The 72089-nt window shown below is 45.8% G+C and overlaps 1 protein-coding gene across 2 annotated transcripts; it reads right to left on the bottom strand.

The window, feature by feature from the left end:
- Positions 1-4514: 4514 nt before the first annotated feature.
- Positions 4515-45381, bottom strand: ITGB1 (integrin subunit beta 1). 2 transcript variants are annotated; one of them, XM_040434270.1, is made up of 17 exons: positions 45153-45381; positions 34162-34228; positions 32730-32815; positions 27504-27720; positions 27246-27416; positions 26849-27087; positions 24646-24801; positions 23408-23503; positions 23223-23312; positions 22998-23138; positions 22685-22887; positions 21668-21906; positions 21348-21570; positions 20246-20478; positions 19963-20129; positions 17066-17146; positions 4515-6169 (listed from the first exon to the last, which is right to left on the bottom strand). In XM_040434270.1, exons 2-16 carry the CDS (start codon positions 34226-34228, stop codon positions 17072-17074), a joined length of 2403 nt encoding a protein of 800 aa, XP_040290204.1. In that variant the 5' UTR covers positions 45153-45381; the 3' UTR covers positions 4515-6169; positions 17066-17071. The 2 variants fall into 2 exon arrangements, with proteins under 2 accessions (XP_040290204.1, XP_040290205.1); XM_040434271.1 differs by lacking the exon at positions 17066-17146 and having other exon boundaries at positions 45153-45380.
- Between the last annotated feature and the right edge of the window lie 26708 nt (positions 45382-72089).

Here is a 72089-nt window from a genome sequence, read left to right on the forward strand (position 1 = left end):
AATGTGTGGCCGTGCGCTTGGTATCACGCATGAGGACCCATTGACTTCAATGGGTCGGCAATACGCAAGATACAGAGTGGAGGCATGGACTGGATACCCAGGGAAGCACTAAGTAGCGCTTCTGTGGGATTTTGGTCTATCTCCCTGCACCGCAAACATTTTTTACACGTCCATTTTTTTGAGGTGCGGACCTTCTCTTGCGGATCGAGGACCCATTCAAGTGAATGGGTCCGCATCCGCAAACGGCATGCACACGAATGGTGTCTGTGCATTGCGGACCATAGCACAGGCCCATTCGTGTGCATGAGCCCTTAACAGTCACATCTAGTTAACATGTTAGGACTCTTAACGCTGCTACATCTGTAGATCTCCAGCTTTTATTTCTAGATCCCTGACATCGCATAAACTAATTTAAAGGCGCCTTCACACGCTGCAGATTTTTTTGCTGACTTTTCTGTGAATAAAAATCTGTTCCAGTCACCTGAATGGGGCTTGCAGAAATCCATGTGCTTGCCTCCCCATTCAAATGAATTAAACGGATTTTCAGTAGCGGAAAATTCTACAACAAAATCTCCAGCCTGTGAAGGCGCCATAAAGCTCAATAGGGGCTACAGAACAAGTTGTCTGACTGCAGAGTGAAAAGCTGAAGGCTGCAGAAGGCAAACAATTTTACTTTGTGTGCTATGATATGCACTACAAAGCATTTTGCAGCATGCTCTAGGTATGTGTATATATATATATATATATATATATATATATATATATATACACACACACACACTTTTTTTTAACCCCTTAAGTGTCTCTCTATAGAAGATAAATGCACCTGTTTAAGATGTGAAAAAAAAAAGGGGTGGAACAAAAACACACACAAAAAAAAAAAAAAAGGAAGGAAGTGCTGCCAGAGCAACTCAGTGTAGCATCCATACATCCTAAGGGCCATTTCATTCAGACAAGTGCAGGGCTGGGGAGTCCGAGTCAATTTTGGGTACCTGGAGTCGGCAAAAAATGAACCGACTCCGACTCCTACTAAATTTAAATTGGAATAAAAAAAATTAAAAAAAGCAAGTTTAAAATGTCCCAATTCACAAAAAGTCATTGATTACTGTATTTTACGCCCTATAAGACACACCTAGGTTTTTGAGGAGGAAAATAAGAAAAAAAATATTTTTAACCAAAAGGTGTGGGTTTTGAACTAATGGTAGTCTGTGGATGGCACCGTTATGGGGGGCATCTGTGGATGGCACATATATAGCATCTTATCTTATGTGTCATCCACAGATCCCCCATAACAGTGTCCCTGTGTAGTGAATGGGGGCCGGCATCGGTTTCTGTAATGGCAGCAGGGCCCGGTGCAGTCACTGTATTCTACTACACTGGGCCCCGCTCACTGTAGTATACGGCAATCATATCTAACTTGTGGGTATTGTTAAAGTATTCCAATCATCTTAAATCTGGCGCTGTACTACTTCCTACTAACTTCTTGGCAGTCAGGAGGCCAGGCGGGCGCTCGTAGCGTAGCACGTCAGGCGCCTGCGCCACCTCATTCAATTATTAAAGTAGGCAGAGCAGGCGCGCGACGAAGTGAGCTACTCTACAAGCGCCCGCAATAACAATACCCACAAGTTAGATATGATCACTGTAGTATACGATAAGCGGGGCCCGGTGTAGTAGAATACAGTGACTGCACTGGGCCCCGCTGCCATTACAGAAACAGATGCCGGCCCCTCCTCCCTTTCAGCCTATTCACCGGACGGTCGCAGCATTCGCCCCATAAGACGCACTGCTATTTTCCCCCCACTTTTGAAGGGGGGGGGGGGGGTGCGTCTTATAGGGCGAAAAATATGGTACTTCTCTCCTGTAAGAATAAAGGCCAATGCATGCAGTGCATCACGTTACCGCAAAATGAACACGTTAAGTGAAGCATGCTTTTCATATGCTTCACTATATGGCACGCAACGCACAGTTAAGGAGCGGCAATACTTATACTTTCCATTGTGTTGTGTTCTGCTTTTACAGGGAACGCAACGCCCATGGTTAACCTAGCCTCTCACTGATTAGGTAAATATGTTTTTTGCAGGACTAGAGACACTTGTATAAGTGAAGGGAATGGAGGGCCAATAGTTCAAGACTGAAGCTGTAAACCATGAAAAACTGCTGTCATTCAGCTAAGGCTATAAAAACTTGTAAACTCCGATTGTTAGCTTAAACTTTAAACATGACTATGGGATTCTCCTAGGAAAATCATGTTTTACAATAAATGCCCCTTCCTGGATCCCCCCACGGCCCTATCTTCAGCAGAAGATCAGCACACAAAGGAGAAGGCAGCAGCTTCCTAGCCAGTAGTTCTGTGGTAATGACATGTATGTTGCCTTTCTTTCCTTCAAGGAATGTATAAAATACATTCGCTTAATGAATACAGAGGAGTCGGAAGTACCAAAAACGGAGGAGTTTGAGTCGGAGCATTTATCTACCGCCTCCACAGCCCTGGACAAGCGTGTCCTGTGCGGAAATCATGCTGGTCTTACAGGAGCACACAGCATTATGATTTATAATGCTGTGTGTCTCTGCATGACCTTACTTTTGGAGAATCATACTGACATAACGCTGTCAGTATAAGGCCTCATGCACACGACAGTTTTTTTCTCAGCCTCCGTTCTGTTTTTTTGCGGATAGGATGGGGACCCATTCATTTCAATGGGTCAGCAAAAAATGCTGATAGTTCATCCGTTTGTGTTCCGCGTCAGTTGTCCGTGTTTCCCTTCAGCAAAAAAAATAGTGTATGTTTTTTCACATTTGCGGACAAGGATAGGCATTTATTACAAGGGATGTGTGAGAAGAAAAAAAAAAAAAAAAATCGGATCCTCCCAAAAAAACAGATGCTGCATCCCTTTTATTTAGCGGACGCAAATTACAACTGTCGTGTACATGAGGCCTAATTCAGTAGATATAGGTCATGCAGAGACACACAGCATTATAAATCATTATGATGCCATGTGCTCCTGTAAAACCAGCATGTCCATAACGGGAAGTCACGCTCCCACACAGAGCATGATTTCCGCACATGACACACTTGTCTGAAAAGGGCCCTAATAGGTGATAAATGCAGGGCGGCGTTATATTGACCACTGACTGATGCAAGTTACCACAAAGGGCACTGGCACACCTGCCAAGTAATGTCAAACATATATCAGCCATCTGTAGGAGCTTCATGGATCTTGTAATACTCACTAAAACACTAAGCATCCTTTTGCCACTCAAAATAGCTTTAAGGGTGCGTTCACACGTGACAGATACAGTATGCTGTGGGTTTTTCCATCTAGTGTACTATAGTTGCAGCAGATTTCCACTAACCTGCAGTGCGAATTTCAAGTCAGCAGCATGACAAATCTTTCTCCAGATTTCACCTTTTGCGATGCAGAATATTTGTCCATATAGATGTATCTTTGGGCTGAAGCTAGACTGCTTTGGACAATGAAGCCAACTCTCCCTCTTATTTTGTTCGGCAGATCTTTTTATCTGGCAGTTACCAGACATACTTACTGGTGGTTTAGGTTGGGTTCACATCTGTGTTGTGAATCCCAACACTGATCCAGTCAGTCACTGTATTGGGCATAAATGCGGGACAAAAAATAAAATAAAAAAATACTACACGCAACATTTTTTGTCTGGCTTAAAGCTGGCATATATGGCGGGAAGCAGCCGGATCCCATTATAGTGAATGGCAATCTGGCGGTGCGCGGTGGTATCCGGCTATCGTGAACTCTGGCCGTCTTTTCCTCCATGCAGATGTGAACGCGGCCTTAGTAGTCTGTTTCTAATAATTACTCTGCCAGCACCAACCTTACACTAGCTTTAAAAGCCTTGATGACATACGCCGTATATGTACGGCACATGTCATCTCTTTAAAGATGGTGCCCGCTCCGGAGCGGAGCCAGCACCATAGCCTCCGGGTGCCTGTTTCACACAGCGGACACTCAGGACTAATAACAGATTGCAGACATTTAACTTCTCAGATGCAGTGGTCAATTGTGACCACGGCATCAGAGGTAGCTTTTCCCGGGAGCGCTGCGATAGGGGAAGCCATTCGTTCATGTTATTAGCCTGGGTCTCTCTCAAGAGTTCTGGCTATAATAAAAAAAATATATAAAGATCATATCCATAGGACAGAATCACATTGGACTTGAGATAAATTACTACTAATCACCATTTTCATAAATCTGGTGCAAAGCAACTCCAGTCTGACAACTAATCTCAAATACACCTACAATGTTAAATTCCCCCAAAGTGTCTATTCCTGCACCACATCTATCATCCGGCCTGAGCCCCTGTGATAGAGCTGGGACAGGCCTAGACAACCTGAGCTTACAGCATTCGCCCATACAAATTTACTGAAACTGGAAAATGAGAAGTAGCAACACTGAATGAAGCCTGCAGGGGACGGAAGTGGTGGATTGCTCAGACCCACAGGTCTACAACCATTAACGTACATAGGAAAGAATCACTGGACAAGCCCCGTTTTAGGTCATTTTATTTAATAAATAAGTTCCGTTAACAGTACTGTAAAAAGTGAACGACTGCTAAAATAAAAAGGCACTTAAAAACAAGAAATGTGACAAACATGAAACGGAGGCAAAGCAAAATGGTCCGAGGGGTAATATACAATGAATCTGTATGGCACAACTAAACAAAAACAATGTAACAAAAGGCTGCATATCATGAAATGGTCACAATGTCCACAACCAAGCATTACAGATTCAGAACTCCTGATGATGGACATTAACAGGAAGATGAGGAAGCACCAGATTCAGAATAAAATTAGAAGGTTCTCTGGGACCAGCATAGGATGAGCCATGGATATCAAGCCGGTGGCATCTGACTTTCGGCACCCAAGTCATTCAGCTGTTTGAAGGGGCCGTGGCACTTATGTGAGATCATCAGCCTCCTCAGTGTTTATCTAGGTCAGTCTACCTGCAAATCTGTACACAGTAGTGGTGGTGCAGGGGACTCCGGTTTTGTCCCATTCAAATGAATAGGCCAAAGCTGCAATACCCTGCAACACCACTCCTATATGACGGACTGAGGTAAGCACTGAAGAGGCTGTGGTCCAACTTCAACCAGTTGATTGACAGGGGTGAACAGCCACCCATCGATCAGATATTAAGGATACGCCATCAATACACTTATCCCAGAAGACCCCTTTTAAAGGGTTTCCCACAGTTTTGAAAAAGTTCTGCCTTTAATTTTTCTTTTACAGAAACAGCACCAGATCTGTCCACAGACTCGGTTATTTCAGCTCAGACCTATTGATTGGCATAGGATGCGCTGTAAAACCGGACACAGACTATCGACAGGAGAGGCTCCATTTCGAGGAAATAAAAAGCATCTTTTTTTGTATGCCTGGAAACCCCTTTAAGGAGAAAAACAACCATACGCACGCTTTTGACAAGATTTAAGGCCTTTAAACAAATAATGCACTGCGATTTTTTTTTTTGGGCTAGATAAAGTTAGGCAGCAATTGGTGCAGAGCTGGAATTTACTGAGGATGCTCCAGGACCATGCCATCTGCTTTTCAAATATATACAGCATCTTGATTTTCTTCTCACTTTCACCGATATACACTCATAAGACACATTACAAACCCAGTCTACCTTTCTGCACCTGCCAAGCCCGCCGACATCTGAGGTATGCATCACATCCGTAAATTCCAGCCCCACCGTTCCCTGGGAAGCAGAGCTAGAATCATAACACTTTGATTGGAAAAGCCTTCAGTGATTTACCCTCCATCCCTATAGACATCCGCTTACACAAAAGGTCAAAGGCACAACGTGACCTTCAATGGCAAAGGTTGCGCATTCAAAGTGGCTTTTACAGTCCAATGGCACTGATTGCTTTTATCTTGCAAACCGGTTTTGCAAAAAAACTAAGAAAAAGAAAAATTATTTTTACATAAACTGTACAAGTGAAAATCTGAACATCAAACACTGTTATGCTTTAGGTAAATCATTGCAGTACTGCCCATCTGATCCCAGCGGGTGGGGGGTATGAAAATCAAAAACGCTGCTTTGCATACAGTGTAGTCAAATGTACACAAAATAACTGTTCATTTTCCCTCATATTTCGGATTCACCACCGTTGTCACCGCACTCTTGTAGATGGGATTTTCACCCTAAAAAAAGTCAAAGAGGAAGAGAAAAGCACCATTAGTACAAAAACCTAGTGGGGGAAAATGTAGAATAAATCACAGCAGAAAGGAAATTGTGCAGAGATATCAAAGCATTCCTGCTGAACACACACATGGACAGGAGCACACAGTGCACTCACGGACACACAGATGCCACAACTGTTAGCACAACAGAGTCCATGGGTAAAAGTGGAACCATGTATCACAGGTCTGATGGTTCAAGGCCTTGGTGAAGTAATAGGGAATGATTAGGATATAAATTGTCAACTATTGAAAATTAAAGGGGAACATTTCTGCTGCCTAAGACCTCACGCACATGGCTGTAAGTGTTTTGCGGTCCGCAAATGGCAGATCCCCAAACATGGAACCGGCCATGTGCATGCTCCCATTTTCTTTTTAACCAATAGAAATATCCTATCCTTGTCTGCAAAACAAACAAGAATAGGACATGTTCTATCTTTTTTTCGCGGGGCCACAGAACAGACATACGAATGAGGAATGAGGACAGCACATGGTGTGCTGTCCGCATCTTCGGTGGCCCTATTGAAATGAATGGGTCCACATCCTATCTGGAAAAAATAAAAAATAAAAAGCGGATCGAATATATCAGGGCTGGCCAACCTGCGGCTCTCCAGCTGTTGCAAAACTACAACTCCCAGCATGCCCAGATAGCCTACAGCTGTCAGTCTACAGCATGGCATGGTGGGAATTGTAGTTTTACAACAGCTGGAGAGCCACAGGTTGGCCAGCCCTGGAATATATGGTCGCGTGCATGAGGCCTTAGTGGTTTCCACATGCAACTCTCCAGCTGTTGGAAAACTACAATTCCCAGCATGTCCTGACAGCCTCCAGTTTTCCCATTTACACCAAACCCATGTCCAAACCAATTTGCACTAGTTAGTGCAAATGCGATTTCCATCTGCTTTGGATGAGTACAGTCGTGAACTGTTTAAAGACTGTACACCTTTGGGGAATTTTTTTTTTTATTGCATTGTACTTAATCTAAAAATCATTTTTTTGAGTTGGTCTTTATTAAAAATTTTGAAGCCCTGTCTTGTACAGTCTTAAGTTTCTCTAGTAGCAGGATTTGAATTTGCACATGCTGACGGCTCTTTATCTCTGCCCTTATAAACACTCATTATGGCTTAATTCTTATCTTACTGATAGGAATGTTGCTTAAATAATTGTTTACGATCTTTATAGGGACCTTTATACAGGCTGAGAATCCACCAGATAATCGCTAACAAGCATTCATATGATCGCTTGTCAGCGATTATATGGCGGTGTAAAGGTGCCGCCGAGTAACATGATGAATGATCAAAACAGCAGATCGTGCTGTATAAATATGCTCTGCTGCTGGCAAACAATGAGTCTTTATGGGGACAAGCAATGGCATAGTTGGTGGCGCAGTGGCCACAGCTCCTCCCCTCCTCCTCCGCACTGCCATCTCCCCAATGGTGGCAGCGACAGCCGCGTCACAGTGGGGAGGGAGGAACTCCCTCCTTTTCCACTGTGCTAGTGAAGAGAACTTGGCGCGCGCTGAGAGCGGTACGTGCCATGTTTTCTAACAGATACTAGGCTGGACAGCCTAGTATCGTTAAATTGTAAGACCCGGTATCGATCTGGGTCTGAAAGTATCGATTGGGTATCGATGCTTCGATACCCGTTGCAAACCTAGTCTACACAGCATGATCTGCAACAAATTAACAGGTTGTGGGTAGCTTATTTCATTTGGTTTAAAACTTAACATTTAATTATGTCAATAATAAAAAGATAGGCCCTTAAATATAGACACTAAAGAAGAGAATATATCTGTAACCACTGGTTACACTAGTCTCCTGAAAAAATAGACGGAGACGGGAAGGAACCATAAACAGGGATAGCGTAAGAAATAGATAGGGTGAAGGGTACGTGAGTACCAAGGCAGAGGGACACACTGCTGGGACTATACCCTAGATGTCCCTAGTCTGTCTAAGTCACACCACTATCTAATGCAAAATACCTGCATTCGCCCTCCCTAAAGATGGACTGCCCAGCTTGGCCCGATAGACAGAATAGATGGTCCTTTGATGAAATGAATTGCTCTATCGGGTATGGGCACAAAAGTTGGCAAAATGGACGTAGTGATTGGATTCCAGGTCGGATGGCAATGCCGTTGTAAGGGATCGCAGAACCTGGTCAATGTCAACCACAAATAGATGGTAATAATCAGAATAGATACAGTGTCCCGACGCGTTTCCTCAGTGATGTCTGATTCATCAGGGGACAAAATTATATACAAGAGGCTCCTTGATATAAGGGTACCTCTTCCAACCAAAGCACGTGACACAGGATGGTATCTAGTTCCAGATATTGAGTCCTGTGTAGACCCAGACTATATATCAACCACCATCCGGTTATATGTCACAAACCGGATAGTGAGTCAAGAGCAATCCTGTGTCACTTAATCACAGCGGTCTATCAAGATACATAGACTGCTGTGACTTAAATCCAAATATAGTGAATACACCACATATAAGATTACAAATAAATCACAATGAGTCAAGGTGTCAATTTCGTTTGCAGTGTAACAGATCCATGCTAGTTGTAACCCCCAGCATAAGTTAAAGATCCGTACAGTGCTAAATACGAGCCATACTGAATCACTATGATGAATAAGTATGTCAGCGTGGTACACTTATCTGTCCAGTTCTAAATGACAACCGTTCCCAGATATCGCTAGGTGGAAGGTGCTCCTTGGCGTCCCGCGTGTAGCAGTGGCAATGGAGCCGCGTTCGCGGGTTGTTTAAAAAGGCCAGGTAGCCCCGCCCCTACTCTACGCCCCCTCAGCGTCATGCCGTGCCGTCATCCTGTGATATCTCAGCTGTTCGGCTTGAGTTCACATGACCGTACCTCTTCCTATGATGCGGTGTATAGAGGCGTGTACTGTCGCCAGGCAACCATCCGGCTAACCAGCTTCATTAATGAAGCCGAGATCCAAACAAAGCAGGTAACCCAGCAACCGGCCGTCTGACTAGTAACTGATCCTACGGCGAACACTCTCTCTTGCGCATGTGTGAGGCGGGTGTGTTATGGTGCAAAGATCGGGTCAAAGGGCAAGTTTGGCCCAACTTTTGCTACCACCTAAGTACAATATAGTGTCCACCTGTGTGCCTAGTTTGCAGTTCACATAGTGGAGTCTTGAAGTTTCTAAGGTAGTTCCTCAAAATTAATAGCGTTGCCAGCAGTGGCTGTCGCACCCCTTCAAAGGAAAAGGGGCTCATCCTCCGTAAATAACCAAACCAAGTTAAAAATAAAGGAAGCTTATTTTATCCTACAGTTCATATTTGTTGTTAATGTTATGTGGGTACAGGAGGTGGAAGATATGGTCGGATAGTATGCCCAGTTGTCAGGGAGAGACACTATGGATCTATATAACAACTGAACGACAGTTGTTCGTTTAGACCCGTAGGCACAACTGTTTTAAGATGGAAGATCCACCATGTCTCTCTCTGTAAAATCCTCCGATCCCAATCTCCCCCCCTGGGTTGTCTTACAACGGTCTCAATTCCCATGAATTTCAAAAATGACACATCACCTCCATGCATCATGTTGACATGTTTTGCCAGGGACGTATCTCTGTCATTCCTCACATCACCAAGATGTTCACCCACTCTTCGTCGCAATTCACGGGTGGTCTTCCCTATATATTCAAGGCCGCATCTACAGTTCGCTCTGTAGATTACTCCTTGAGTGCGACAATTAATAAAATGTTTAATTAGGTAGGTTTTACCAGTGACGTTAGCACGGAATGACCGTCCCTGTGTAACGTATCGACATGCCACACAGCCACTACAGTGAAAGCAACCGATCGGGCGCTGAAGCCATGTCCCTTTAAGATCACGTGCCTCACTGTAGTGGCTGTGCACTAGGCGGTCCCTGAGGCTCAGGCCTCTACGATATGTGACCTGTACCCGCTCAGGAAGCACCTATTTGATGTCCGGGTCGATTAGGAGGACCTCCCAGTGATTCCTCAAAATCTGTTTGATTTCATTTGAGGCATCATCAAACGTGCCTATGAGGCGTATAAAGCCATCCCCAGTTTTTTTCGGTTTCGGATGAAGGAGATCCTCTCGCTTACTTTCACATGCTCTCTTGAAGGCAAGTTTAAGCACTTTATCAGGGTAACCCCTCTCCCGAAAACGACTTCTCAAGTCATTTGCCTGTTCTTTAAAGGCTTCCCAGGTGGAACAGTTCCTCCTAATGCGCAGGTACTGTCCCACCGGTATTCCCTTCTTCAGGGGAAAGGGATGATGGCTACTCCAGTGTAGGAGTGAGTTGGTGGAGGTGGGTTTCCTAAAAGTGCTTGTTTGTAGTGCGTCTTTCTTGTCTCTTGAGATCAATATATCAAGAAAGGGTAGGGTGTCCTTTTCAAAGACTGAAGTAAATCTCATGTTGATGTCATTCACGTTTAGATTTTTAACGAAATCACAGAAATCTCGCTCTCCCCCTTTCCAGACAACAAAGACATCATCAATAAACCTTGCCCAAGTAACGATGCATGGGGTGTGTATGATGGGAGTGTCACCAAAGACCAATGTCCTCTCCCACCAGCCCAGGAACAAATTTGCATACGACGGGGCACATGAACTCCCCATCGCAGTGCCCCTGAGCTGGTGGTAGAGGACCCCGTCAAACAGAAAATAATTCCTCGTCAGGACAAAGTTTAACAGTCGCAGGACAAAGCCATTGTGTGGATAGAACTGTTGTCCCCTAGTGAGGAGAAATGATTGCACTGCCCTCATACCTAGATCATGGGGTATTGAGGAATAGAGGGCCTCAACGTCAATTGAGGCTAGTGATGTATCCGCCTCTAGACTGATTCCCTCTAGTCGACCAAGGAGGTCACTCGTGTCCCTCAGGTATGAGGGCAGTGCTTTCACAAAAGGCGCCAGGATGTGATCCAAATAGATTCCTAAATTTTGGGTCAGGCTATTGACGCCTGACACAATTGGGCGCCCTTTAACCGGGGTACCCCCCTTATGAACTTTAGGCAAGCTGTAGAATGTGGCTACCATGGGGTGTTTCTTATAAAGAAAATCAAGTTCATCCCCAGATATCAAATTATCAGTCTTTGCCTGTCGCAATATATCAATTAGATCTTTCTGATAGACGGCTGTAGGATCACCCCCAAGTCTCTCATATGTCTCTTTGTCATCAAGAAGGGTCTTACACATCTTTCTGTAGTCATCCGTGTCCATCAAGACAATATTGCCCCCCTTATCTGAGGGTTTGATGGTGAGATTTTTCTTCTTCTCAAGATCTAGCAATGCTTTGTATTCACTGATGCTACAATTAAAGCCCCCCTGCAAAGAGGTAAGATTAGATAGATCTCGACAAACTTGGTTAACGAACACGTCTATGCATGTTGGATCCCCCAGGGGAGGCATCTTTATGCTCTTATTTTTGAGCCCAGTGAAGGGACCCTTACCCTCGTGGGGGGTACTATCGCTCAAACTGAACAAGAGGCGGACATCTTGAAGTATATCAGGTGAGATACCCATCTCTTTGCTCTCCCGCCTTGCGATGAGCGCAAAGTGTTTCCGCCATCTAAGTTTACGAGCAAAGAGATGGATATCTCTAACCCAATTGAAGAGGTTAAAATTAGGGGTAGGAACAAATGAAAGGCCTTTACAGAGTATGTTCATTTCTGAACCCTGAAGTAACTGATCAGAGAGGTTAATTATCTGGTTTTGTTGCCTAACGGCCTGTTGGTCTGGGGTGGTGATTTTTGAGTCCCTCGATTGCGCAGGGGGTATGGTGTATCTAAAAAATCAGACCCACCTTGATCTTGCCTACCTCTCTGATTATTCCTCTCCCCTCTACCTCTAAAATTTTGTACTTTCCTATAGCCCCTACCTCTCCCTCCAGATGTCTGATTCCCCTCCCTTTCGTTTTCAGAGGCCTCAGTGTCACTAGATGTGATGTCCACCTCAGGACGCTTCGTTTGTGATATATTGCGATCTAGCATGGAGTACACCCGGTTGTCCCTAAAATCTTGGAGGTCCCGGTTAAATTGGCGGTGTTTCCGCTCCTTGAGGTGAAACTGAAATTTGTCAACAGTATTCTTCAATTGAAGTTCCTTGTTAGCAAACTCAGTCTCTCCCCCAAATTTCTGTGTGAGTTCAATTTGATCTTTTAGTTTACCTTCCAATTTAACCAGGTTAACCTTTTCTTCTTCCAGCAATATATGCATAAATCTGAGAGAGCTTTTTGTAGCCTCGTCCTCCCACTTGCTCATCAGAGAGGTAGACCTACATCTGATTGCTGGAGTTAGGGTAATCCTCAGTCCTCTGGGTACGATCTTATTTTTCAAATAGTTCTCTAATGATTGAATCTCCCACCATGAGGATATTTGTTCCTTGTAAACCTTGGTAAGGTCCTTGAAAGCGGTAAGGTCCTTTGTTGTCTGGAAAGGGGGAGAGCGAGATTTCTGTGATTTCGTTAAAAATCTAAACGTGAATGACATCAACATGAGATTTACTTCAGTCTTTGAAAAGGACACCCTACCCTTTCTTGATATATTGATCTCAAGAGACAAGAAAGACGCACTACAAACAAGCACTTTTAGGAAACCCACCTCCACCAACTCACTCCTACACTGGAGTAGCCATCATCCCTTTCCCCTGAAGAAGGGAATACCGGTGGGACAGTACCTGCGCATTAGGAGGAACTGTTCCACCTGGGAAGCCTTTAAAGAACAGGCAAATGACTTGAGAAGTCGTTTTCGGGAGAGGGGTTACCCTGATAAAGTGCTTAAACTTGCCTTCAAGAGAGCATGTGAAAGTAAGCGAGAGGATCTCCTTCATCCGAAACCGAAAAAAACTGGGGATGGCTTTATACGCCTCATAGGCACGTTTGATGATGCCTCAAATGAAATCAAACAGATTTTGAGGAATCACTGGGAGGTCCTCCTAATCGACCCGGACATCAAAAAGGTGCTTCCTGAGCGGGTACAGGTCACATATCGTAGAGGCCTGAGCCTCAGGGACCGCCTAGTGCACAGCCACTACAGTGAGGCACGTGATCTTAAAGGGACATGGCTTCAGCGCCCGATCGGTTGCTTTCACTGTAGTGGCTGTGTGGCATGTCGATACGTTACACAGGGACGGTCATTCCGTGCTAACGTCACTGGTAAAACCTACCTAATTAAACATTTTATTAATTGTCGCACTCAAGGAGTAATCTACAGAGCGAACTGTAGATGCGGCCTTGAATATATAGGGAAGACCACCCGTGAATTGCGACGAAGAGTGGGTGAACATCTTGGTGATGTGAGGAATGACAGAGATACGTCCCTGGCAAAACATGTCAACATGATGCATGGAGGTGATGTGTCATTTTTGAAATTCATGGGAATTGAGACCGTTGTAAGACAACCCAGGGGGGGAGATTGGGATCGGAGGATTTTACAGAGAGAGACATGGTGGATCTTCCATCTTAAAACAGTTGTGCCTACGGGTCTAAACGAACAACTGTCGTTCAGTTGTTATATAGATCCATAGTGTCTCTCCCTGACAACTGGGCATACTATCCGACCATATCTTCCACCTCCTGTACCCACATAACATTAACAACAAATATGAACTGTAGGATAAAATAAGCTTCCTTTATTTTTAACTTGGTTTGGTTATTTACGGAGGATGAGCCCCTTTTCCTTTGAAGGGGTGCGACAGCCACTGCTGGCAACGCTATTAATTTTGAGGAACTACCTTAGAAACTTCAAGACTCCACTATGTGAACTGCAAACTAGGCACACAGGTGGACACTATATTGTACTTAGGTGGTAGCAAAAGTTGGGCCAAACTTGCCCTTTGACCCGATCTTTGCACCATAACACACCCGCCTCACACATGCGCAAGAGAGAGTGTTCGCCGTAGGATCAGTTACTAGTCAGACGGCCGGTTGCTGGGTTACCTGCTTTGTTTGGATCTCGGCTTCATTAATGAAGCTGGTTAGCCGGATGGTTGCCTGGCGACAGTACACGCCTCTATACACCGCATCATAGGAAGAGGTACGGTCATGTGAACTCAAGCCGAACAGCTGAGATATCACAGGATGACGGCACGGCATGACGCTGAGGGGGCGTAGAGTAGGGGCGGGGCTACCTGGCCTTTTTAAACAACCCGCGAACGCGGCTCCATTGCCACTGCTACACGCGGGACGCCAAGGAGCACCTTCCACCTAGCGATATCTGGGAACGGTTGTCATTTAGAACTGGACAGATAAGTGTACCACGCTGACATACTTATTCATCATAGTGATTCAGTATGGCTCGTATTTAGCACTGTACGGATCTTTAACTTATGCTGGGGGTTACAACTAGCATGGATCTGTTACACTGCAAACGAAATTGACACCTTGACTCATTGTGATTTATTTGTAATCTTATATGTGGTGTATTCACTATATTTGGATTTAAGTCACAGCAGTCTATGTATCTTGATAGACCGCTGTGATTAAGTGACACAGGATTGCTCTTGACTCACTATCCGGTTTGTGACATATAACCGGATGGTGGTTGATATATAGTCTGGGTCTACACAGGACTCAATATCTGGAACTAGATACCATCCTGTGTCACGTGCTTTGGTTGGAAGAGGTACCCTTATATCAAGGAGCCTCTTGTATATAATTTTGTCCCCTGATGAATCAGACATCACTGAGGAAACGCGTCGGGACACTGTATCTATTCTGATTATTACCATCTATTTGTGGTTGACATTGACCAGGTTCTGCGATCCCTTACAACGGCATTGCCATCCGACCTGGAATCCAATCACTACGTCCATTTTGCCAACTTTTGTGCCCATACCCGATAGAGCAATTCATTTCATCAAAGGACCATCTATTCTGTCTATCGGGCCAAGCTGGGCAGTCCATCTTTAGGGAGGGCGAATGCAGGTATTTTGCATTAGATAGTGGTGTGACTTAGACAGACTAGGGACATCTAGGGTATAGTCCCAGCAGTGTGTCCCTCTGCCTTGGTACTCACGTACCCTTCACCCTATCTATTTCTTACGCTATCCCTGTTTATGGTTCCTTCCCGTCTCCGTCTATTTTTTCAGGAGACTAGTGTAACCAGTGGTTACAGATATATTCTCTTCTTTAGTGTCTATATTTAAGGGCCTATCTTTTTATTATTGACATAATTAAATGTTAAGTTTTAAACCAAATGAAATAAGCTACCCACAACCTGTTAATTTGTTCTTGATTAAAAGGGTTTAGCTCGCTATTTAGTGATTATAGCCTGACCCGCTGAAATACGGTTCTGTAAACTACAGCATGATCTGCCCCCCAGATATGATGATCGGTGGTGTCTGCATGAAAGACAGGATGCCCACTGAACTAGTGTTTTGCTCACTCATCGGGTGATCGGTGGCACATTTACATGGGCAGATTGTCGGGAACGTCCATTCACAGGATAATCTGGACGATTATTGGCTCATGTAAATGCAGCTAAAGTAATTTAGAGATAAAAAATTTATTAGATGAAGACACAAAGTGAAAGTAAAAAGTACAATTCACGCAGCTAGAAAAACTGTTAACCTTTTTGTGACAGAACAGCTCAATATTTGTAATAAAGACCAATTGAAAAAAATATTTTTAGCCCAAAAGGATTAAAAAAAAAAAAAAATACATAGCCATTAAGAGTTCACCAAAACATCAGATGCATTTTTTTCCAGCCAAAGGCAGGAGTGGGTTCAATAGGAATAGGGGGATATAAAAGGACTTGCACTTCTTCCTGCTGGATCCACGTATTGCAGTGGTGTTCTTCACGTTTTGCGTGAAACTACTCTCAAGTTGATTTTTTTTTTTTTTATTGAGGGACACGTCCCACTAACACTTAAAGAAACCTGCTGGACTGTAAATGAATCCAGACAATTCTGAAAAAGGTCTTTTAAAAAACACATGACAACAGCATGAGCAACGCCATAGGTGCCCCTGCCGCACCCTTAGAGCAGTGTGTGCAATCTGACACAAAGGTACGGGAACACTACAGGGTTTAAAAAGGTTTACGGAGAGTCACTCAAAATGTCAACTATTTCAAGGCACTGCAGAAACTAACCAGGGGAGCAGTAAGTTATAATGATGATCTCATGGATAAACTAACCACTACCCTCAATGGGCAGGAGGGGAATTAAGCAACTGAGCCAAAAGTTCAAGCAGTGAAGTCATGTAACTTCAGTAAAGGAAATGCATGAGTAATATGAAGAAGCCTCCCATAGAGGACAGAGGTGGTTTCCAAAGAGACATCAATATAAAACAGATGGAACCAAGATTTGTATTGGAAACGCATCGTCTGAAGTGAGGAAAGGTTCTGCTCTTACATATAGCGGAGAGCCACTGTAAATAGCAGATATCCCTCCGATGAAAGCCCCTGCAACATTACTGTGCATTCACTGACATTCTCACACAGGGATGACAGACAATCGGGACCCAGCAGTGGGACCACCCCACCCACCATCCCCTCACATCGGGGTAGCTGTAAATTAAAAGGAGGTTTGACCAGATAAAAGAACCCCCATTAAATTATTCAAGACTGGATTACCAGAGAAGCGCTCCAGATGCAGCCCCTCACCCCGCCAGGCAATTCTGGAAGTTTTCCCAAAGGCATTTTCACACTTTGTGCAGAGCAGGAGATTACAGGATGCAGAATTATATATTTTGACTGCCAAAAAAACACTCTTAAAACTGAAGCCATTTGTAAAACTAGTTTTACCATAAATACAGCAACCCCTCACCGGTGAGCAAACGCTGGTCCACACAGTGTTAATAGAAGAGCAGTGTGCACAGAGCATGCATGAAAAAGGCACGGAAAAAAAGAGAGAAGATACAAACTGAGATTTAGAGAGCAGCTTTACGTCCATAATTTGGATTCTTGAAATTATTTATAGGGCTCTTGTAAATAGGATTCTCTTGCTGGAGAAAGGAATCCACAAAGAAAGAGGTTCACATTGAGACAGCAGAAATCAGACAATGTATGGAACAGTAAAATCTGACGCATGGATGACAGGAGAGGAGACCCAGTCCAGTTCTACTTCACTAGACCCATACTATAATCACTGCTGTGCATTGCCAGGCCGTCTAGGTTTTCGATGTATGTGACCCTACAAGAAGCTTGTCTTCATGTAATACTACTGGAAAATGCCTGAAGAAGGGCTGTACAGCCTGGATACAGGAATATCCCATAACTCCTTTTTATCTAGAGGAACAGACAATACACAATAGAACATACGTCTGTGGTCAAGGTGCTCAGTGTAACATACCTCCTGGGCCCTAATTCAAGATCTGAAAATGAGCCATTGAAGATGCTGGGGTCTTATGCTGCTCAACAACCTTTGATCTTCCTTAGGCACCAGAGCCCGAATGTGACTGTTAATTCCAACACCCCCCTATAGCTAACCCTATGAATCTGCTACATGGTAATGATTCGAATGGTCATTTATTACTTAAGTGTTTGCCCATTTTCTAATAAAACAGCTGCTCGAAGTTACGAGAATAACTAACGCCTAGTGTTACTAACCGGCACCTGTCGGCAGTACGTAAGTAATTGGCTGACCTGCTGCACGTTCACTTTAAGGCTAGGTCTACACTGCAACATTTGTCCTGCGACAATTTTTATAATGGAAGTCTATGGTGTCGCAATGCGACATGCTGCGATGCGACAGTAGCAAAAAAATCCATCTTGAATGGATTTTTTGCGACTATCGCTTCGCAGTCGCAGCATGTTGCAGTGCGACACCATAGACTATTATTATAAAAATTGTCGTGCGACATTGGTGCAACAAAATGTCGTCATGTAGACCTAGCCTAAAGCTGAAGGCATCTGCCTGGCCCTGTCAAAGTGCAGAGAGAGCTGAGCCTCTAGGTGTAATGGCAACACTCCGTTGCTCCTTTCCATATATTAAAACATCACTTTTCTCAGCAATGCGGGCACATATGAACATGGGACCAACACAGATGTCTTCTGCTGCCAAGCGCACATGTAACAGGTCAGCCGGTGTTATAAGTTCTACTTCTCCAGCCTGATCTGTAATGTGTTTGACGAAGGCAAATAAAATAACTGTGTTCATAGTGTGCCCAACAAATATACCCAGTCCTTTGTGTCCTCAAGGGGGGGGGGGGGAAGGGATGAGCAGTAACAAGCTCATCTGAGCATGTATGTTTGGTGGAAGTAACTGTTCGCCAAATATACTGTACGACTACCTTAAAAGATCAGCTTCCCATTACTACTGTGTGGAGGTAGAAATGGAAATCAATTCAGAGGCCATACAGGAGATAATCCACTTAAGTCACCAGTTTCAATAGTTTCTCTACAAAATGTACCATTACATAGGCTGACCTGTTTGTAAAACCCATTTTCATACACCCTATTAGGGAATTCTGAGTTAGAGTTCCCGGTGTTCAGGATCCTCTCTTCTGGCCACAGTTACAAAGTGCATCTTTCGACCAGGAGGACTTAACCCGTCTGATATGACACAGAAAACCCCCATTGCTTCGAATGGGCACTGTGTAAATTTTCAATTTTTTCCAGGGCAGTTTAAAAAGGTTTCCCCCATGACAAACACTTAAGGTTTTATTACAGCTCAATGGGACAAACAATTGTCAGGCGGGAAGCGTTCCCTCGTAGCAATTGCCTGCTTGCTAGCGGAGGAGACCGCTGCCATTACATGCAGATATCTCCTCCGCAGCATGGGGGGAGAGCGATCCCTATGCCATCGCTCCTTCCAGTACTGTATAGTAGTTTGCTGGCAGCAGATCGATATTAGACACCACGATCTGCTGCCTGCAAACAATTTATTTTAATTTTTTTTTAACATGTGAAAATATTTGAATTGCCTGATGATCAAGCTCGTTCACCGTCAGTAGTATTAGGACGCCTTCACACGCGGCAGATTGTGGCAGAAAATTAGTTCCATTCGTTTGAATGGGGCAGCAAGCGCATTAATTTCTGCAAGCTCCATTAAAGGTGTACGGAACTGATTTTCAGTTGTGGAAATTTCTGTAAAAAATAAATAAAAAATCTGCAGCGTGTGAAGGCGTCCTTACACTGCAAGATGATTGCTAAGGAGCGCAATACCTTTAAAAAAAAAAAAAATCATCCTTTTAAAAGGGAGTCTTTCACGCAGATTCACCCTAATAACAGTGTTATGTCCACGGCATCCCCCCTATTAAACCTGTGCTTACCGTTAGTTCCTTGCTAGCATCGTTCTGCAAAAAAACACTTTTAATCCGTATGCAAATGAGGCTGTGAAGGTGCCCAGGGGCGGCGTTACAACGGCCGGTGCCCAGGCCCCTGGGTCATTTTCATACGAAGCCACTCCCCCTCCGCCGCGTTTGCCTGCCCTTAGTCTCTGCTCTAACCTCCCTCCTCCCGTCCGTAATCCCGTGCATGCGCCGATGAACGCGATATCGACGCGTGCACATTGAATGAGCACAGCCGGGCATCACAGTTTACCGTGCGTTATTGCGTTCATCGGCGGGATTACGGACGGGAGGAGGGAGGTTAGAGCAGAGACTAAGGGCGGGCAGACGCAGAGTGGCTTCGTATGCATACGGATTAAAAGTGTTTTTTTGCAGAACGATGATAGCAGGGAACTAACGGTAAACGCAGGTTTAATAGGGGGGATGCCGTGGACATAACACTGTTATTAGGTTAATAGGGTGAATCTGCGTGAAAGACTCCCTTTAATGAGACAATTTTCTAAAACAATAAGAAGCCATTTGATACTTACAGCGTCCCATTTGGCATTCATTTTTTCTTTTTCGAATTTAGCAAATTCTCTTCTGTCATGGATGATCATCAGAAGCTTCCATATTAGCAGCAGCGCCAGTCCAATGAGAACAATTCCAGCAACTACACCAGCGACAATTGGGATTATGTCTGGGCCACTGGGACATTCTAAAAAGGAAGATAAAAAAAAAAAAAATACGATTAATTAAACTACCCACCAGAGCCAATATAACGGGGGGGGAGGGCGCGGCACTGGTAAAGACTGGCCCAAATTCAGCATTTACCTGGATCCTTCACCACATGTACATGAACCTCAGAGTTTGCATTGACAGAGTAGGTAAAGTAGAACCAGCAGTCGTCGGCGTCCTTCTCTTTGCAGTGTGTGAGAGCATCAACCTGTCCTGGCTGAGGTAACTTATCACGGCTATCCACCATGGTATAGTTGAAATGGAAGCACTGACTATTGCACACTGCTTGCTTCTCTCCTTTCTGGAAGGCTCTACACTGAACACACTCCCTAAAAACAGCCAAAGGAAATAAATAAATCATACAGCTGAAATACAGGACAGGAAATGAGGCTTACAGACTGGAATATGAAGAGAGATGCAGATACTGAGCTAACGCCGTCTAATAAACTAACCTACCATGAGTTTGGCAGAGAAGGTGGCACTAATTACATAAAGCTTTAAAAGGGGGTTTTCTGAGATTTTAAACGGGATAAGTCATCAGTATCTGATCAGTGGAGGTCTGACAACCGGGACCCCCGCCGAGCCGCTGTGTGAGAAGGTACTGGCGCCCCTGTGTAAAACCTTCTCATAGCTCACCAAGCACAGCTCTGTACATTGTATAGCGGCTGTGCTTGGTATCACACTCGGTCCCATTCACTTCTATGGGGCTCAGTGCCATACCAAGCACAGCCGCTATACAATGTAGAGCTGTGTTTGGCAAGTACGGAAAACTCACATGAGCCCCGCTGCGCTCTCAAACAGCTGATCGGTTGGACCCTCACTGATCAGATAAGGATGACCTATCCTGAGGATAGATCATCATCATCAAAATCTCAGAACCCCTTTAAAGGGAATCTGTCACCAGGAAATTCCCTGATAAACCAGGCACAATGCATAGTCACCTGGCCTGGCATTTGTCAATCAAGGGAAAGGAGGGGCTGGCAGAGGAGGCAGGAGGAGCAGAGGTGCACAGAGTGGCTGGGGTCCATGCTCATTTCCATATGGATTATAGGTAAGTTTTCTGTAGTGTAAAGCAACGGACTGCTAAGTGAAAGTTATTACATGCAGCTGAGCTAGTCCTGCAAAGCATTGCGCCTGGTTTACCAGGGAATTTCCTGGTGGTGGGGTGGAGAGTGAAAAATCAACCTTAAATACTTACTTGTGATCAGTGCAAACCCCAGCACAGGTCTGACACATCTCACAGGTTTGTCCTTGGAACTTCGGATCTGTACATTTACACCTCCCACATTCACAAATGCCTCTTCCGTTGCATAGTTGGCCATTTGATGCCATACACGTTGACTTATCTTCCGAGCAATCGCATGCACTTCCAGAGAAATTAGGGAAACATTCACATACTCTGCATTTACAGATTCCATTACCTGGAAAATAAAAAATAAATCATGGAATGACTTGATACTAAGGGGAGAGGGGGGGGAGGAATAAAAATAAAATAAAAAAAAAGGATTACACTCATACCTCCACAGATCTGACCATTGGATCGGTCACAGTTGAAATTGTCACAGTCACAGTATTTGCCAGAATACACCTCATTGGGATTGTCCCTCTTCTTACACACACATTGCCCACAGATACAATCACCGTTGTTGCTGCAAATCTCAGAGCTGTTCTCCTTCCTGCACTGAGCATCCATATCTTCATTGCTGACCTGCTCGGTACTGCACTCACAATGTTTTCCAATACGACCTTCATTACACCTGGGGAAAGGAAAAAAATAGATATAAAAAAAATATATAAATGACAGCATTTATCAATGCAGCAGAGTCCAAAACATCCCCATCTAGATGCCATGGTAACTTTACAAGTAAGTCCACATGGAACAATCTGCAGTGGCAAAATCTGCATGAGTCACGTGCCGATTTGTCAGTTTACTCCCTGTGCATTGCAAAAAAAGCTGCGTGCAAAGGTCATCTTTCAGACGATTCTCGGCATATTTGCCAAAATGCGGCCAGATCGCCGATGGTCCCAGTTAGTGTGAATTGGGCCGGACAGAGCCTTACAACCCTCCGGCAATGCCAGATCGCTGATGCTAGTGTACAATTAGCCTGAAGCTGCAATTCTTTTCTTCAACAGCAGGTGGATGAGATTTTCTAAAATCTCATTTGCTTTACTGGTACTGTAATACTGGTACTGTAATCCATAGTGTATCTTTCCATATGGTGGTACTTCAGGATTTAGTAATTGATGGCCTAACCTCAGTATAGACCATCGATATCTCATTGGCGGGAGTTCTGACACCCCAGGATTAGAGCAATATGGCTTCTTTCCTCCGAAAAGAGTGCGACTCCTGTCCAAACGTTCTGTGTGGCACTGCAGATCAGCTGCCCTCATTTCCTAAGTTGCAGTTACCAGTACCCACAGGTATGAATGTTAGACGCAGGATAGTGGATGGGATACTGTGTCACATTTGCAGTCAGTCAATCTATTGAAAGTCAACAGAACATAACCAACATGAACGCAAGGACATTAATTTACCTGCACGCTCCACATTCAAATGTGCCATTTCCATTGTGGCATTCGGGGCTGTCAGGTGTGCCACTTTCTTGGCAATCACATTCGCAGATAAACTTCAGCAGGATCTCTACTTCTTCGGTAAAACCCAAAGGCTTGATTTTAATAGATTCGGGCTGGTCTTTCTTGGGGCACTTGTGTGCAGTGACACTGATCTCAAACTGCACCTGAAATAAAACCCGCAGGTCAGCAAGAAGCAGAGCTCTGCGCCTAATGCACTCTAATGGTGGAATAATCACTCCATGAACAGGGAGGGAATCTCCACATGAACACCTACCTGATCTCCCAGGGAGATGTTGGAGCATTTCCTTCCATTCTCTCCGGTACCAATGACTCCGTTCTTGCAGAATGACTTATAGCTGATAGTTACGCCTTCTGGTAATTTGCCGTTTTCCAAGATCAGTTCTGAAGACAGTGACTTGAAAGAAGAATAAGATGGTTTACTGATCAGAATCCACACGACCCCGTCTGGATGCTTATTCTACCAATTAGATATACTCACATTGTAGGAGTCAATGATCAACTGGATGACGTTGCTGGAGTTTGACGACAGAGTACCTACGGCTGACTTGGGAATCAGGTTCTTCAATTCCTATTAAAAATAACAGCAGCACAGATCTAGTAATCACTGGTTTTCTAGACGATTTTGACCAACTGAAAGTATGGAACAGTAAGAAGATACTGAACCTTGTAAACTGGCTGGAAATCCTCTGTGACAGCAAAGATAGTCTGGATGTTATTTTCACTAAGTTTCTGGACTATATGAGCAATGGATGGATAGTCCTGTGGGAAAACAATATGGAGAGGCAAGATTTAAAAATGACAGGCAAGACATAAGACTGACATCTCAATAACACCAGGAATGGGTGAAAGACATGATGATTTCTCAGACCCCTCCTCCTTCCCCATTTACACACCGAATATACAGAGGACCAAACGTATTGGGGTTTGTGACAAAGGCTCCTATCTGCTTATGTCATCAGACATTCCTTCTATTTAATGCAACAAGTGGGTAGTAAAATCAGGGTCTGTTTTGGCTGTGATCACATCAAAGCAAACTAGAAATGCTCAGGCTACCCACCGACTGTGCACGACTCACATGGCCAAAGATTGCAATGCAGTGCTGTCTACATGACAAGTAATCACAACCAATGTAAGTGAATGGGGCAACGAGACCTCATTCTTTCACACTAGTCGCAGTTACTTGCAACTTAGGCAGTGCTACACCGCAATCTTTGGCCATGCGAGTCCCAGCCAACATCTGAATGTCTTTAAGGTGTTACAGTAGATGTTCCACGTGTGTCTACACCAGACGAGATGATGCATACACTAATAACTTAGATAGCACACACTTATGGTGTCTTCACACCTATGTGTCGTCCGTTCCGTAGGGAAGATGACAAATACAATTTTAAAGATTTTTTTTTTTTTTATAAATAGAAAGTGTGCAGTTTCATTGGCTTCAATGTAAAACAAAATTATGGAAGAAAAACAAACAGAAAAAAAGCTTTAATATTAGGCCACATTCCTATCAGCATCAAACTATGGGCTGCATGCCTTCAATCCGCTGTGTGTGAATTTTTTTTGTTTAAAAAGGAAAAACCACAGACATTCACAGGAAGATGACAAACCCACCATGTCTGAACGTGAAATTATAGACAGTTGGGGCATTTCTTTCCCAGCTGAATCTCAATAAAACCAATGGTTTGCATTGAACAAATACAGGGCACTAGGAGAGGTGCTGGGGAGATGAGTAGATAAATTACGGCTCCTTTCACGTCAGGTGAAGCATGGAACAGACAAGAAGCTTTTGTCTTGGTAGAAGGCAATCTCCTGTTCCTTGCAGGAAGTGCAATCACAGAAAGGAACAGAGTTTCAAATCATTAAACCTAGTAATTGAAAAAAAGCTCCAAACACAGACTTACATAATAGTGGCTCATTGTGTACATGTTATCGTGCATGTGACATTTCCCATCGTTTGGCAGTACGATTCCTCCTAATTTTCCATCTCCAGCAAAATGGAAGCCTGCATCAGTGGAGAAGACCAACAAGCGTGTGACATTCCTCCAGCCAATTTGCTCCTAAAAGAAAAGAATACAGCATGAAGGACAAACTCATGACAGACGTGCAAGACTGATCTGTAGCTTCCAGGGAAAGCACGATAATGGAAGATACTGCCGATTATACGACAGTTACTCTAGATGTGGAACCATCCCAGTACAAGGATATACATACAATTCTGGAACTCATGTTGAAGGCCTAGCCTTTGGTTAAGCCTGGTGGGTGTCAACTCCCCACCATCAATAAGGATGGAGGTGCCGTGGCTCTTTGAGTGAATGGACTAGTCAGAATGACAGCTCCCCCGCCGATCAGCTGTTTGAAGAGAAAGCGTTGCTCCAAGCGAGCGCCACTTCCTATTCATTACACTGCACTTCATCTCGGAAGAGCAGTGTAATGACGAGTACTCTCTCCATTCACTTGAACAGAGCGAGTACTTGTAATTACGCATTATATCCATTTGCAAAGGATGGCCATGGGGCTGATCTGATGGTACTGGTTCTAGGGGGACATGTATGATGACGATGGCAAATGCAATGGGGCTGATGGCACTGGCTCTGAGGGACATGTAAGAAATTTGTGTTTTACTAACACTTAGGCCTCTTTCACACTTGCGTTGTTGGGATCCGGCATGCACTTCCGTTGCCGGAGGTGCCTGCCGGATCCGTAACAACGCAAGTGTACTGAAAGCATTTGAAGACGGAACCGTCTTCCAAATGCTTTCAGTGTTACTATGGCACCCAGGACGCTATTAAAGTCCTGGTTGCCATAGTAGGAGCGGGGAGCGGGGGAGCGGTATACTTACAGTCCGTGCGGCTCCCCGGGCGCTCCAGAATGACGTCAGAGCGCCCCATGCGCATGGATGACGTGATCCATGTGATCACGTGATCCATGCGCTTGGGGCGCCCTGACGTCACTCTGGAGCGCCCGGGGAGCCGCACGGACGGTAAGTATACTGCTCCCCTGCTCCCCGCTACACTTACCATGGCTGTCAGGACTTTAGCGTCCCGGTAGCCATGGTAACTATTCAGAAAAAGCTAAACGTCGGGTCCGGCAATGCGCCGAAACGACGTTTAGCTTAAGGCCGGATCCGGATCAATGCCTTTCAATGGGCATTGATCCCGGATCCGGCCTTGCGGCAAGTCTTCAGGATTTTTGGCCGGAGCAAAAAGCGCAGCATGCTGCGGTATTTTCTCCGGCCAAAAAACGTTCCGTACCGGAACTGAAGACATCCTGATGCATCCTGAACGGATTACTCTCCATTCAGAATGCATTAGGATAATCCTGATCAGTATTCTTCCGGCATAGAGCCCCGACGACGGAACTCTATGCCGGAAGACAATAACGCAAGTGTGAAAGAGCCCTTAGTCTTCATCTTTACATTGTTTGGAAAAAGATCTGTTACACAATACACATTAAAAATGTATTGAAAAGTTTTGTAATTTGTATACATACAGAAGAAAATAATATATATCGCATATCACAAATGCTTCAAATCATATTGCAATATAGATTTTAGGCCATATCGCCCACCCCTAATCTGCAGCATGTCAATTTAGTTTGTGGATTTTCATCATGGTTTCCTCTCCTTCCAATGAATGGGGCAACATCCATAGTAAGCATGTTATACGGATCTGCAGTAATACCCGCTACAGGATTTACGGCATAAAAAAATTTAATAAAAATAAATATAGATCTGCCCTGTGTAGAGGTAATCTAAAGCTACAAGGCTCACACAGAATATGGACTGGCTGACTTGTTGCATGTGTGTAAGCATCACCACATCAAAGTGGAGAGGACGCAGCAGTTGTAGAGAGAGCAGAGCCTCTAGGTGTAACGGCAACGCCCCAGTTGCTCCTAGCGATCCATTTGCATATATAAAAACTTAATTTTTCTCAGCAATGCAGACCCTTATGAATGTGGGACCAACACAGATGTCTTCAGCTGCCAAGTGCACACGTAACAGGTCAGCCAGTGTCATAGGGACAAATCTGCTGACAGATGCCCTTTAAAAGGAGGGATAGAAAGTTAGCACTTCCAGTCCATAAAGCATTGATAGACTGTACTTACCCCGCACACAGCAACTTGCATAATTGCATCAAAACCACCTTCTGGGGAATCCAGGTTACCGGAGATTTGCTGTTTGCCTACGAGGTCATTAAACAGTTTGCCATCGCTGGTAAGATTAAGGACATTCTTAAAGCTAAACGGACTAGAACAGTTCTGATCTGTGGTGCAGGGATTGATGAGTTTAGCGGGAGTGGTGCTAATGTATGGCATAACCGTTTTCTCCACAAAAGATCCAAAACCTAAGAGGAAAGAGAGAGACAAGAAGAGTAACAAATAATTAGGCACAAGCTGTAAAACATTTATAAAGGTCCCACATTTTGGTGGAGAAAGCCTCACAGTGGGTCGTTTCTTGCCTTCTGGTGGATGTGAGCTGATTTCAGTCTTCCTCAGTCCTTACCTATCCTGAAATCGGATGTAATTTGTTCCATTTCCCTCATGAGGGCTGTGCCGAGGCTCTTTACATTTTCCAAATCGTCCTTCATGGAGTATGACAGGTCCATAAGATAGTACAGATCAATGGGATAATCTTCTGCTCTTCTGAAGGTTAAATTAAATGTTTGGGGCTCGCCTACACCAGGTACAAAAGAAAAAAAAAAATTAGAATAATTTCTCCCAAGCTTAGAAACTTTACAAAAAGTAACCTGACGCTACGTACCAGATCTCAGCTCGAATCGTAGCTGCTGGGGGCGGATCTGGGTGATGTTTGCAGGATCCATACGTTCTCCTTTGGCCTTGTTAGTAATGGCGTTGTCTTTTAGCTTTTCTTTGCTGCCTCTGGGGTTCTGAATACTTTCTTCAGGGCATCCTTTACTTTTTAATGCAGCCAAGTCGTCACAACGAGCAGATGTGGGTTCACCTTCTTGCAAGAAGTCCTAGAACGGGAAAGGGAAAGTTAACTACTGGACACCAAGTAAAGATGGGGCTACACTTATCGGGCGGCAGCTTTAATCACGTTGTACAATTCCTATACCACAAGTGATTTTTAGGTTCACTGTCTCGTCAGATAGTCAGGAAAAGTTGCCAAGAACTAACATCAAAGCTCTACATCCGTTCTGTGGCCATATAGTGCATTTCCTCTCATGAACACTTATTTTTTACCTTATTCAGTCAAAATTTATGAGGATTCATTTCTTAAAGGGAACCTGTCACCAGTGACCTCCCTATCCAACTGTTCACCCGATTAAAAACGCAGCCAGGGCGGAACTGGCCAAAGAAAGGAGCGAAGCTTGGGTGCAACAAGAGCAATTGTGACACTCATTGCACCAACAGCTAATTTGCATAATATTAAAAATACGTTGGGAACGGAGCCTCAGATCAACAAAATAAAAACAGTGTTTTATCAGGTGAACCACAGCCATGTCTATGCAAACAGCTGGATAGGAAGGTCACTGATGACAGATGCCCTTTAACATATCCCCTTCATGGACAGAGGTAAATTATAAAATTCTGCCTGCCCATAGCCACCACTAGAGGGAGCATGTTAAATGTCAAAATGTATTAAGTGCTGGCAGCATTATATGCCTTTTCTTTCACAGCTTTTTTGAAAATGCAGCATGTTCCAACGGATCCGTATGAGCAGCATATCAATGGCTGAATTTTAGAAATGTTCCATTTGCACAGTTCACAAATTTGTTCAGTTTAACCCCTTGTTTAAAACTGGAGAAAGAAAAAGAAGGTTAAAAAGCAGTGGAAAACTGGCTGCAATTTCTGCAGCGATGCAGTGTGAAAACCAGCACATTTCGGGCAGTTTTAGCCACGGCGGATTTCAGATTGGCTGTATCCTAGGCCTGATAGAGCTCACTTTCCCATCTAAGAGCGGTGAATCATTTCTCTGAAACCAACCAGAACCACATCCTTAGAATAGGTCATCAGTATCCGACTCCCAGGACCCCTGACGATCAGCAGTTTGAGAAGGCAGCAGCACTTGCAGTAGCACCACAGCCCTCGCTCAGGTTTTTGTAGGCCATGTGATGACACATTCATTAGTCACATGGCCATGGGGCTAAGTGAATTGGCCCCGAGTGTGATACCAAGCACAGCCGCTATACAATGTACGGCACTATGCTTGGTAAGCACGGAGAAGGCTGTGGCACTCCCAGGAGCGCTGGTGCCTTCTTAAAAAGCTGATCACTGGGGCTCGGACTCCCCAATCAGATACTGAGGAACTATCCTAGAAAATCCCTTTAATGAACACCAAAGCCAGGAGTGGATTCACTCTTTCCTTTATGTTTAGTCCATTCATGATCTGTCCCTGGCCTTGGATTCAAAACCTGCATCAAAATCCCAGTCTTTGAGAAGCAGACATGACAGGTCACATTTTCACAGCATGCCGCTTTGTGCTCACTTTGAGGGCCCATTCACATGACTGCATGACCACTGTGCCCATGTTGTGGACCGCAAGGAGCGAGTCCACAAAACACAGGCACCGGCCGCGTGAACTTTGCATTGCAGTGCAGACTCATTGACTTGAATGGGTCCACGATCCGCAAGATAAGGCATAAGATAGATTTGCACAGCGGAGGCATGGACCTCGAAGCCCACAGAAACATACAGATGCCTTTTCGTGTCCGTGCCTCTGTACAAGATAGGACATATATTATCTTTTGCCGTATCTTGTGGATTGGGGACCCATTCAAGTCAACGGGTCCGCATTGCAATGCAGAGTTCAAACGTCCGATGCATGCGTTTTGCGGATCTGCAGTTTGTGGTCCTGAACACTGGCAGCACGCCCATACAGTCATGTAATTAAATCAGCCATAAAGCCACAGCAACCATTAGACTATCAGCCCTGCAAAATTATTCACATCTCTGGAGTTTTTCCCTCTTTTGCAGCATTACAACTTGGAATTACAACTTGGAATTTTCATTCAGATTTTATTTAAACGGACTTGACAAAATGGTCCAGATTGTGAAAGTGAAATTAAAAAACACAACTGAAAAAGCTGTCAGTGCACATATATTCACCCTCTTTGGAGCAGACCTTACTTCGGGATTTCAAACCAACCAATTCACTAGATCACATAATGAGCTGAATAAAGTCAAACAAAAACAAAAAACAAACACTAAGGCTGGGTTCACACCTGAGCGTTTTACAGCGCGTTCCTACGCGCTGTAAAACGCTCAACAGGCAAAAACCAACGTTTCCCTATGGGCATGGTTCTCACCTGAGCATTTTACAGCGTGTACGAACGCGCTGTAAAAGCGCCCTACGCCCCAAGAAGTACAGGAGCTTCTTTGGGGCGTAGTGTCGCACGTATTGTGGCAGTTTTTCATTGGATTAATCACACAAAATACAAAAACGCCCCAAAAACGACTGTAAAAAGCGCTTATCGAACACGCTCAGGTGTGAACCCAGCCTTAAGGAGCTTCAACTATCCACAGCGGAGGTCATCCCCCACCCCCCTGCATATGTAACAAAATCCAAAAAATAAAAAAGTTCCAGGGTTGCAGAGCGGCGATGGAAGAAAACCCATTCTAAGGAGAATTTTATCACGTACAAACAATCCCATTTCACATCCACATTTGCTGCTGTAAAACAGGCCTACTTCACATCACTCATATCTTCCCTGTCTCACAACTCTAAACTATTTAACACTTTCAACTCTTCTCCATCCTCCTCCTCCTCTCAGCAGAGAACTTTGCCACGTACTTCAAACAAAAGACTGACCACATCAGAGAAAGCTTCAGGCTACAGTCCCTGCAGCCCCTCGTCCCGATCAGTTGTAAGTACAACGCAGCGCCGCTACAAAGGAGATGATGCGCAGGTAAAAGAGGGAGCAGTGAGCGCAGCGACCCCTTCAAACAACTGATCAGGAGGGGTGCTGGGAGTCTGACCCCTGACGATCTGATATTGATGACCTATCCTGACGATAGGTCATCAATATTTACCCACTGCACAACCCCCTTTAAAAGTCTGACTCTAGGAGTGGACTCCACAAGAACTGTAAAGGATTCCTTTGGTATCTGGCACCAAAACGTTAGCTGCGATGTGCGACCTTCATGGATCAGACTTTTTTCCAGTACATCCCACTTGAGATCTGGGGATTTCAAGGCCAAGTCAACACCCTGAACTCTTTGTGATGTTCCTTGTACCATTTCTCAACAGTTGTTGCTGTTTGATGGAAGGGGTCACGGCAAAAAGGGAATGTCGCTGCCATGAAGGGCTGTACTTGGTTGGTGCCAATATTTAGGTAGGTGTCCACACGAATGCCAGGATCTCCACCAGCTTCCTTTCTTTCCATAATGCATCCTGGTGCCATCTTTTCCTCAGGAAAGTGGTACAAACGCATCCAAACATCCACCTGATGTAAAAGAAAACCTGATTCATCTTACCAGGTCACCTACTTCCAATGTTCCATGGTCCATTTCTGATGCTCAGGTGGCCCTTTCTGGTGCCCATTTTGGTATGTACTAACCCCACAGGACCTGCCATCTGGAGATGCTCTGACCCAGTTGTCTAGCCATCAGTTTGGCCCTTGCCACAGACGCCCAGATCCTCACGCGTGTCCATTGTGCCCGCTTCCACTTACTGCCCAATACATCTGACCTGTGACCGATGCCATTGTCGCTACTTAATCATCAGCGTTATTCAAGTCACCCAGTGCCAGTGGTCATGGCTGATCGGTGAATGTGAAGCATGTATGGCGGCTTTCAGTACAAAATTCGATAGAATAGGAAATTTAGGAATTAGAGTATAAACCATGTACCGCCATACTTTTGGTCTGAAAAAGCATTATAGCGCAGTAGGCAACCAGTACCTTAAGCCACACTCATTGCCACCACTAGGGATCGACCGATATTGATTTTTTAGGGCCGATACCGATAATTTGTGAACTTTCAGGCCGATAGCCGATAATTTATACCGATATTCTGGGAATTTTCATTTTTGAGAAAAAAAAAAAATTCCTACACAAATCTGCTGAAAATTAATATGTTTATTGTTAATGTGTATTTTTTTTGTTTATTGTTAATGTGTATTTTTTTTTATAAATCTTTTTCATTTATACTTAATATTTTTGTGTTTTTTTTTTTCACCCTGATAGGACAAGGGTTCTAGTGAATAGGATCTCACACTGTCCCTGCTGCTCTGTGCATAGTGCACACAGCAGCATGGAGCTGAACATGGCAGCCAGGGCTTCAATAGCGTCCTGGCTGCCATGGTAACCGATCGGAGCCCCAGGCTTACACTGCTGGGGCTCCGATCGGAGGAGCAGAGGAGAGGGGATCCTGTGGCCACTGCCACCAATGATTAATACTGGGTGGGGGGGGCGCACTGCGCCACCAATGTTTTTACTATTGGCCGGGATTGGGATGGGGGTGGGGGGCGCACTGCGCCACCAATGATTAATACTGGGGGGCTTGGGGGGGCGCACTGCGCCACCAATGAAGATAAGTCTCTCGATCATTCATATACAGGAGGCGGGAGCTGGCTGCAGAATCACATAGCCGGCTCCCGACCTCTATCAGCGGTAGCTGCGATCCGCGGCACCTGAGGAGTTAACTACCGCGGACCGCAGCTATTGCTCATAGCGGTCGGGAGCCGGCTATGTGATTCTGCAGCCAGCTCCCGCCTCCTGTATATGAATGAATGAAAGGCTTATCTTCATTGGTGGCACAGCGGCCACAGCCCCTCCCCTCCTCTTATGTTCTATCCCCTCATTGGCGGCAGCGGCAGCAGCAGCACAGGGGGAGGAGACACTGCTTCCTTCTCCCCTGTGCTGCGGAGGGAACACAGAGAGCGCTGTCAGCAGCGCGTTCTGTGTTCCCCATACGTTATCGGTATATCGGCAAAATAGATGCCGATAACGTTAGAAATCCTCAATATCGGCCAAACCGATAATCGGTCGATCCCTAGCCACCACTAAAACATATCTCCACTTACCACTTTGGTGCACCACCCGCAGTTTGGTCCAGCCTGTATACACTCTCCACATGATTTGGCATTTGCTTTTAAACATTCAGTCCCACCTACATAAGAGAAACATACAGATTTATTACAGTACAAGCGCTCGGCTCACTCTAGTAATGGACAAACAGTGCGCCGACACTCCAGTCTTGTGATTGGCGGGATCCAACTCCACAGGACAGCAGGTAAGTGTTTGTTAAGGTCACCTGCACACTTTGCAGATTACACACTATTTTTCTGCCCAGATCCTCGTGTGTAATACAGTACCAGCAAAGTGTATGAGATGAGACACATTTCATGTACACTTTGCTTATTTCTTATGTGCAGAAATTGACCTGTTGTGCGGATTTTGAAATCCCCAGCATGTTAATTGCTTGTGCGATTTTCACCCTTTTCCAATGGAAGGGTGAGACCTTCAAATCGCATCAAATACGCAATTAACACATGAATTGGGTGCAGAAACACACGCGCAATTTCTGCCAATCTACCTACACGGGTGCAGGCACCCTAAGGCCCCTTGCAGACTAGCATGTCCGGATGCGCTGCGAATGCGTTCAGTGAAAAATGCGCGATTTCGCAGGCAAAGTCATTCAGTTTTGCGTGCGTTTGCCACGCGTGTTATAAAAAAACCTGAATGTATACAAACAACATCTCTTAGCACCCATCTGTGAAAAACGCATCGCATCCGCACTTGCTTGTGGATGCGATTTTCACGCAGCCCCATTACATAGAACATAGAATGTGTCGGCAGAGAAGAACCATTTGGCCCACCTAGTCGGCCCAATATACTGAATACTATGGATAGCCCCTGGCCCTATCTTATATGAAGGATGGCCTTATGCCTATCCCATGCATGCTTAAACCCCTTCACTGTATTTGCAGCTACCACTTCTGCAGGAAGGCTATTCCATGCATCCACTACTCTCTCAGTAAAGTAATACTTCCTTATATTACTTTTAAACCTTTGCCCCTCTAATTTAAAACTATGTCCTCTTGTGGTAGTTTTTCTTCTTATAAATATGCTCTCCTCCTTTACCGAGTTGATTCCCTTTATGTATTTAAAAGTTTCTATCATATCCCCTCTGTCTCTTCTTTCTTCCAAGCTATACATGTTAAGGTCCTTTAACCTTTCCTGGTAAGGTCCTTTAACCATTCACTTCTATGAGGCCAGCGTTGCTTAAAAATTGCAGAATATAGAGCTTGCTGTGATTTTCACGCAACGCACAAGTGATGCATGAAAACTAACGCTCATGTACACAGCCCCATTGAAATAAATGGGTCCGGATTCTGTGCAGGCGCAATGCGTTCGAATCACGCATTGCACCCAAGTGGAATACTCGCTCGTGTTAAAGGGGCCTAAGGATAAATAAAAGCTAGATCTGATACCCAAGGCAGACTGCAGACTTACCTTGTTGTGCACTGGTGTATGACAGCGAATAGATACACAGCCCCACAAGAAGTAGGATACGCGCCATCTACAAAACAAGAAGTACACAGGCTTAATTAGAATTCTGTATCAAAAGACCAGGAAATTCTAGCATATGGCGGATAATATACTGTGTATTAGAATTTCACTTTGTGGCTCCTCTACCCTTAAAGAGGCCCTGTCACCACCACTCCTGACATGCTTGTTTAATAGTTTAATGCATTCCCCATGTAATAACAATTCTGGAGCATCTATTCTTATGTCTGTATGTTGTGCCGTTCCTTTATTATTTCTACTAGAAGTCATCAATGAATTGCTAGCAGTCTGCAGTAAGGGTACAGAGGGGAGGTAACCAGGAGGGGGGGGGGGGGTCCCTGCACAGTCCAAAAATGGCAGCACTGATTGGCTAGAGCAAGTCTGTGCAGGTACACACCCCCAACTAGTTACCCTTAGGCCCCTTTCAGACAAGCGGGTACTATGTAACCCTTACTGACAGTATTAGGTCAGTGTAACCCAGTACATTTCAGATGTCTAAGGGTTACATAGCATCATAAAATCAATATAATGCTATGCGACCCCGGCAGTGCTGGAAGGTCAGGCCGGGTGCTGCTCGCAGCTAGTCTGAAAGTGGCCTTACTGCAGACTGCTAACAATTCATTCATAATTTCTAGCAGGAATAATAAAGGAATGGCACAACATAGAGCCATAGGAATAGATGCTCCAGAATTGTTATTACATGGGGAATGCATGAAGCTATTAAAACAGACATGTCAGGAGCGGTGAGAGGTCCTCTTATGTACATGTTACATCCTTTTCTGTGTCCATCCAATAACCCACAATACAGTGGAGACGCCACCCACATTGACATCAGGAGCCCATACAAAGCTATAGCTGGATGAGCTCAATATCAGATTTGGGGGGGTCCCACACCTGGCACACCAGCGATCAGTTGCTTCAGGCTGCCACGGCGGTGGAAACTAACTGTACAGATGGAAGCAGAAGGCTGTGTGGTTTCTGGCGGTGGCATACTGAGGCTCAGCGGTCATTCACTTTACTAGGAGCTGAGCTGCAGTACCCCAGCGCAGCCACTACACAGTGTATGGCGCTGTCTGCCTCCAGCCATATACAGTACAGAGATCTTGTGGAGCCCAAAATAGCTGATCAGTGGGGGGTGGCGGATCCCCACCAGTCTGATGTGGATTATCCTGTAGATAAGTCAGTCATCTCTAGCCAGGACAAGCCCTTTAACAGTTCATTTACAGTGCCACAGACATGTAACTATGTGAGATAAAGCAGTGATCATGGGAGTAGATCATTTCCTAGACTTCCTTGGAGATGAGTGGCTGATAACAGAACAATATGTTACAGATCTTTTTCCTTAGGAAGAGAACACCTTGATAATACGGCACGGTATGGCGACACAGTCTACGGCCCCATGGCATAGAGCTGCAGGGACTGAGTGCCTCCATACTGCTCTGCATGAGGCCTGGAATCTGGATTCTTGTAAAATTTCATTTCTGAATGGAGTTTTCCTTTAAGTGCACATAGAAAACATCAGACGTTACAACGCGTGGAGAAAAAAAATAAAAAATGACCAGAAAAACAAATATAACTCCTGTAAGCAACGTCCACACGGTGCAATGCTACCGCCGAAGTGGCGAGAAACCCCCGGCTCCTTAGCAGGTCCCCATTTTTGGTAATCCTGAAAGCAGATGTTCGGCAGACTTCTGACAGGCCACGCTCGCCCAGCGACAGGCATTCTTCAGCAAGTGTGAGGAGAGGAAGCAGCAGATTCCTGCACTGAACCTTCCCATATATGGGCCGAGTACTAGACGGGCTTCAGCCGGCTCTGCTACATTGTGCTATTCTCATCACACCTCGTAGGAGAACAGTGTGGGCACGTATGACGGCACACATCACTGCGGGAGTGACCCCTACACTCACTGTACCTGCAGGGCTATATAGGATGGCCGAATATTTATATCATGCACACGACCACAGCCGTTTTTTGCAGTCTGCAAATAGTGCATCCGCAAAACACGGATACTAGCGAGTGTATTCTGCGGAACTGAACGTCTGGCCCATAAAAGCACAGTCCTATCATTGTCTGTAATACGGATGTGGGGCCGCAGAACAGACATACGGATGCACACATTACATGGAGTGACCCACTGAAGGGAACGGGTCAACATCCGACCCTCAAAAAATACAGAACAGGTGCTGAAAAAAAAAAAAAATATATATATATTTCTCTAAGTTTGTGTGCATGATCCCTTAAAGGGGTTTTCCCGAGACTTTACTACTGGTATCCTCTGGACAGGTCATCTGTATCTGATTGGACACCCGGGTCCCTGCCAATCAGCTATTTGAGAAGGCACCGCTGCACTCCTCGTCATGGCCTTGGCTTTGTGTAGGTCATGTGACGTCACGTTAGTCGGTGACATGGACTAGGCGCAGCTCAGCCCCACTGATAAGATCCAGCGCTGGAATTACACAGCTCCACCCTCTGTGTAGAAGATCGAGCTGCTTACTGTAGCTCAATTAAATGAATGGGAGCAGCGTTGCAGTAACCAGCTCTGTCCACTAGTGGGTGGAGCTATGAGCGCCTACAGACAACTCCCCGACAGATGAGATACTAATAGCCCATCAATAGTAAAATCCTGGAAAACCCCTTTACAGAGAACGTGAAGCTGGTATTTGTCCACAGCACGTATTAACACAGGAGACCAACACTACAGCATAAAAAAAATAAAAAAAAATTTAAATAAAAATCATGACTATAAAAAAAAAAACCAGGTTCAGTGCATTCAATTCTCCATCTTTGAAGGGTTTATAATACAGGTAGAAGATGAGGCTGATGACACCAGCCTATGCGACAAAAAAATCCATTGCCCCATGTATTGGGACCCTGAGAAAAAGTAGTGGAATAGGGGCTGTGCTAACTGTACTACAATTTCTTTTCTTCTATAGCAGGGCTGGCCAACCTGCGGCTCCTCCAGCTGTTGCAAAACTACAACTCCCAGCATGCCCAGACAGTCTACAGCTGTCAGCCTACAGCAGTGCATGGTGGGAATTGTAGTTTTACAACAGCTGGAGGGCTGCAGGTTGGCCAGCCCTGTTCTATACTAAGCCGGAGATCCTCAAGCATGTTGGGACACAGACTAAGGGCTCATTCACATGACCATAGGCTGTCCAAGCCCATAATGCAGACCGCTAACAATCGACTTGAACGGGTCCGCAATACACGGCGCGCAACAAAGGCATTGGATCGTAAGACTGAGTATATTGTGGATCACAGACCCATTCACGTCAACAGGTCCACTCGGCACAGCAGCCGACTCCCATTCAAGTACTAGCCCTCAGGTACACAAGTGCTGCTAAACTGAGGAGTGCAGAAATGCATTGGATCACGGATAAGCTAAACAGGTCTCAGCGAGCGAGGAAGTGACTGACGACATCTTCTGAAAACCTGATAAAGGCAAAAATAAACACCGCAGTGACCACCGGATGTGGAGGAGACACGCTGCGGTAATAAGTGTGGCAGATCCAAATGACTCAAGTAAAAGGAAAGCTGCAAATGTCATGACAAAAAGCCTAAAGCTAATAAGACGAGTCCCTCACTGCATTCTCCTAACTGTAGGGGGATCAGCAGTCAGTAAATGCCTTCACTGGTGACATCTACAGGGTCACCAAGGCCTGGAGCAAATGACGACACCAGACAGGGACACCAATGTCTAACTGCGGAGACACCTGAAGGTGCAGATCTCCCTTCGGACACGCTGCCCCTTTCCTAATCTTCACTGATAAGAGCCGGTGACAAATCTGCTGTAATATGAAAACTGTGAGAAATATCACAGAGTTTGGATCATTACTGTGCGAATGTAAAGGGAGTTCATCAGTTCCCAAAACTGCTTTAAACTAAGCATACCGCCACATAAGGTAGGTGCTCAAAAACATAACTGTACCTTTCTCGTGAAAATCTGATCCTCTAAGGCGTCATGCACAGTGACACGACTATTTTCCTTCTGCGTCCAATCTGCATTTTTTGCGGACAGCAATGCTGGTGAATGGAGAGGTATCTGGGGCATGCAAGGTGGTTTTAGGACTCTTTCACACAAGCGGATCCTGTGAGTAGAATCCACTGCGTGAAAGAGTGCCAAGCCCCGTTCCGGACATGATTGATAATGCTCGGTGCCTCTCTGTGACCTTTTTACTACAAAATCACGGTGACAACTTTATCCCACTGTGATTTTGTAGTAAAAAGATCAGAGAGGCACGGAGGATTACCAATCAGGTTAATGCTCCGTGTCTCTGCTGTCCGGAGCGGGGCTTGGCGCTCACGCAGCAGATTACCTGCACGACATTCGCTCGTGTGAAAGAGCCCTTAAATCTGCCTTTGTTGTGGCTTAAAGGGCTTCTGTCACCCCTTAAACCGTTTTTTTTTTTCTTTACTAATAATCCCTATAGTGCGATCTCATCATACATAAGCTAATTAATGATTTTCGTTCAGTAGAATTTGCTAAAAATCGATTTTTGAAATATGCTAATTATCTTGCTACCAGCAAGTAGGGCGGCTACTTGCTGGTAGCAGCCGCATCCTCCGTTCGTAATGACGCCCCCTCCGCATGCTGATTGACAGTGCCAGGGAAGGGAATCGTTCTCTGCTGGCGCTGTTAGAATTTGAAATCTCGCGCCTGCGCCGTACCTGTCTTCAATCGGCGCAGGCGCACTGAGAGGCGGCCGCTCGACCGCTCCATCCTCAATGCGCCTGCGTCGATGACGTCACATCTACAGCCGGCGCAGGCGCATTGAGGATGAAGCGGTCGAGCGAGCGGCCGCCTCTCAGTGCGCCTGCGCCGATTGAAGACAGGTAGGGCGCAGGCGCGAGATTTCAAATTCTAACAGCGCCAGCAGAGAACGATTCCCTTCCCTGGCACTGTCAATCAGCATGCGGAGGGGGCGTCATTATGATAGGAGGATGCGGCTGCTACCAGCAAGTAGCCGCCCTACTTGCTGGTAGCAAGGTAATTAGCATATTTTAAAAATCGATTTTTAGCAAAAATTCTACTGAACGAAAATCATTAATTAGCTTATGTATGATGAGATCGCACTATAGGGATTATTAGTAAAGAAAAAAAAAAAAAAAAAACGGTTTAATGGGGTGACAGAAGCCCTTTAAAGGGGTTCTTCAGGAATAATCAGTTTTCAGCAAGTGCCCACAGCCTGCCTCTCTAAACTGAAGATTCATACTTACCTGCTCCCCGCAGTGTTAACATCCAACAAAGCATGGGTATAGTCACATGCTCCACTGCAGCCAATGACTGGCTTCAGCGGTAATGGGCTGCTTGTGGCCATGTGACCGCTGAAGGCAGTCATATGCTCTGCTGCAGCCAATGACTGCCTTCAGCGGTCACATGGCCACAAGCAGCCCATTACCGCTGAAGGCAGTCATTGGCTGCAGTGGAGCATGCGACTATACCCATGCCCCACCGGATGTCAACACTGGACACTGGAACATGGACACAGCGGTGGTAGCACAAAGGATCAGAGTGGCGGGGAGGAGGCAAGTACGATGCTTCTTTTATGAGAGGCAGGCTGCGAGCTCTTGCTAAAAACGAATTATTCCTGGAGAACCCCTTAAAAAACTATGCACATGACCATATTCAACTTGCAGTCCGCAAATGACAGATCCGCATAATACAGATGTTGTCCATGTACTGTCCACATTATTTGCAGCACCATTGTTTTCAATGGTCCGTTGCCAGCTATTTGCGGCCTTAGGCTACATTCACACAAGAAGGAAAAAGGACGTGTGATTGACTTTAACATCCCGCCGGTTACTCCTGGAAAGTTTCACAACCTTTCCAAATATTTTTTTTTTTTCCCCCCATTTAGAGATTTCGAGCCGATATTACGACAGTTTTGGAACATAGTTTAATAAGCGGTACCTTGATCACCTACATTACAATGGGCGCTGGTATGGCCTCTTTTGGCAGTGTTTCCACCTCCCATTGTTTTCAATAGATGGCTGCATTGCAGTACATGCAGCTGTGCCTCATTGGCGTGAAGAGAAAGGACGTGACATTTCTTGGCATGGTCACGGCCACCAACTGCAGCCTCCGCGTTGAGAACAATAGACAGCAGATTCCACCTGCAAAAAAAAACTAAACGCCCCCAAAACAGAAATCCAACTTCCAAACATGAACTCAGTAATGAGTAGCTCCGCCGTTATTGTTTATCACTTCAAAAATTCCTTTCGGCATGCTTGATGCAAACGTTTCCATGAGGTGAGTGGGAACATTTCTCCAAGTGGTGAAGACGGCCGCACGAAGGACATCTACTGTCTGGAACGGTTGTCCATTTTTGTAAACTTCCCTTGCCACCCCAAAGGTTCTCAATTGGATTTAGATCAGGGGAACACGCAGGATGGGCCAAAAGAGTGATGTTATTCTCCTGGAAGAAGTCCCTTGTCCTGCGGGCATTGTGTACTGTAGCGTTGTCCTGTTGAAAAACCCAATCGTTACCACACAGACGAGGGCCCTCAGTCATGAGGAATGCTCTCTGCAACATCTGGACATAGCCAGCGGCCGTTTGACATCTCAGGTGGGATCTGCTTGTCATGCCAGTAACGTCGGAAACCATCAGGACCATCAAGGATAAATTTTTTCTCATCAGAGAATAAAACTTTCTTCCACCTTTGAATGTCCCATGTTTGGTGCTCTCTTGCAAAGTCCAAACGAGCAGTTCTGTAGCGTTCAAGGAGACGAGGTCTTTGAAGCCCTTCAGTCTCAGATGCCGTCTGATGGTTATGGGGCTGCAGTCAGCACCAGTAAGGGCCTTAATTTGGGTTGAGGGTCGTCCAGTGTCTTGACGGACAGCCAATTGGATCCTCCGGCTCACTGCTGATGACATTTTTTTGGGTCTTCCACTTGACTTTTTGTTCCATAACCCTCAGGATCATTTAATTCCAAATGACTGTCTTACTGCGTCCCACCTCAGCAGCGATGGCGCGCTGTGAGAGACCCTGCTTATGCAGTTCAACAACCCGACCATGTTCAAAAAGGGAGAGTTCTTTGCCTTTGCCATCACAATGTGTGACTACCTGACAGAAAATGACAATGAATCCACATCTTTGCACAGATTTGGCCTTTTAAAGGCATGTGGTCCTAAACTTTTGATCAGCTGAAAAACAGCCTGTTTCAGTTTATTCATTGTTTTCATTAAATTGAATGCTCAAAAAATGTTGTGTCTCACTCCTATTTCTTCTTGTTGAAGCTCTACTTGGAACCTTGTTAAGATCCAACAATGTAAAATATGATTTTTTGCCATTTTTCAAGTGGTCTTAAACTTTTGATCAGGACTGTATCAGTTCCGCGGACAAGGATAGGCAGTTACAATACTATGGAGAGAGAGAAAAACCCACAATGCAATACAGATGTCACACAGACGTGATCCGTATTTATGGGGAACTGCAAAATGCATTCCCCATGAGCCCTTAAGCTACAGTCTGGTGCCTGTATTAGGCAGACGGAAATGGAGAAAAGATCTGCGGTGACTGCAAGAAAGTTGTGCAATGCTCATATCCCAAGATAACCTACACATGCACTCTACGGTCACACTGAATGCAGGGGTGTTAAAGGGGTATCCTAACCAATGACTTTGTGGCTTATGTTATTATTATAAATGCTCCAAGTAGTGACTGATATCCATCCACAGGCCTCCTGTATGATTATTATTTTCAAGATTGTCTGGCTTGGATGACCTAATGCACCGCATCATTTGTGCTGAATCAGCTTTTAAAGAAGCCACAAAGATATTTTCGACCAAATACAATCAAGAGCTGAGAACCGCAGTAGACAAAGCACCTTCTGGGTCTGATATACTGAAGGATTGCATCTGTACTACATGTTTTCACAGGGGTAAGGCCCAGGGACAGAAATATTTTGAGTACATCCAGACCTAGGGCATTCTGGAGACCTGAAAATCTGCAGTATGGCAAAACTGGGAGAAGGTTTTGCAAGCCCCATTCACGAGTGCGGTGCTGTAAATTGGGGCACCCTATCATTACGTATATGAATCTTTTAGCAACAGTCTAGGGGAAAAAAAACTAAATCCTAATTATACATTTATAATTAATATTTAGGGGTGTTTTTTTTTTTACACTATTAGCCCCCTTAGGGACTTGAACCCTTGTCCTATTCACCATGATAGATCTCTAGTGAATAGGACCTCACACTGTCCCTGCTGCCCTGTGCATTGTGCACACAGCAGCAGGGAGCCATCTATGGCAGCCAGGGCTTCAGTAGCATCCTGGCTGCCATGGTAACCGATCGGTGCCCCAGGATTACACTGCTGGGGCTCCGATCGGAACTTCCACTGAGGAGGAGGGGACCCTGTGGCCACTGCCACCAATGAAGATAACTCTCTCATTAATTCATATACAGGAGGCGGGAGCTGGCTGAAGAATCACATAGCCGGCTCCCGACCTCTATGACAAGTAGCTGCGATGTGCGGTAGTTAACCCCTCAGGTGCCGCACCTGAGGGGTTAACTGCCGCAGATCTCAGCTAACGCTCATAGAGGTCGGGAGCCGGCTATGTGATTCTGCAGCCAGCTCCCGCCTCCTGTATATGAATTAATGAGAGAGTTATCTTCATTGGTGGCAGTGGCCACAGCCCCTCCCCTCCGCTCATTGGTGGCAGCAACACAGGGGGGAGCGAGACACTGCTTCCCTCTCTCCTGTGCTGCTGAGGGAACACGGAGAACGCTGACAGCAGCGCGATTCAGTTCTATTCTTTGCATTGAAAAGGGTGAAATCCGCAGTATAACTTGACTCTGCAAATTTAAAGGGGTTTTCCGAGACTTTAATGCTGATTGGCGGGGATCCGACACCCGTGACCCACAGTAGCTCAGCTTTTCCAAGGCCAGTGACATTATGTTCATCGTTCATGTGGCCTAGGGGGAAGCTCTGCCCCATAGAAGAGAATGGAACTGAGCTGCGATACCAAGCACAAACGATACACTAGGTACAGCGCTGTGCTTGGTGAACACAGAAGGCCGTGGCATTCCCGCAATTGCTTTCGCAAACAGCTGATCGGCAGCCGTATCAGCCCCCCACCAATCAGATACTGATGACCTATCCACAGAATAGGTCATCAGTATGAAAGTCTCACACAACCCTTTGAAAATCTGCACCGCAGGTTCATTTCTGCTGCGGATTTTTTCTGCTGTGTGACTGAGAATTGCCGAAAGCAAAAAATACGGATGACGTCCGTGTGCATTCCGTATTTTGCGGAACAGAACAGCTGACCCCTAATAGAACAGTACGATCCTTGTCCGTAAGAATAGGACATGTTCTATTTTTTTGTGGAACGGAAATACGGAAACGGAATGCACACGGAGTACCTTTCGTTTTTTTGGCGTAACCATTGAAATGAATGGTTCTGTATATGGTCCGCAAAAAAAAAACACGGGACACAGAAAGAAAATAAGTTTGTGTGCAAGAGGCCTTAAAGTCCCAGCTCACGGGTAAACCACATGAGGGGCACGTAATACACACTCCCTACAGGGCATGGCAGGTGCTTGAGGTGTAAAGAGAATACATACGTAAAAAATAAAAATAAAAACTGCAATGCAGCAGATACTGTAGCTGTATACTTGCAGAAGTTCTCGAATACAAAGGAAACTAGAAAAACATACCTAGAGGGTAAAGAAAAAAAAAAAAAAAAAAGAAAAAAAAAACGCCCACAACACAGACAAGTGCTGACACACCAGCTCCCGAGGCCACTGATCCGACCGTCCAGCCTCCTAACCAGGAAGTCTACACGGAGATCCAATGTCCACGCGGCAGGAGGACAATATCAGAAGTCGTACAGACAGGAGACTGCACTGGTGAAACTACAAATCCCAGCAGGCCCTCGGGACATGCCGAACGTTGCAGTTTGGCAACAGCTGGAGACGCTGAACACAATCCTGATTCAGATCCCAGTCCGATTACAGACAAACAGGGAAACCTTCCTGTCCCTAGAGGTTACACATTGCACCAAGGGCGCACACTACACACCCGCCATGGGCAAATCCCCCACTCAACACACTGCTGCAAATTTACCCTGCAACGAGATCCCAAAAAAGAGGGGACACAGGGACAACACCACAGGCGGTATTTCTGTCTCTGGCCGTGTGTGCAGGTATTTGTGGTGGTCGGGGCTTATAAATAACTGCCCCCCCCCCCCCCCCCCCCCCCCATCCCCCCCATCCCTCACACTACCACTCCCAGGATGTCCTGCGCTCCCCTCCCACTGCACATTCCTACAGGGAAACTCCCTGCTGCCTCTGGGGGTGGAAAGGACAGAGCGGATCATAATATGCCACCACCGAGAGACACCAGGCCCCTGTATCAGCCGGGCCCACTAGGAAGCCCCCTGTATCAGCCGGGCCCACCAGGAAGCCCCTGTATCAGCCGGGCCCACCAGGATGCCCCCAGTGCTTTACATTCCATCTCCGTGGGGCAGGGGGGCATCATATATGCAACACAGGACCGTACAGGACTATAACCATTAACCCCTTCACAGCCATGCCTGTAGTCTATTTCTGCAAACTATCACCCAACTCAGGTCCTATAGTGAGAACAGGCAGCCCGGAATCACTGCAGAGGGACCTGTCCACAGACACTATATACACACACAGTACACAGTACATAAATATATATATATCTATCACACACTGAACATAACACATATCTCACACTGTTTACAAGAATTATATATACACCCATGTGCATTGCAGATCTGATAGCTACATCGAGTTCTAGAGGAATATACATGATATATACACCTCCATGATCTATATATTCAGTATCTACATAAATATAACACAAGACAGACACATATATACCGTAGGACTGCATATACTACATATATACACACACACACACAGTCTCTATACAGAGCGCCCGGTCTCGGCAGCTGTTCTCACCTTGCGGATGGCGGCGCGGTCTGGTAAAAGTTAGCGGAAGGTTTCTGTGAGGAGGGGGCTGTGAGCTACGCCCCGGTACGTGGGGAGGATGCAGGCTCCGGCCCGTCTCCCTGGCTCTGGACTCAGTGACTGGCCTCGTCCCGGCCGCCTCTAACGGTTCCCGACTCCTACGCGGTGACGTCCCGCGCCCAGCCCAGTCCGCACGCCGCGCCACAGGAAACGCATTCCTGGTCCGTGACGTCAACCACGGGGGGGCGGGGATTAGTCAGGACACGTGGGTGCTCAACAGGGTCGGGGGAACAGGGAGGTGACGTCAGTACGGGGGCCCGGAGCGTTCACCCTGAGAGGATGTCACCACAGCCTGCAGCCATCTGCCTGTGACTGGGAGGGGGGAGAGAACGTTTCTGCACCGTTGGCAGTTTGAGTTCTCATGCTGTTTTCAAGATCTCATCTTGCTGTCAGTGATGGAAACTTCCATACTGTTCCTTCAGGAGCTAATAATGTGTCCTGATGATGCGCTGTTAGAAAACTGATATTTAGGGGGGAAGAGTTACAAGTGATCGCATCCCATATTGGCAGCTTTTCTAACTGTGTGGGGGGCATGGCCGGCGTTGTTGCAATATTTTTTATTATTACTTTGGACAGAAAACAGCGCAGATTATTTGTGCAGATTCTTCCCGCTGACAGCAGAGCTAAGGCCTCACCAGTCTGTGTCCATGGTGACAAGATGGTCAGTGGTTCATCTGTGAAGGATCCGTGTTTCCGTTTTTTGCCCTCCGTGTGTCATCTGTATTTCACAGAAAATTAATTTCCAGAGCATCTCCTACCATTGGTCAGTGAAAACCACGGACCAAACATGGATGGCGTCCATGTTGTATCGTTGGTTTTCACAGACCCATAGACTAGAACGTGCTCCTTGGATCCATAAAGGGGTATACCAAGATTTTAATACTGATGACCTATCCTCTGACACCCAGGACCCCCCGCCGATCGGCTGTATGAGAAGTCATCGGCTCTCACAGTAGCACCACAGCCGTCTCACAGCTTTTCCTAGGCCGTGTGACATCACACTCATCGGTCACATGGCCTGGGAGCAGCTCAGCCTCATAGAAGTGAATGGGGCTGAGCGCAATACCAAGCACAGCCACTATACAATGTACGGCGCTGTGCTTGGTGAGCAGGGAGAATGCAGCGATGTTACACAGGGTGATAGCCAGCCCACCCCTGGCCACAAAGCCCTTAGGGAAGGGGGGCACAAGCTAAACTCTTGCACAAGGGCCCATGAGCATTTAGCTACGCCCCTGGGCCACATAGTGGCACAATTACTGAGTCTGGATAAAAGACTAAGGCCACAGATTGTTTAGAAAGATGCAGGTGGAAACAATCTGTGGAGCTGTATCACGGTCACCTGCAGATTAATGCAACCATCAAAATCAAGTTGGGTTTGTTGGTTCCACCTCAGCTCACCAGCAGGCCTGCACCTAAAATCTTTTACTGGGTCAGCTCACCTGCAGGCCCGCAACTCGAATCTTTTACAGGGAAAGCTCACATGCAGGCCCTCGCATAGAACTTTTTAGAGGGTCAGCTCAGCTGCAGGCCATCGCATAAAATGTTTTACAGGGCCAGCTCACCCGCAGACACTAGCATAAAATGTTTTAAAGGGTCAGCTCACCAGCAGGCCCGAACCTAAAATCTTTTACAGGGTCAGCTCACCTGCAGGCCCGCAACTCATGCTGCCTTGCTTTGAAGTAGTAGCCGTTTATCAGGCTCCCTCTCCGAAATCGAACAATGATTCCTCGTTACCGGTGGTCACCATGTTAGGCGCATAAAAGAACATCGAAAGTTGATAGGGTAGATATCCAAATGGATCGTGGACGTGCGATCAGGCAGAAGTTATCTAGAGTCAACAAAGCGGCAGCAGGTCCTCTCCTGTATAACGTTTCCTCATCCAAAATACTGCAGTGACATTCCCTGTAATTTTTTATTACTCCTTCCAATAACAGGGCATCTTAAGAGTCCTGTATTTTTATTTATCGTCACTGCCTCCCCGAGTCGGGAGTGGGTAATTGCTGCGCGCCTGCTGCCTTCCTTGGATGTTTCTGCTTTAATAACTTGACCCACCCTCTCCACCCAATCACATTTCAGCCATTGACCTCCCTTGGATATGGTATCCCTTTCTCACGCTCCTTCTCCGGCATCGAACCCTCATTCCCCGTTACCCGTGATCACCATGGTAGGCGAAGAAAAGAACATCGAAAGCTGATTGGGCAGACATCCAATTGGATCATCGCCATCACGTGGACGTGCAATCGCCCAGAGGTTATCTAGAGTCACCAATGCGGCAGCAGGCCCTCACCCCTAAGGTTTTAGATGGTCAGATCAGCAGGCCCTTGCTCCTGATGTTTTTGAGGGTCACCAGCAGCCATCAATCATATGTGTAATAAAGGGTGTATTGTAGTGCCGGTTCCTTGTAATTTTTGGCAGCCCTTTCACTTAGTGCATAGGCTTTATGAGTGTAGGAGTCCCACTACCTGAACAATTGTACCACAATGTGAATGAGGCCCTCCTTTATGTGATATACAGGCTGTTTCGGAGAGCCTCTTGTTTGTAATTTTTTGCAGCACTAGCACTTTATATACAATTGAATATACAATGTTTCCTAACAATTTTTCCTGTAAAATTGATTTTTTTTGGGGGGGTTTTGTGCGTATTTTTGTCAGTCTGTAAAAGTGGCGTACTACTCGGACAACATGGTTCCCAGCAGCGACCTGGGAGTCCAAGATGCATCCAGACATCGTCCCCATGGTGTTCCCGATCCATTTCGGTGGTGTTTCTGTCACTTTCTGACCTTTTCCAATGGACCAGGCACCCTCCCCTCTTCAGAGCAGGGGTGCCTGGTTGTCTCTCATTGACTTCCATTATACTTGGGTGCTCGGCCGAGCACACGAATATAGCAGTGTGTTTGGGCCAAACACCTGAACACTTTGGTGCTCGATCATCACTAATGAGTAGGCTTTGGCGCTCAGGATCTGTCAGTCTCTGGGGTTGGGGAGTTTCTCCAGATATGGGGCCAGTTTGTACTCCCTCTGTAGGCTCCGGTATATTGTCAGCTTTTGTGATGTTCTTATGTCGTTCCTCCAGAAGCTGCTATATCCCTCTTTGCTGTTGTCTATCATCTTCTGGATTTCCCCCCTTGTCGTGGCCATACTGGTTGGTGGCTTGGTCAGGTTGGGTTTGGGTGACTTGTTCCAGGGTGCTTTGTTTTCCTGGGGCTTCTTGGTGCGGCAAGGCTTTGTGATGGTAGGAGCTGGGACTGCTACTGTGTCGATGGGCCCTGAATGATAGAGCAAGAATTTCACCTGGGAGTCATGGGGGTGAGACCTGGCTCTGGGGAGGATTCCAGTGCTGCTATCTCATTGATGTAGATCAGGGATGCTCAACCTACGGACCTCTAGCTGTTGCAAAACTACAACTCCCAGCATGCTCTAATAGCTGTAGGCTGGGAGTTGAAGTTTTGCAACAGCTGGAGGGGCACAGGTTGAGCATCCCTGATAGATGTTGAAAAGCATTGAACTGAGGTTGCAGCCCTGTCTGACTCCTCGGCTCTGCTGGAGATAAGCTGTTCTCCTCCCATTTACCCTTACGCTGCATCTGTTCTCTGCTTCTGATGACATATCTTTTTCTTCCTATTCCCCTTCCAAGAAGTCTCAGAAATAGGCCGGGTGCCACACTGAGTCAAAGGACTTCTTATAGTCCACAAAACAGACACAGATCTTCCTAGGGCCAGGGGCTATCCATAGTATTCAGTATATTGGGAAGACTAGATGGGCCAAATGGTTCTTATCTGCCAACACATTCTATGTTTCTATGCTTTGTATTGCGGACGTGCCTGTTGAAGAGGCTGTGCAGGGTGTAGATGTGGTCCGTGGTATGGTGGTTTGGCATGAAGCCTGCTTGGCTTTTGCTGACGATGTTGTGCTGGGTGAGGAAGCTGAGGATCCTCTCATTCAGAACGCTGTCTGTGTGTCTGCCTGTTGTGTCTGTCTATCTACAGAATCTGTCTGTCTACAGTATATTCATCAGTATGTATCTATCGTATCTAGCTGTCTATCTACAGTATCTAATCTATTATCTATCTACAGTATCTATCTCTTATACAGTATGTTTATCAATCTACAGTATCTATCTAATCTCCATCTATCTATCTATTTATCTACGATTTTGCACGTTTTCCCACCTACAAAGAATGGAGAGGTCTGTAATTTTTACCGTAGATACTCAACTGTGAGAAACAGAATCTAAAAAATAAAATACAGAAAATCACATTGTATGATTTTTAAATAATTAATTTGTATTTTATTGCATGAAATAAGTATTTGATAGAAAATAGATTAGAAAAACAGAATTTAATATTTGGCACAGAAACCTTTGTTTGCAATTACAGAGGTCAGATGTTTCCTGCAGTTCTTGACCAAGTTTGCACACACTGCAGCAGGGATTTTGGCCCACTCCTTCATACAGATCTTTCCGGTTTCGGGGCTGTCGCTGGGCTACATTGAGTTTCAGCTCCCTCCAAAGATTTTCGATTGGGTTCAGGTCTGGAGACTGGCTAGGCCACTCCAGGACCTTGAAATGCTTCTTACGGAGCCACTCCTTAGTTGCCCTGGCTGTGTGTTTCAGGTCATTGTCATGCTGGAAGACCCAGCCACAACCCATCTTCAATGCTCTTACTGCAGGAAGGAGGTTGTTGGCCAAAATATCGAGATATATGACCCCACCCATCCTCCTTTTAATACGGTGCAGTCGTCCTGTCCCCTTCAGTCGTCCTGCAGAAAAGCACTCCAAAGTATGATGTTTCCACCCCCATGCTTCACAGTTGGCACGGTGTTCTTGGGGTTGTACTCTTCTTCCTCTAAATACGGTGAGTGGAGTTGATACCAAAAAGTTCTATTTTGGTCTCATGTGACCACATGACTTTCTCCCATGCCTCCCCTGGATCATCCAGATGGTGATTGGTGAACTTCAAACAGGCCGCGACATGTGCTGACGTGAGCAGGGGAATCTTGCATGCCCTGCAGGATTTTAATTCATGACGGCGTAGTGTGTTACTAACGGTAATCTTTGAGACTCTGGTCCCAGTTTTCTTCAGGTCATTGACTAAGGTCCTCCTGTGTAGTTCTTGGTTGATTCCTGATCTTACTTTGAATTATCCTTACCCCACGAGACAAGATCTTGCATGGAGCCCCAGACCGAGGAAGATTGACAGTCATCTTGTGTTTCTTTCATTTTCTAATAATTGCGCCAGCAGTTGTTGCATTCTCACCAAGCTACTTGCCTATTGTCCTGTAGTCTAGCAGTCCCCAACAGGGACAGGGCCCTGGAAGATTGTTTGCCGGGCTGCAGCAATACAGAGGAGCGGAGGGAGGGCCCGCGGCCCCGCAAGTGATTTTTTTAAGTGTCGCGGCCAGGCCCTCCCTATATTTTAAGTGCTGCTGCGCTTCATAACCTGTTATAATCCCGCGAGACCCGTGACCTCCTGCGGCGGTCTCGCAGGATCACTGCTGGAATGACGCGGCAGCGCGCCGCAGACAGAGCCACTAATTGCACACCGAATTGAAGCCCGCCGCAGCCCGCAAGTACGAAGCAAGCACTGATGGGGGGGCAGATGATCAGTGGCACTAATGTCTGAATTCAGAAAGGGGGGGCCCACGTCGGCCATATGAGGGCAGGGGCAGCAAATAATGAGGGGGGTAAAACAAAAATTAAATATATAGAGGGGCAAAAAATTAAATATATAGAACTATATAGATCTATCTATCTTCAGTATCTATCATCTGTCTGTCTCCAGTCCCCAGCACCACCAGATAAATTGATTGAGTTTCAGCTCACTTACTGTCATGATCCCTCCTGTAACAGAGGTTAGAAGATCTGAGAGACTGGCTGCATGTGAGGTTATCTGACAGCCTCTCGGTTTTCACTTGTCGCAGTGTTGTTGGTAATGACCACACCTCTTGTCTCAGGGGTAGCTTGTGGTCATTACTGCTCCTCTATTTAGTCTGGACTCATCTGGTTCGTTCATCTGGGAAGGAACCAGTAGTCTCAGACCCTGTCACTACTCCTAGGGATTTTCAGGGTTACCGGGGCCTAGGTTTCCAGTGTATGAATATTCCCACCTTCAGGGTCTATTCATACTGACAGGAGTCAGGGCTAGGTTAAGGGCTTCCTAGGTGGTTTCCGTTTCGCTTTCCCTAGCCTTGAGGCCTAGTTCCTGGTCATTTTCCTTCTGTTGTCATTCTGGTGTTCCTCCCCTCCCCTCCCCCCACTGGAGTCCTCCACCCCCAAATGAACTATTTGGAGATTATTCTCCTATTTGCTGGGGATTTCCAAGCAAGTGGGCGAATAAACGTCAAATTTTTTAACTTATTTGGTACTGCTGCGGTGTGAACTGCCTTTAACCTAAGTGAATATGCATTGTTTTCATGTGGGGGGATGGGGTTGGGCATAGTAAGTACTAATAACTAGGGTCGTACCGAACTTTAGGGTTTTTTCTACCCGGACCCGAACATTTTTGTAAAAGTTTGAGTTCAGTGTTTGGCAATTTAAAGGCGCTTTTTGAAAGGCTGCAGGCAGCCAATCAAAAAGTGTTTAACTAGTGTGCCCTTAGAAACCATCACAGACATGCCTACTAATGGCATGGCTGTGATTGGCCAAGTGCAGCATGTGACCCAGCCTCTATATATGCTGGAGTCACGTAGTGCCGCACGTCACTCTGTTCTTACTAGTTGTAGGGAGAGGATGCTGCTGCTGTGAGGGAGAGATTAGAAAAGACTGTGATATCTGCACGTGGTGTGAAGTCAGCGATCTACAGCGTTTTTTGTTTTGGGGGTGCAATGCAACATTTTTGTACCCTGCCCTGAGCCCAGTGAGACTGAAAAAAAAGTTTTAATCTCTCTGTTAGTTAGGTGGGCATCGGCGGCCATTTTGGGCAACAGCAGTGCACCAGGACTGCATATGTGCCAGGGACAATCATTTAATCCTGTTCTTGCCAACATATACCCATTTTTAAAGTGCACCTGCACTGCATATGTGCCAGGGGAAGGGAAAATAATACCGTCTGTGAGTTCAGGGACCCAGGGGGTGACATATCCCCATTTTTTTCTGTAAAGTACCCCTGTGCTGCATTTCTGAGAGTGAAATATAATCAGTTTAATCCATCTGTTCCATTGTTGTGACATATTTACATTTTTTTTTTGTAAAGTGCCTCTGGGGCCTGCACTGCATATGTGACAGGCAGGCACATAAATTCAACAAATCCATCTGTTCCATTGTAGGGGTGACATATCCACAATTATTTTTAGTAAAAAAAAACCTGTACTTAATTTGTGAGATTGAAATATAATCTCAGTTAAATTCATCTGTTTCATTTATGGTTAAAGAAACACTTTTTTTGGGGCAATAAAGTACCTTTTTGCCCTGTACTGCATTTCTGACAGTTCAATAATACCACCAAATACTGCAGTTACATTTTTTGGTGAAACATTCCAATTTTTGTTGCTATAAAGTACATTTGCGGCCTACGCTGCGTTCCTGTCAGTCAAATAAAACCATTAAAAGCCGTTGTTAAATTTTTGGGCTTCAAATTCCCATTTTTGGGTGTAAAGAACCTCTGAGGCTTGCACATGTGACAGGCAGGCACATAAATTCAGCAAATCCATCTGTTCCATTGTAGCGGTGACATATCCACAATTTTTTATGTAAAAAATCCCTGTGCTTCATCTGTGAGAGTGAAATATAATCTCAGTTAAATCCATTTCATTTAGGGTTAAAAAAAAAACTTTTTGGGGGGCAATAAAGTACCTTTTTGCCCTGTGCTGCATTTCTGGTAATTAAAGAAATACAGTTGAATCCATCTGTTTCATTGTGTGTGAGAAAAAAAATATTTTGGGCAATAAAGTATCTTTGCTGCCTGCACTGCATAGCAGACTGGGCAATAAGTTAAAAAAATGTGTCTGTTCTATTGTAGGGTGACATTAACCCATTTTGGCCGTCAAAAAGACCCTGCTCTGCCTAGGTGACAGGGACCTAAATTTCTAAAATTCGTCTGTTCCATTGTTGGGTGACATTAACCCATTTTTGCCATAAAAAAAACCCTGCTCTGCATTGTTCACGAGGAACTTAAGGCTACTTTCACACTTGCGGCAGAGTGATCCGGCAAGCAGTTCCGTCGCCGGAACTGCCTGCTGATCCGGCAAAACGTACGCCAACTGATGGCATTTGTAAGGCCTCTTTCACACTTGCGTTGTCCGGATCCGGCGTGTACTCCACTTGCCGGAATTACACGCCGGATCCGGAAAAACGCAAGTGTACTGAAAGCATTTGAAGACGGAACCGTCTTCCAAATGCGTTCAGTGTTACTATGGCACCCAGGACGCTATTAAAGTCCTGGTTGCCATAGTAGGAGCGGGGGAGCAGTATACTTACAGTCCGTGCGGCTCCCGGGGCGCTCCAGAATGACGTCAGAGCGCCCCATGCGCATGGATGACGTGATCCATGTGATCACATGATCCATGCGCTTGGGGCGCCCTGACGTCACTCTGGAGCGCCCGGGGAGCCGCACGGACGGTAAGTATACTGCTCCCCCGCTCCCCGCTACACTTTACCATGGCTGCCAGGACTTTAGCGTCCCGGCAGCCATGGTAACCACTCTGAAAAAGCTAAATGTCGGCTCCGGCAATGCGCCGAAACGACGTTTAGCTTAAGGCCGGATCCGGATCAATGCCTTTCAATGGGCATTAATTCCGGATCCGGCCTTGCGGCAAGTGTTCCGGATTTTTGGCCGGAGCAAAAAGCGCAGCATGCTGCGGTATTTTCTCCGGCCAAAAAACGTTCCGTTCCGGAACTGAAGACATCCTGAACGGATTTCTCTCCATTCAGAATGCATTAGGATAATCCTGATCAGGATTCTTCCGGCATAGAGCCCCGACGACGGAACTCTATGCCGGAAGACAAGAACGCAAGTGTGAAAGAGCCCTAAGACTGATCAGGATCCTGATCAGTCTTAAAAATGCCTGATCAGTCAGAAAAATGCATTGAAATGCCGGATCCGTCTTTCCGGTGTCATCCGGCGAAACGGATCCGGCATTTATTTATTTCACTTTTTTTTCTGTCTGGCATGCGCAGGCCGGAAGGACGGGTCCGGCAATCCGGTATTTCGATCCGGCACTAATACATTCCTATGGAAAAAAATTCAGGCAAGTCTTCAGTTTTTTTGGCCGGAGATAAAACCGTAGCATGCTGCGGTTTTATCTTTTGCCTGATCAGTCATAAAGACTGAACTGAAGATATCCTGATGCGTCCTTAACGGATTGCTCTAAATTCAGAATGCATGGTGATATACCTGATCAGTTCTTTTCCGGCATTGAGCCCTTTTGATGGAACTCCGTGCCGGAAAAGAAAAACGCTAGTGTGAAAGTACCCTATTTTAGTAAAAACGTCTGTTACTTCGGTGGGTAACCGCAAAAATTGAGGAGAGCGTCAAACAAGGGACGTGGCCCATTTCGTGGTGCTGCTGGTGTTGGTGGAGCTCCTGTTGCAGGGAGAGGACGTGGTCAATCTGTGCCAGCTACACGCCCAAGTGAAACACCTTCCTCAGGTGCAAGTAGGCGACAGAACCTTCAGCGTTATTTGGTAGGGCCAAATGCAGCTCTACGAATGGTGAGGCCAGAACAAGTACAGGCGATAGTAGATTGGGTTGCTGACAGTGCCTCCAGTTCCTTCACATTGTCTCCCACCCAGTCTCCTGCTGAAAGATCAGAGTTGGCACCTGCAGACCATGGCCATCAGTCTTTCACCTCACCCCCTTGCAAATCAGCCAATCAGTCTGAGCCCCAAGTCATGCAGCAGTCTCTTCTGCTTTTTGATGACTCTGCTAGCAGGGTTTCCCAGGGCCATCCACATAGCCCTGCCCCAGAAGTGGAAGAGATTGAGTGCACCGATGCCCAACCACTTATGTTTCAGGATGAGTACATGGGAGGACCACCGCAGCACGTCTCGGATGATGATTAAACATAGGTGCCAGCTGCTGTGGCTTTCTGCAGTGTGCAGACCGACAAGGAGGGCAGGGGTGAAGACTGGGTGGAAGATGATGTGGAGGACGATGAGGTCCTCGACCCCACATGGAATCAAGGCCATGCGAGTGACCTGTGTAGTTCGGAGGAAGAGGCGGTGGTCGCACAGAGCCACCAGCACAGCAAAAGAGGGAGCAGGGTGCAAAAGCGGAGTGGCCATCCCCTAGACGGTACACCTGCTACTGCCCACCGCACCAAGGGGCCAAGCACACCAAAGCCAACTCAAAGGAGTTCCCTGGTGTGTCAGTTCTTCAGACAATGTGCTGACGACAAGACACGAGTGGTTTGCACGCTGTGCAATCAGCCTGAAGCGAGGCATAAACGTTCTCAACCTGAGCACAGCCTGCATGAACAGGCATCTAAGTGCAAAGCACTAGCTGAAGTGGAGTAGACACCTCAAAAACCAAGAAAGGTCTCTGGCTCCTCCTGCTTCCTCTTCTGCTGCAGTCGCGGCCTCTTCATCCGCCTCTGGAGTGACAGTGGCACCTGCCACCCCGCAAACATAGGATGTGCCAGCAACGCCACCACCTCGGTCACCAAAGCATCTCCACAATGTCCCATGGAAGCGTTCAGCTGTCCCAAACACTGGAGCGAAAGAGGAAGTACCCCCTTACCCACCCGCGATCCCTGGCCCTGAATGCCAGCATTTCCAAATTCCTGGCCTTTGAAATGCTGTCATTCCGTCTGTTGGACACGGACAGTTTTAAGAATCTGATGGCGATGGCTGTCCCACAGTACGTCATGCCCAGCCGCCACTACTTTTCCAGGTGAGCCATCCCTTCCCTGCACAACCAAGTGGGGGACAAAATCAGGTGTGCACTGTGCAACTTCATCTGTACGTGGACCAGTAAGCACAGTCAGGGACATTATATCTCCCTAACTGCACACTGGGTAAATGCAGTGGCGGCTGGGCCTGAGGCGGATAGCTGTTTGGATCATGTCCTTCCACCACTGAGGATTGCAGTGCGGTTCTCTTTGCCTCCTGTTGCTTCCTACTCCGCCTCCTCATCCTCTACCGCCTCCTCATCCGGTCAGCGTAACACCTTCACCACCAACTTCAGCACAGCCAGGGGAAAACAACAGCAGGCAGTTTTGAAACTTATCTGTTTGGGGGACAAACCCCACACTGCGCAGGAGCTGTGGATGGGCATGGTACAACAGACCGATGAGTGGTTGGTTCCAGTGAGCCTCAAGCCCGGCCTGGTGGTGTGCGATAATGGGCGAAATCTCGTAGCAGCTCTGGGCTTAGCCGGTTTGACGCACATCCCTTGCCTGGCGCATGTGCTGAATTTAGTGGTGCAGAAATCCCTGAAAAATTACCCCAATATGTCAGAGCTGCTGCAGAAAGTGTGGACCGTCTGTGCACGCTTTCGGCGTTCACACCCTGCTGCTGCTCGCCTGTCTGCGCTGCAATGTAACTTCGGCCTTCCTGCTCACCTCCTCACATGCGACGTGCCCACAAGGTGGAACTCCACCTTGCACATGCTGGCCAGACTGTGCGAGCAGCAGCAGGCGATAGTGGAGTTTCAGCTGCAGCACGCACGGGTGAGTCGCTCTGCGGAACAGCACCGCTTTACCACCAATGAGTGGGACCCCATACGAGACCTGTGTGCCTTGTTGCGCTCTTTCGAGTACTCCACCAACATGGCCAGTGCCGATGACGCCGTCTCAGCGTTACTATCCCACTTCTATGTCTCCTTGAAAAAACGCTTCGGGCGATGATGGAAGAGGATGTGGCATAGGAGGAGGAGGAGGAAGAGGGATAATTTACAAGGGTTTTAGGCCAGTAATTCACAAGTGGCTCTGAGAGCGATTACATGCTGCAGGGTCTCCGCAATGACCGCCGAGTTGGCCACATTCTAACTTGTGCTGATTACTGGGTGGCCATGATGCTGGATCCCCGTTACAAGGACAACGTACCGTCTTTTATTCCGTCTCTGGAGCGTGATCATAAGATGCGCGAGTGCAAGCGCACGCTGGTAGATGTGCTGCTGATGGAATTCCCACCTGACGCCGGGGGCACAGTGGAAGCACAAGGCAAAGGCAGAGGAGGAGGAAGAGGTCTCCAACGCAGCTGGGGCACCGCCAGCACCTCAGAAGGCAGGGTTAGCATGGCCGAAATGTGGAAAAGCTTTGTTAGCACACCACAACAACCAGCACCACCAGCTGATATGGAACGTCTTAGCAGGAGGCAGCATTTCAGCAACATGGTGGAGCAGTATGTGTGCACACGCCTACACTTACTGAATGACGGGTCTGCCCCCTTCAACTTCTGGGTTTCCAAATTGGGCACATGGCCTGAGCTTGCCCTTTACGCCTTGGAGGTGCTGGCCTGCCCTGCAGCCAGTGTATTATCTGAACGTGTGTTTAGCACGGCGGGGGGTGATCAAAAACAAGAGCAGCCGTCTGTCCACAGCCAATGTGGACAAGCTCACGTTCATTAAAATGAACCAGGCATGGATCCCACAGGACTTGTCCGTACCTTGTGCAGAATAGACATGTATACCGGCCTTACCCAGCCATTGTTATACTCCAGCGCACTTTCTCTTTGTTTTATTTTTTATATTTCCCAAATTTAAACAAAAAAATAAAATAAAAAACAAAACAAAAAACCAGTGTTGACTACCTCCTCCTCCTCCACCGCCGCTTCCACCTACACCGCCACATCCACCGCCTCCTCAACCTCCTACTCCATATGGACCTCCTCCTCCTCCTCCTAGATCAAGATTATTATTTTTACGTATTTTATGTTATTTGAAGTCATTTCCCTATCCACATTTGTTTGCAGAGCACTTGTCATGCTCTTAACCACATTTTGCCGCCTTTTGCAGCCCTCTAGCCCTTTCCATGACTTTTTTCGAGCCATTTTAGTGCTCCAAAGTTCGGGTCCCCATTGTCTTCAATGGGGTTCAGGTTCGGGGTCAAGTTCGGGTCCCGAACTTGAGCTTTTTTGCGAAGTTCGGCCAAACCCGTTGAACCCGAACATCCAGGTGTCCGCTTAATTCTACTAATAACTTCTAAGGTACCTAGAAATCACCAAACACCTTCATGATACATGTAAGGCATCAGTTTGGCGCACAGAGGAGTGTAGCCGGGACTGTGGTTTCCTCTCAGTGTCACCTTTTGTGGATGACCTCATTGCAGTCTTGGTTTTAGATGTACTACTACATGATTACAGTGTAAATGTATCGCTCCACGACTACTGTGTAAATGTACTACTCCACGATTACTTCGTAAATGTACTGCTCCATGACTACTGTGTAAATTTACCGCTCCTCGATTACTGTGTAATTGTACTGCTCCACGACTACTGTGTCAGTGTACTGATTGTGAGCCTAGAGAGGACAGGGACCTATGTGAGTGATAGCTATCTCTGAGCAGCGCTGTAGGAAATGTAAGTGCTATACAAATGAATAAAATAAACACAGTGATGTCACAGTACAGGAATGATACACACAGTGAGGTTAAAATTCAGAGCTAATACACAAAGTGATGTCAGTACATAGCTAATAAACAGTGATGTCACAGTACAGAGCTAATAGAGTAATGTCACTGTACAGAGATACATAGTGTTGTTATAGCTAAAGTGTAAAGACCATAGTGATATCATAGCTCAGGGATTATAAACACAGTTTTGTAATTCAGGGCTAATGCACACAGTGATGTCACAGTTCAGTGATAATAGCCTTCATTAGTGCACAGCGCAGAGATAATATACATCACATAATCAAAAAAATTATAATGCACTCTATACAGAAGACTGGAAATCAGTTATCACATGTCTCCCATCAATACAAATGTGCCTCGTGCAGCTTTTTAGAACATTACAATAATTGAAAACTTGTTTTTGCAAGTAGGAGGGAGTTTGAGCAGCTGCAGCTGTCTGAAAATACTTTATCTCCATCCTCCAGCTGTTAATGTATGTGTAAATGTACCGCTCCATGACTACTGTGTAAATATACTGTCCCACATATACTGTGTAAATGTACTGCTCCACGATTACTGCGTAAATGTACCGCTCCACGACCACTGTGTTAATGTATCGCTCCATGATTACTATGCAAATATACTGCTCCATGACTACTGTGTAAATGTACCGCTCCACGATTACTGTGTAAATGTACCGCTCCACGATTACTGTGTAAATGTACCGCTCCACGATTACTGTGTAAATGTACCGCTCCACGATTACTGTGTAAATATACTGCTGTAATACTACTGTGTAAATATACTGCTCCACTACTTCCTCCCTACCTACTACTGTAGATTTTTAATGTGTGTCTGCAGTAAATCTTGTTGGCGCACAACTCAGGGGACACTTGCATTTTTAACCCCTTAGTGACATAATTAGTTTTATCCTTAAAGGGGTATTCCAATCTCAAACAATGGTGGCATATCGCTAGGATATGCCCCCATTGTCTGATGCCACCTACAACGAGAATGGAGCGGGAGAGCTGTGGCTGGAGGACCCCGGATTTCCCGGGGTCCATCCACCATCAAGCGCTGCTCCCATAGAAGTGAATGGGAGTGCACCACGCATGCGCGGACCCTGCTCCCTCAGTTAATTTCCCCTCTCCGTTCTCATTGTAGGTGCGGGTCACAGAGGTGGGACCCGCACCTATCAGACAATGGGGGCATATCCTAGCGATATGCCCCCATTGTCTGAGATGGGAAAACCCCTTTAAGGACTAATAATATTATTTCCCGGGGTCCGTCCACCACCAAGTGCTGCTCCCATAGAAGTGAATGGGAGTGCACCACGCATGCGCGGCCCCTGCTCCCATTCATCTCTATGGGGCAGATGGAAATAGCTGAGCCAGCGCTCTGCTATTTTGGGCCGGCCCCATAGAAATGAATAGAGGGCAGCTGCGCATGCGCAGTGCGCCCTCCGTTCCTTTCCCCGCTCCATTCTCATTGGGACCCGCACCTATGAAACTAGCGATATGCCCCCATTGTCTGAGATGGGAAAACCCATTTAAGGACTAATAATATTTCCCTCCTTTGTGTTCTAGCAGTCATAACTTATTATTTTTTTCTTCTAAATTGTTATTTTTATTTTGCAGGATTATTTGTAGGTTTTTTAGAAATCATTTTGGGGTATATATAGTGTATTAACCACCTCCGGACCGCTGTACGCAGATTCGCGTTCCGGAGGTGGCAGCCCTGCGCTCAGCGACACATATACGCGTCATCTCGCGTGAGCCGGGATTTCCTGTGAACGCGCGCGCACAGGCGCGCGCGCTCACAGGAACGGAAGGTAAGAGAGTTGATCTCCAGCCTGCCAGCGGCGATCGTTCGCTGGCAGGCTGGAGATGTGTTTTTTTTAACCCCTAACAGGTATATTAGACGCTGTTTTGATAACAGCGTCTAATATACCTGCTACCTGGTCCTCTGGTGGTCCCCTTTGTTTGGATCGACCACCAGAGGACACAGGTAGCTCAGTAAAGTCCCACCAAGCACCACTACACTACACTACACCCCCCCCCCGTCACTTATTAACCCCTTATTAGCCCCTGATCACCCCATATAGACTCCCTGATCACCCCCCTGTCATTGATTACACCCCTGTCATTGATCAACCCCCTGTAAAGCTCCATTCAGATGTCCGCATGATTTTTACGGATGCACTGATAGATGGATCGGATCCGCAAAACGCATACGGACGTCTGAATGAAGCCTTACACGGGCGTGATCAATGACTGTGGTGATCACCCCATATAGACTCCCTGATCACCCCCCTGTCATTGATTACCCCCCTGTAAAGCTCCATTCAGATGTCCGCATGATTTTTACGGATGCACTGATAGATGGATCGGATCCGCAAAACGCATACGGACGTCTGAATGAAGCCTTACACGGGCGTGATCAATGACTGTGGTGATCACCCCATATAGACTCCCTGATCACCCCCCTGTCATTGATTACCCCCCTGTAAAACTCCATTCAGATGTCCGCATGATTTTTACGGATGCACTGATAGATGGATCGGATCCGCAAAACGCATACGGACGTCTGAATGAAGCCTTACACGGGCGTGATCAATGACTGTGGTTATCACCCCATATAGACTCCCTGATCACCCCCCTGTCATTGATTACACCCCTGTCATTGATCACCCCCCTGTAAAGCTCCATTCAGATGTCCGCATGATTTTTACGGATCCACTGATAGATGGATCGGATCCGCAAAACGCATCCGGACGTCTGAATGAAGCCTTACAGGGGCATGATCAATGACTGTGGTTATCACCCCATATAGACTCCCTGATCACCCCACTGTCATTGATCACCCCCCCTGTCATTGATCACCACCCCTGTCATTGATCACCACCCCTGTCATTGATCACCCCTCTGTAAGGCTCCATTCAGACATTTTTTTGGCCCAAGTTAGCGGAATTATATATTTTTTTTTCTTACAAAGTCTCATATTCCACTAACTTGTGTCAAAAAATAAAATCTCACATGAACTCACCATACCCCTCACGGAATCCAAATGCGTAAAATTTTTTAGACATTTATATTCCAGACTTCTTCTCACGCTTTAGGGCCCTTAGAATGCCAGGGCAGTATAAATACCCCACATGTGACCCCATTTTGGAAAGAAGACACCCCCAGGTATTCAATGAGGGGCATGGCGAGTTCATAGAATTTTTTTTTTTTTGGCACAAGTTAGCGGAAATTGATATTTTTTATTTTTTTCTCACAAAGTCTCCCGTTCCGCTAACTTGGGACAAAAATTTCAATCTTTCATGGACTCAATATGCCCCTCACGGAATACCTGGGGGTGTCTTCTTTCCGAAATGGGGTCACATGTGGGGTATTTATACTGCCCTGGCATTCTAGGGGCCCTAAAGCGTGAGAAGAAGACACCCCCAGGTATTCCGTGAGGGGCATATTGAGTCCATGAAAGATTGAAATTTTTGTCCCAAGTTAGCGGAACGGGAGACTTTGTGAGAAAAAAATAAAAAATATCAATTTCCGCTAACTTGTGCCAAAAAAAAAAAATTCTATGAACTCGCCATGCCCCTCATTGAATACCTGGGGGTGTCTTCTTTCCAAAATGGGGTCACATGTGGGGTATTTATACTGCCCTGGCATTCTAGGGGCCCCAAAGCGCGAGAAGAAGTCTGGTATCCAAATGTCTAAAAATGCCCTCCTAAAAGGAATTTGGGCCCCTTTGCGCATCTAGGCTGCAAAAAAGTGTCACACATCTGGTATCGCCGTACTCAGGAGAAGTTGGGGAATGTGTTTTGGGGTGTCTTTTTACATATACCCATGCTGGGTGAGATAAATATCTTGGTCAAATGCCAACTTTGTATAAAAAAATGGGAAAAGTTGTCTTTTGCCAAGATATTTCTCTCACCCAGCATGGGTATATGTAAAAAGACACCCCAAAACACATTCCCCAACGTCTCCTGAATACGGCGATACCACATGTGTGACACTTTTTTGCAGCCTAGGTGGGCAAAGGGGCCCACATTCCAAAGAGCACCTTTCGGATTTCACTGGTCATTTACCTACTTACCACACATTAGGGCCCCTGGAAAATGCCAGGGCAGTAAAACTACCCCACAAGTGACCCCATTTTGGAAAGAAGACACCCCAGGGTATTCCGTGAGGGGCATGGCAAGTTCCTAGAATTTTTTATTTTTTGTCACAAGTTAGTGGAAAATGATGATTTTTTTTTTTTTCATACAAAGTCTCATATTCCACTAAGTTGTGACAAAAAATAAAAACTTCCATGAACTCACTATGCCCATCAGCGAATACCTTGGGGTCTCTTCTTTCCAAAATGGGGTCACTTGTGGGGTAGTTATACTGCCCTGGCATTCTAGGGGCCCAAATGTGTGGTAAGGAGTTTGAAATCAAATTCTGTAAAAAATGACGAGTGAAATCCGAAAGGTGCTCTTTGGAATATGGGCACCTTTGCCCACCTAGGCTGCAAAAAAGTGTCACACATCTGGTATCTCCGTACTCAGGAGAAGGTGGGGAATGTGTTTTGGGGTGTCATTTTACATATACCCATGCTGGGTGAGAGAAATATCTTGGCAAAAGACAACTTTTCCCATTTTTTTTATACAAAGTTGGCATTTGACCAAGATATTTATCTCACCCAGCATGGGTATATGTAAAATGACACCCCAAAACACATTCCCCAACTTCTACTGAATACGGAGATACCAGATGTGTGACACTTTTTTGCAGCCTAGGTGGGCAAAGGGGCCCATATTCCAAAGTGTACCTTTCGGATTTCACTCGTCATTTTTTACAGAATTTGATTTCAAACTCCTTACCACACATTTGGGCCCCTAGAATGCCAGGGCAGTATAACTACCCCACAAGTGACCCCATTTTGGAAAGAAGAGACCCCAAGGTATTCGCTGATGGGCATAGTGAGTTCATGGAAGTTTTTATTTTTTGTCACAAGTTAGTGGAATATGAGACTTTGTAAGAAAAAAAAAAAAAAAATAAATCATCATTTTCCGCTAACTTGTGACAAAAAATAAAAAGTTCTATGAACTCACTATGCCCATCAGCGAATACCTTAGGGTGTGTACTTTCAGAAATGGGGTCATTTGTGGGGTGTTTGTACTGTCTGGGCATTGTAGAACCTCAGGAAACATGACAGGTGCTCAGAAAGTCAGAGCTGCTTCAAAAAGCGGAAATTCACATTTTTGTACCATAGTTTGTAAACGCTATAACTTTTACCCAAACCATTTTTTTTTTACCCAAACATTTTTTTTTTATCAAAGACATGTAGAACAATAAATTTAGAGCAAAATCTATATATGGATGTCGTTTTTTTTTGCAAAATTTTACAACTGAAAGTGAAAAATGTCATTTTTTTGCAAAAAAATCGTTAAATTTTGATTAATAACAAAAAAAGTAAAAATGTCAGCAGCAATGAAATACCACCAAATGAAAGCTCTATTAGTGAGAAGAAAAGGAGGTAAAATTCATTTGGGTGGTAAGTTGCATGACCGAGCAATAAACGGTGAAAGTAGTGTAGGTCAGAAGTGTAAAAAGTGGCCTGGTCTTTCAGGGTGTTTAAGCACTGGGGGCTGAGGTGGTTAAATATCTTATTATTTTATTTTTAGTGGAAAAGAAAAAAAAAATTCAATTTTTATATTATTTGGTGAAATTTATTTACAACATTCACTGTGCGGTAAAAATAACATAATTTTTTTATGTAGGTCATTAAAGTAATGATAATGTCGTATTTCTATATATTTTTTTAGTATTTTTCCTTTCCTCCTGTAGGCTGTCAGCTCTGCAACTGCTCCCTCTCCTCTTCCATATGTAGAGGGAGCGCGGGTGGCTGCTTTAACTGCTTATATGTCTGCTTTGTATTGTTTGAAAGCTGAAATTTCAAGCACCAGAATTGACAGTACAGGGGAAGATATCACTGTTAGAAATCAGGATGCAGTGAATACAGCTGAAACTGAAAGTAAAAGCAGGTTTTACCCGCCATTATTCCCGACTCAATTTCTAACAGTGATATCTCCTGTTTATCTTGGGCTAATGTTTTGTTTGTTTTTTTGCTTTTTAAACAAGACCAGTTTCATCCTTCTAGTTGCTACCATTCGGGAGATATCAGCAGTTAAAACAGCCCTCCCCCCTCCATTTGTGCCGAGTCCAGTTCGGGCAGAACAGTTAAAGAGAACCTTTCACTGGTCCTAAAAGTACAGTATTAGTACATGGTGGTGTAGGTGATGATTAGTAGATATCAGGGCTTTATTTTTTCAGATGCGCTGCTCCTATCCCTCCGTTCACTTTTCCCGCCCTGTATGCTAATTAATAGCATCGGTACAGGGAGGAGGAGACGGACGCGTTTCTCCTTCTGCCCACAACCGTCGCAGCCAGGGAGACAGTGAGTTTTTTTGTATATTCATCTCTAGAGATGAACAATGTTATTGAAAATTCAATTCGGCTGCTTCGCCGAATTTCACAAAGAAATTCACTTTGTGACGAATTCCTTTGTCACATAGCGCATTTTTTTTTCCGCCCCCGTCATTGTACCCCTCAGATGATGCGATCATCGTTAATTGTGGCATCTGAAATTAACATTGAGGGCTTTCAGGGGTTCATCCGGTTAAAAACAAAAAATACTCACCTTATCCACTTGATTGTCTAGAGGCCACCACGGCCATCTTGATTGAAGACACCGCACAAAATCTTACGCGGTGATGTGGTGACGTCATCACATTGGCCGGCGCGGTGACTTCATACATCACCACACACGAGATTTCGCCCAGTATCTTCAATCAAGATGGCCATGGCGGGCTTTATGCGATCAAATTGGTTAAGGTGAGTATGAATTTTTTTGTTTTTACCACCATTTCAGGGAAAATGTATTTGTTACCATGAAGCGCGAGGAAATTCGGTTTTGCAGCGAATCAGATTTTTCCTGAAATTTTGATCGAAGTCCACTTCGGATACTTTGATTCTCTCAACACTATTCATCACCATGTAAATATGATTTCTTCTTTTTTTTGTGGAAATAGAGAAAACCTTCAAACTGATGGAGGAACGTTACTCCACAGGAAGCTCATCTTGAGTAGTCAGAAAGCAGTGGCTGGAGTTACACCGGGATGTCTCTGAGCTGAGACAATGTATCCTGGTTTATGTTACACAGCCTTGAAATAGCCAGACTCTGCTACGTCCAGGATCTAACAGAGGCGAGTGTCTCCTCCCAAAACTCCATAAAGTTAGATCCTGGTATATCGAGAAGGTTGCACATAGGACAGGAATGAAGCCGCCGATCAAGCTGAAACATTGCAAGTAGTGACTCAAAGGGACGTGACTCAGCCGCCCTGTCAGTCCTGAGAGTGATTTGACTCAGAAGGGGGTGATTCAGTCATCAGTAAAGCAGACATTGTGCATTTCCTATCTAGGGAAAGATAACATTCATTGCTTTTAACATTCTCCATATGTTCAGAATAAAGAGTCATTAAAAGTAGTCAATAAAGGTCCTCGTATTCATTAATGTATTGCTGGCTGACTAACTAATGTGTATGGGGAGCTCCTGACTCTCCCCCAACAGTTGATATCAGGGGCGGACTGGGAACTTAAAGTGGCCCTGGAAACAATATTAAGAGTGGCCCCGTTTTGTAGTTGGGTCCATATTGATGGAAGACAGGGCCAGCAGTAGCATATTGTGGCACATTATACCACCCCAACAGATCCAAATACCACAGTCCATCACAAAATACTGCCAGAAGCGCAAACAACATCCCCAAAAACTTCCATTGGTCGGCCTGTGAAAATTTACCTGTAAGGTCTATGGCCAATCCACCCCTGGTTGATGTTGGGGGAGACACAGGGGACACAGTTGCCTTTAATTTTTTTTCTGTAGCCGGTTATGGTGCCCATAAACCTTCAGCAGTCTTCAGTCAAAGGCTGGTTTGGCCGACAGCGGTTTCTCCCAATTCTACAATACTCATACATGCTTCATTCCGGGAGACAAAAATCTTATGTGTATGGGGGAGGGGGAGGGTTGGGGCTTTAGACACTGGAGGGGGAACTTTTCATAGAACGTTGCTTTAAGGCTGTATTACACCGCCTGATGTGGCAGACGATCGTCAGGAGGGAAGTTTTCCCTCCCGGCAATCACCTGCTCGTGAGCGGAGGAGACCACTGCTATTACATGCCCCGATCTCCTTCACAGTATGGGGAGGAGCGATCGTTATGCCATCACTCATCCCCATGCCGTATAGTGGTTTTCTGGCGGCAGATCGTGATTAGACACCACAATCTGCCTCGTGCAAAAGATATTTTGTGGACATGTCAAAAGATTTGGATTGCCCGAAGAACGAGTTCATCAGGCAATCGGCGACAGTATTACACTGCAATATGCAAAAAGAGTATTACACTGCACGTTAGCGATTATCTGCCGAAAATCCGGCACTAGGAGCAGCTCAGGCAGTCCGTGCACCTAAACTGAAATCTACACCAGCCCCTAGCTCAGGGATCACCAACCTTCGGCATTCCAGCTGCTGTGAAACTACAACTCCCAGCATGCAAACATGCTCGGCTGTTTTTCTAACTCCCATACAAGTGAATGAAGCATTCTGGGAGTTGTAGTTTCTGAACAGCTGGGGTGCCGGAGGTTGCTGGTGTGGATTTCTGTCTTTTATGCCAGATGTAAAAGAAGATAAATATACTGGGGCTGCTGGCAGTGCCCCCTCCCTCACCAGCCCTCCTTTTTGGAAAGTGGCACAGAAGGCAGAGAAACACATTTTTTTAGATTATGCATGGGTTGTATCTGGTATCTAATTTCAATGAATGGGAATGAACTGCAGTATCAGATACAGCCTCTAGACAAGAGTGGCAATGTGTCTGGAGACCCTTATATCTAATTCCAGACACCTCCTTTAACGGGGTATTCACTTCTGGGACACTAATGGCATATCGGTAGGATATGTCATCAGTGTCAGATAGGTGCTGGTCCCACCTCAGGGACCCACACCTATCTCCAGAACGAGGCCACCGAAGTGAACAGAACAGCTGCACATGCATGGCCACCTTCTGTTCTCCGTTATGGGAGTTCTGAAAATATTTGAATGCCAGCTCGGCTATTTCTAGCAGTCCCCTTGCGGTGAATAGAATGGTGGCCGTGTTTGCGCAGTACACCCTCTATTCACCGTTACGGGACTGCCGAAGTGCGGTGTGCATTCCACTTCAGGGGCCCCGTTCTAGATGGGACCTAACTGCATCTATCTGACATTGAAGGCATATTCTAGCGATGTCCCCGATGAGAATACCCCTTTAAAGGGGTTATCCAGACTATAAAACATGCCCCCCAGTGCCCGGGCCCCTCATATAGATTATACTTACTCCGCTCCCCGTCACCCGCGTCGCTCCGGATTTCTGCATGGCCTGCGAACCTCCTTAGCATAGCGAGTGACGCTAGGGAGGTTCATCCCCATCGCAGCCTGCTATTAGCTGCTCCCCCCATCACCGGATGTTTTAATCCCCGTGACGGGAAGATGCATCGGCGGCTGTGTGGGGATCTAGAGCGGCGCGGGTGTCGGGGAGGAGGGTAAGTATAATCTATATGAGGTGCCCGGGCATTGGGGGGGGGGGGGGGGCATATTTTATAGCTTGGATATCCCCTTTAACTAATCTTCAGGATTGTTGGATGTGTTTAGAAGCCTTCATGTGATGCTTTATGCAACAGTATTTTTCCCCCGCAGAGCATTAGGAGGCACGTAGCAAATATGATGTCACACAATCACCATGCTAGATGAATAGCCATTATGTTGCCAATCTTCTATTCCCTTGACAGGAAAATCCTCAATATCGTCCTGAGCACTCGCCAATGTGGAAGCACGGATTGGAGGCGCTCCTGTAATGAGGTCACTGCTGGCCGCGAGGTGATGCAGCAGTTTTTCCCTCTGCAAGTGAATCCTTTGTTCTCATTGGCAGCACATCACTGTATTGTCTCATCTTATCTATAGAAATCTGGTCAAATATACAATAACTTTCAGGAAACTCTTTTCACTGGGTTTGTGTTAGAAAAGAAATGTCCTCCTCTTGCCGACTTCATTTATACTTGCTTATGGATTTTTAATGCAGACTCAGGAAAACTGAATGGGCTGTCTAAGGGTTGTAACCCAAACTTTACCCCAACATCTGCTGTCAGTGAGAGTCGGGAGGCCGCCATGCACATTAGATGGTGTATTTTTCTGCCGAAATCACCAACATACCTCTAATCACCCCCCCCCGACATGTCTGTTTTAGTAACTATGTACATTTTCCATGCATTACCAATTTTGAAGCATATGTTTTTGTAAGGCTGGGTTCACACCAGAGCGTACTGAACGTACGCTCTGTATGCGCGATTGTACGGGCGTTTGCAATCGCGCATACAGAGACAAGCGAACGCCCAGTGTCGCACGTTCCCGGAAGTCTATGTACGGGAACGCGCGACACTATGCCCCAAAGAAGCTCCTGAACTTCTTGGGGCGTCGGGCGTTTTACAGCGCGATCGTACGCGCTGTAAAACGCCCAGGTGAAAACCATGCCGATAGGGAAGCATTGGTTTCTCCTTGTTGAGCGTTTTACAGCGTGTAGGAACGCGCTGTAAAACGCTCAGGTCTGAACCGGCTGTTACTGTATGTTGTGCTACCCCTCTGTTATTCCTACCAGAAGTTTATGAATAAATATATGGTAATAATTGATAAGTGAGTTTGTCCCTCCACAGTCTGACATTGGCAGTATTGCTTTGACAGTTTTAGACTGCACAGGGACACGCCCTAACTGTTAGCACCCAATTGTACCTTTATTAATACATTTCTAGCAGGAACAATAGGGGAACAGAACAACACAGTGTCATAAGAATAAATGCCCCAGAGTAGTTTTTTTTCCCCCATGTGGACTTTATGTAACGGTAGAATGCTCCTTTGGGGGGAACATGTTTTCCCTGGATGCTATGTATAGTAAGGATGGATGTGATGAGTATACTATCTCAGCCTAATATGTACTGAAATAAACCGGCACTCAAACACATGGGTTCACGTGATAGACCAAGCAGATATATGATAAAAATAAGATGCAATTTAATACTCAATAAAAACTCAGCTCCAGCAATTAGTGTAAGCCTTAAAATTAATAAGCTTTAAAATTGAATATCCTTAAAATAAATAAATTAGACACACGGAACAAAAAATCACTGAGAATAAACTCAGATGGTTCCACAGCAGGCAGCTATAAAGATATCCTGAAGGGTGGGGAGAACTGTCCCTATAGTCTCGCCCTAGTCTAGTGCTCAGCCCAGGGATGACCCCTGATGGTGGGGACTCCCTGTCCTCGAACCTGGACTAAAAAGATCCTACAACAGCCCTAACACAGTGGTAGGGGTTGAATAGGTGCCTGTAAGTGAAGGATAAGAAATGAAAAAAGAAATACTATACATATACTCTCCCCTATAAAAATAGGGTAAGTTGGACTCTGTATACAGCCCTAGTACTGTATTATGACAGCCAACAAGGTACACAGTGCATCAAGGTATATGTAGTAAATTACACCCTATAAGTAGAGAGACGTAAAAGAATACCCCAACGCGTTTTCCCCACTATGTGGGATCATCAGGGGGTAAGTAAACTCAATTGATATCATAGATATCGGATACCAATATTGATGTAGTGATATCCGCAATTTGGGTGCGGACCACCAATAATGATGTATTAGTGTCCGTTATACATTAATATCGATGATGAGGGGGCCATTTGATAATAGCAGGAGGAGATCAATCTCATTTGGACATAATGCAGACCATAGCATAAAGAAGTTGATATCCCATGAGGTTATAATTCCATAGAGGCATCTGTGGAGGAGAAAAAAATTATATGCTATAGAACACAGCAGGTTCCAAAGCTTCACCTCCACCAGTGACCACCATTATTAGAAACCGACACTCACAGTCTCCACAAACATCAGAGAAGTCCAATGAGTAGCAAGATGGCATCAACACACTTAGATGTCCTAAGTCATAAAAAATATAAACTCAGTATCACCAGAGATAGTCAGAGTAATGAAGACTCCTGGGGGATGTGTGTCCCTACTTACGATTAGTCGTCCATCTCTAAGATAGAGCGTCCCAGCTCCTCCAGAGGCCCGCTACCGTATGCGCCCCATGTCCCCCTTTTACAATACACTCCTAATAGTCAGAGTTCCCGCCCACAGACAATGCACTACAATGCGTCCGCGTCGCCTACTAATCCTCGTCCTAGGTACGTATGCGCATTTCCGGTCACGTGTTTCCGGTACAGTGAAGCGCAATGGACCGCAGGTACAGATATAGTGAAAAAATTGCTGTCTGGATCATCAAGATACCAATCGACACCTAGACTATCCTTATCTTACTAGAGCATATACATAACAGCCACAAAAAGCGCATGGAGAGCACTAGGGCAATAAATGGATGTCACTGTCAAAGATGACCAATCTCGATGGTATATAGGTAAAGGGAAGGAACTCAATACAGTTAGGAGATACAGTGATTAGTGAACCATAGTCTAGTACTGTCAATGGGCACCCTCCTTAGATTGTAGAGGGTGTCACACCTAGCAATGAGACGGTCAGATTCATTGATCAAGATAATGTTAAAGTTTAAGATGCTTCCCGCATCTGGCCAGTAAAGGGATACTGAATTTTACAGTGGGCCCAGCCATATCAGACAGAGACAGCCAGGACAGGGCACCGGCTACCTTATTGGTAACAGTCAGAGAAAACAAGAGAAGGTCAATCTCTCATTAATCCCGCGGGGGGACTGGGACCGGTGTATCCATTCACATTCCCCCTCTGGGGGGGCGGAGGTACCAGTTCAAGAACCGAGAATCTTAAACATCTCGGGTCTCCCCCATGATGATCATTAACATGCAGTGCCACCGGTGTTGCATTCTTCTTCACTATGTTATTAACATGTTCAAGGATCCTCCTTCTCACCTCTCTCACTGTTTTACCTATATAGTCCATTGGACACGTACACTGGCAGATATAAATTGCCCCTTTACTCCTGCAGTTGATGAAATCCCTGACCTGAAAAGTCTGTTTGGTCACAGAGCACGTGATAACCTTTGATGTCGAAATAAATTCACATGCCTTACAAGAGCCACATCTAAAAACACCTATAGGTTTCCGATCCAGCCATGTGCCAGTTTTGGCTGGGGGTGTAAAGTGGCTGTGTACAAGGCGATCTTTAATACTTTTTCCGCGCCGATACGTGACGGCGGGATGCTCAGTGACAACATCGGATAGATCAGAGTCCATCTGCAAAATGGGCCAGTATTTCTTCAAAACACTCATCA

The sequence above is a fragment of the Bufo bufo genome, chromosome 5, assembly GCF_905171765.1.
Source record: "Bufo bufo chromosome 5, aBufBuf1.1, whole genome shotgun sequence".
NCBI classification, from domain to species: Eukaryota; Metazoa; Chordata; class Amphibia; order Anura; family Bufonidae; genus Bufo; species Bufo bufo.

Bases quoted from the DNA above. Each gene is read 5' to 3' on its own strand.
- ITGB1 (XM_040434270.1), bottom strand. From the start codon at position 34,228: ATGGCGCGTATCCTACTTCTTGTGGGGCTGTGTATCTATTCGCTGTCA. The intron at 20,130-20,245 runs GTAAATGCTGAA...CTTCCTTTTTAG, and splicing joins ACATGTGGTGAAGGATCCAG to AATGTCCCAGTGGCCCAGAC. The intron at 17,147-19,962 runs GTAAGTATCAAA...TCCTTTCTCCAG, and splicing joins TGAATGCCAAATGGGACGCT to CAAGAGAATCCTATTTACAA.